The sequence below is a fragment of the Lissotriton vulgaris genome, chromosome 3_1 (genome assembly GCF_964263255.1).
Source record: "Lissotriton vulgaris chromosome 3_1, aLisVul1.2, whole genome shotgun sequence".
In the NCBI taxonomy this organism is placed as follows: domain Eukaryota; kingdom Metazoa; phylum Chordata; class Amphibia; order Caudata; family Salamandridae; genus Lissotriton; species Lissotriton vulgaris.
Window position 1 is genome coordinate 593,634,728 of NC_141689.1, and position 72,089 is coordinate 593,706,816.

Consider the following 72,089-nt stretch of genomic DNA (forward strand, 5'->3'; position numbering starts at 1 on the left):
TGCAATTGGTTTGGTGGTTCATAGAGAATAACCTCAGCATGCGAATAGGCAAAAGTGTGAGGATTGGCAGTGTCTGTAGAGAATTTTGGCATGCTCTTCAGTTGATGTTTTCCTCCTTACGTAGGCCATGAACTACAGAGGAAAGGCCTGGCCTTACTGTTGGGCAAAACCCGTATTTATGATTTTAAGAAGTGTAGTCTGGCTGTACTGAGAGGGCCTGTACAGTACGGTAAATGCCTGTATACCCCTGCAATGTGCATCCAACTGTCACTTGAGATTGAGCAGCGAACGAAGCAGCTGGGTTACTGACTGAATGTAAATGGAAGGCACATAGGAAGGGTGTTTGTGGTCACTCAAATGATTGAAACCTGGTTGCTGCACTACCAAAGCTGGGGTACCAGGGGGGAACATTTGAGGGGTATTGAGATGGTGGTGTCCAGAGGTCAAAATATGTTTCAGAGACACAGAGCTACTGCGGTCCTGGTCCCACATTGGGGGTAGACAAAAGTCCCTGCTAAAGATTTCTGTCCAACTGTTACCACATTTTGTGAAGCCTGGCTCCCTCTGTAACGATTCCCCAGTGTCTTTCGATCCTACAGATGACTGTAGCAAACTTCCCAAATTTTTTCTTGGCCTCATACTCCCAAAGGAGTGCCTGACATTTGGCAGCCTAACGATACTCACATTCTGGGAAAAACCTCACTAACTATGCATATTTATCTACCACACATGGCAAATCCTTACAATTGCAGAACATCATATCGCACTTGTCATCTTTGAGGTACTGTAAGTATTAGGATTTGAGGGAAATATTCATCCTTGCTTGCTCTCTCCCATCTGAAGTCTATGGTGCTGCTGTTCCTTTCTCACATGTCCCTTCAAAGAGACAAGTGACACACAGACTCAATCACTCAGCAAACATATGTGCTTTGACGTTTTCATCTTGATGTTTACCTTCAAAATATTCCCCCTTCACCACAAATACAGGCCTGCCATTCCTCATCCCCTCAGTCAAAGCAGTCCTTCACTCCTTAGGCCCTGCAAGACCACCATGAACAAGAATCATGTCAGCAAGCAGAAGAAAAGCCTCAGTGTGCTCTTTTGTTCATACTGCTGCCCTCTAGTAACACTTCATGGCAACTGCAGCATAAGAATGGGACTGAGAAGAGGGCTGTCCTATGCAAATAATATCCTCCCATGCATACTTTCTTCTGAGACGGTCGGCGGCTTGTGCCGTGATACCGCCTCCAACATATGGTCTTCAACCAAATTTTAAAAAAGCCCACCTGCCTTAGACGAAAGATTTTGCCACTCGAAGGAAGCACATGGGGACATCACCCTCATTTAGCAGGGTCTCAAATTGCCTGCTGTCAGCCTGTATACAGAACAAGGGCGTTCGTGGGCGTTCGTGAGCGTTCCTCAAAGGAAGGAGGTGGGTGATTATTTCACAGTGCCAGGGCAGGCCCAGCCCAGCCCAGCCCAGCGCAGCCCAGCGCAGCCCAGCGCAGCCCAGCGCAGCCCAGCGCAGCCCAGCCCGGCACAGCGCACTGCTGTGGAGGTCCATTCCTTCACATCCTGCAGCAGGCATGATGCAGACCTACTAGAGCAAAGGCTTGACTCTGCCCTTGTCTGTCTCTTAAAGGAAACAATCTTTCTAGCTTCTTATTGCACCTAATAAATGGACTCTAGCTTGCCTCAAACTTGACCCATCATTTCATTAGCCAGAGCTCATACTTGACCTTTATTTCTATCCAAGCTCACTGGCACCAAACCCCTGATTTGAGCGAGTGGCTCAGACCAAAATGAAAAATCACCATCATCCAACCTATTTTACAATAAGTGTAGCACCAACCTCGCCTTCTTGTGCTCAGTTATAACCCCCAATACCACAATTGCACTCTGCAATTCACCAAACTTAGAGGACAAAGAGTGAAGACATTGATAAAAGAAGATAATGCCTTGTCCCTATTGCACCTACTTGAGAAATAGGGAGGTTGGTAGAAGGTCATGAGGGAAAACATTTGAAATTTTGGGACACACATGCCAAAAAGAGTGTCCACTTTTCTCCTCTGTTACCAAGTAAAAAAAAATCTTAGCGAAAAAAAAACATTCACTTTTTGAAAATTTCCACCTTGGGATACCTCTACAGCATTGGCAGGATTCGAACCCTGGCCTGTGAGGGCTGTCCGCACCAAAGGTACAAGACTTACCTTTGAGCTATAGCTCCTTAGTGGTTTACAGGATTGCAGTAGTAACTATAAGCAACATACAGGCCTTGGTGTCCTTCCCTGCGGCTTCCATTGCACATGAAAAGGATGACCATGACATAAGGACAATTTGATAGGCTACTTACATGGAAACCAGTGTGGTCCAGTAGGTAAGTGCCTGCCTTCCATGCAGGCAACCAGGGTTCAAATTCCGGGTTCGTCACCAGGTGACTGACAGTGGCAGAGCAGAGGTAAGTTGGAGGTGGGCCTAAATGGCCAATTGGTAAGTAAAATGTGTCTGTGTGTTGTGTAAGAGTGAAATCATGCCTAGTGAATGAGGGATTGCAGATTGGTTGGTAAGTAAAATAGGTGTGGCCTGAATAGAGAGAGGTGAAAGAAAGGGAACAGGTGTTGTGAGGAGGAGCCGAGTGGGTTGGGTCAGAGGAGGAGTATAGGAGGAGCTGGGTCAGAGAGGAGGGGTATAGGAGGAGCCTAGTCAGAGTGGGTGGGGTTAGAGAGGAGGGGTTCAGGAGGAGCCTAGTCAGAGTGGGTGGGGTCAGAGAGGAGGAGTATAGGCGGAGCCTGGGCAGAGAGGAGGGGTATAGGAGGAGCCTAGTCAGAGTGGGTGGGGTCAGAGAGGAGGAGTATAGGCGGAGCCTGGGCAGAGAGGAGGGGTATAGGAGGAGCCTAGTCAGAGTGGGTGGGTTCAGAGAGCAGAGGGTGGAGGAGGATCCTGACTTATTGTGGGGTACTGCAAATACTTTTTTACTGCACCCCCCCTATACTCTCTGATTTCTGTTGGGAGGGGGCAGTCAAAATTTGGGGGAGCAGTATTAAAAGGTGCTTGGGCGCAACGTGAAGGCGATGAGGTGCACACAATGGCTTGGCTTCCAGGTACTTTTTGAGGGGCTACCATTAGTTTTTATTGCTCTGATCCTCCCTCATGGGGTGTACTCCAAATGGTTAGGGGCAACGGGGGGGCAAGAAGCTGTTTGACAGTTTCTATTAACAACAGGGGTCACCATACGATTCTGCTGCAGTTATGGTATTGAAAGGTAAAACAAGGAGCATTTGGCTGTATTTTTGCAGGTGGGGTGCCCCAAAATGTTACTGCCAGCAGCAGCCCCCTTCCTCCCCACCCTGCAGATTGGTATAGGTACCTTTAGGACATTTCTGTTGAAAACAGAGGCTATAGCGGATCGTGCTACAAAATCCGAGAGCACTAACACTTGCTAAATAAAGGTGGCATCGGAGCATACGAATGAGGCAGGGAGAGGCTACTGTTGCAATTGGTTTGGTGGTTCATAGAGAATAACCTCAGCATGCGAATAGGCAAAAGTGTGAGGATTGGCAGTGTCTGTAGAGAATTTTGGCATGCTCTTCAGTTGATGTTTTCCTCCTTACGTTGGCCATGAACTACAGAGGAAAGGCCTGGCCTTACTGTTGGGCAAAACATGTATTTATGATTTTAAGAAGTGTAGTCTGGCTGTACTGAGAGGGCCTGTACAGTACGGTAAATGCCTGTATACCCCTGCAATGTGCATCCAACTGTCACTTGAGATTGAGCAGCGAACGAAGCAGCTGGGTTACTGACTGAATGTAAATGGAAGGCACATAGGAAGGGTGTTTGTGGTCACTCAAATGATTGAAACCTGGTTGATGCACTACCAAAGCTGGGGTACCAGGGGGGAACATTTGAGGGGTATTGAGATGGTGGTGTCCAGAGGTCAAAATATGTTTCAGAGACACAGAGCTACTGCGGTCCTGGTCCCACATTGGGGGTAGACAAAAGTCCCTGCTAAAGATTTCTGTCCAACTGTTACCACATTTTGTGAAGCCTGGCTCCCTCTGTAACGATTCCCCAGTGTCTTTCGATCCTACAGATGACTGTAGCAAACTTCCCAAATTTTTTCTTGGCCTCATACTCCCAAAGGAGTGCCTGACATTTGGCAGCCTAACGATACTCACATTCTGGGAAAAACCTCACTAACTATGCATATTTATCTACCACACATGGCAAATCCTTACAATTGCAGAACATCATATCGCACTTGTCATCTTTGAGGTACTGTAAGTATTAGGATTTGAGGGAAATATTCATCCTTGCTTGCTCTCTCCCATCTGAAGTCTATGGTGCTGCTGTTCCTTTCTCACATGTCCCTTCAAAGAGACAAGTGACACACAGACTCAATCACTCAGCAAACATATGTGCTTTGACGTTTTCATCTTGATGTTTACCTTCCAAATATTCCCCCTTCACCACAAATACAGGCTTGCCATTCCTCATCCCCTCAGTCAAAGCAGTCCTGTACTCCTTAGGCCCTGCAAGACCACCATGAACAAGAATCATGTCAGCAAGCAGAAGAAAAGCCTCAGTGGGCTCTTTTGTTCATACTGCTGCCCTCTAGTAACACTTCATGGCAACTGCAGCATAAGAATGGGACTGAGAAGAGGGCTGTCCTATGCAAATAATATCCTCCCATGCATACTTTCTTCTGAGACGGTCGGCGGCTTGTGCCGTGATACCGCCTCCAACATATGGTCTTCAACCAAATTTTAAAAAAGCCCACCTGCCTTAGACGAAGGATTTTGCCACTCGAAGGAAGCACATGGGGACATCACCCTCATTTAGCAGGGTCTTAAATTGCCTGCTGTCAGCCTGTATACAGAACAAGGGCGTTCGTGGGCGTTCGTGAGCGTTCCTCAAAGGAAGGAGGTGGGTGATTAATTCACAGTGCCAGGGCAGGCCCAGCCCAGCGCAGCCCAGCGCAGCCCGGCGCAGCCCGGCGCAGCCCGGCGCAGCCCGGCGCAGCCCGGCCCAGCCCGGCCCAGCCCGGCCCAGCCCGGCCCAGCCCGGCGCAGCCCGGCCCAGCCCGGCCCAGCCCGGCCCAGCCCGGCCCAGCCCGGCCCAGCCCGGCCCAGCCCGGCCCAGCCCAGCCCGGCCCAGCCCGGCCCAGCCCGGCACAGCGCACTGCTGTGGAGGTCCATTCCGTCACATCCTGCAGCAGGCATGATGCAGACCTACTAGAGCAAAGGCTTGACTCTGCCCTTGTCTGTCTCTTAAAGGAAACAATCTTTCTAGCTTCTTATTTCACCTAATAAATGGACTCTAGCTTGCCTCAAACTTGACCCATCATTTCATTAGCCAGAGCTCATACTTGACCTTTATTTCTATCCAAGCTCACTGGCACCAAACCCCTGATTTGAGCGAGTGGCTCACACCAAAATGAAAAATCACCATCATCCAACCTATTTTACAATAAGTGTAGCACCTACCTCGCCTTCTTGTGCTCAGTTATAACCCCCAATACCACAATTGCACTCTGCAATTCACCAAACTTAGAGGACAAAGAGTGAAGACATTGATAAAAGAAGATAATGCCTTGTCCCTATTGCACCTACTTGAGAAATAGGGAGGTTGGTAGAAGGTCATGAGGGAAAACATTTGAAATTTTGGGACACACATGCCAAAAAGAGTGTCCACTTTTCTCCTCTGTTACCAAGTAAAAAAAAATCTTAGCGAAAAAAAAAACATTCACTTTTTGAAAATTTCCACCTTGGGATACCTCTACAGCATTGGCAGGATTTGAACCCTGGCCTGTGAGGGCTGTCCGCACCAAAGGTACAAGACTTACCTTTGAGCTATAGCTCCTTAGTGGTTAACAGGATTGCAGTAGTAACTATAAGCAACATACAGGCCTTGGTGTCCTTCCCTGCGGCTTCCATTGCACATGAAAAGGATGACCATGACATAAGGACAATTTGATATGCTACTTACATGGAAACCAGTGTGGTCCAGTGGGTAAGTGCCTGCCTTCCATGCAGGCAACCAGGGTTCAAATCCCGGGTTCGGCACCAGGTGACTGACGGTGGCAGAGCAGAGGTAAGTTGGAGGTGGGCCTAAATGACCAATTGGTAAGTAAAATGTGTCTGTGTGTTGTGTAAGAGTGAAATCATGCCTAGTGAATGAGGGATTGCAGATTGGTTGGTAAGTAAAATAGGTGTGGCCTGAATAGAGAGAGGTGAAAGAAAGGGAACAGGTGTTGTGAGGAGGAAGCCGAGTGGGTGGGGTCAGAGAAGGAGGAGTATAGGAGGAGCTGGGTCAGAGAGGAGGGGTATAGGAGGAGCCTAGTCAGAGTGGGTGGGGTTAGAGAGGAGGGGTTCAGGAGGAGCCTATTCAGAGTGGGTGGGGTCAGAGAGGAGGAGTATAGGCGGAGCCTGGGCAGAGAGGAGGGGTATAAGAGGAGCCTAGTCAGAGTGGGTGGGGTCAGAGAGGAGGAGTATAGGCGGAGCCTGGGCAGAGAGGAGGGGTATAGGAGGAGCCTAGTCAGAGTGGGTGGGTTCAGAGGGTGGAGGAGGATCCTGACTTATTGTGGGGTACTGCAAATACTTTTTTACTGCACCCCCCCTATACTCTCTGATTTCTGTTGGGAGGGGGCAGTCAAAATTTGGGGGAGCAGTATTAAAAGGTGCTTGGGCGCAACGTGAAGGCGATGAGGTGCACACAATGGCTTGGCTTCCAGGTACTTTTTGAGGGGCTACCATTAGTTTTTATTGCTCTGATCCTCCCTCATGGGGTGTCCTCCAAATGGTTAGGGGCAACGGGGGGGCAAGAAGCTGTTTGACAGTTTCTATTAACAACAGGGGTCACCATACGATTCTGCTGCAGTTATGGTATTGAAAGGTAAAACAAGGAGCATTTGGCTGTATTTTTGCAGGTGGGGTGCCCCAAAATGTTACTGCCAGCAGCAGCCCCCTTCCTCCCCACCCTGCAGATTGGTATAGGTACCTTTAGGACATTTCTGTTGAAAACAGAGGCTATAGCGGATCGTGCTACAAAATCCGAGAGCACTAACACTTGCTAAATAAAGGTGGCATCGGAGCATACGAATGAGGCAGGGAGAGGCTACTGTTGCAATTGGTTTGGTGGTTCATAGAGAATAACCTCAGCATGCGAATAGGCAAAAGTGTGAGGATTGGCAGTGTCTGTAGAGAATTTTGGCATGCTCTTCAGTTGATGTTTTCCTCCTTACGTTGGCCATGAACTACAGAGGAAAGGCCTGGCCTTACTGTTGGGCAAAACATGTATTTATGATTTTAAGAAGTGTAGTCTGGCTGTACTGAGAGGGCCTGTACAGTACGGTAAATGCCTGTATACCCCTGCAATGTGCATCCAACTGTCACTTGAGATTGAGCAGCGAACGAAGCAGCTGGGTTACTGACTGAATGTAAATGGAAGGCACATAGGAAGGGTGTGTGTGGTCACTCAAATGATTGAAACCTGGTTGATGCACTACCAAAGCTGGGGTACCAGGGGGGAACATTTGAGGGGTATTGAGATGGTGGTGTCCAGAGGTCAAAATATGTTTCAGAGACACAGAGCTACTGCGGTCCTGGTCCCACATTGGGGGTAGACAAAAGTCCCTGCTAAAGATTTCTGTCCAACTGTTACCACATTTTGTGAAGCCTGGCTCCCTCTGTAACGATTCCCCAGTGTCTTTCGATCCTACAGATGACTGTAGCAAACTTCCCAAATTTTTTGTTGGCCTCATACTCCCAAAGGAGTGCCTGACATTTGGCAGCCTAACGATACTCACATTCTGGGAAAAACCTCACTAACTATGCATATTTATCTACCACACATGGCAAATCCTTACAATTGCAGAACATCATATCGCACTTGTCATCTTTGAGGTACTGTAAGTATTAGGATTTGAGGGAAATATTCATCCTTGCTTGCTCTCTCCCATCTGAAGTCTATGGTGCTGCTGTTCCTTTCTCACATGTCCCTTCAAAGAGACAAGTGACACACAGACTCAATCACTCAGCAAACATATGTGCTTTGACGTTTTCATCTTGATGTTTACCTTCAAAATATTCCCCCTTCACCACAAATACAGGCCTGCCATTCCTCATCCCCTCAGTCAAAGCAGTCCTTCACTCCTTAGGCCCTGCAAGACCACCATGAACAAGAATCATGTCAGCAAGCAGAAGAAAAGCCTCAGTGGGCTCTTTTGTTCATACTGCTGCCCTCTAGTAACACTTCATGGCAACTGCAGCATAAGAATGGGACTGAGAAGAGGGCTGTCCTATGCAAATAATATCCTCCCATGCATACTTTCTTCTGAGACGGTCGGCGGCTTGTGCCGTGATACCGCCTCCAACATATGGTCTTCAACCAAATTTTAAAAAAGCCCACCTGCCTTAGACGAAGGATTTTGCCACTCGAAGGAAGCACATGGGGACATCACCCTCATTTAGCAGGGTCTTAAATTGCCTGCTGTCAGCCTGTATACAGAACAAGGGCGTTCGTGGGCGTTCGTGAGCGTTCCTCAAAGGAAGGAGGTGGGTGATTAATTCACAGTGCCAGGGCAGGCCCAGCCCAGCCCAGCCCAGCGCAGCCCAGCGCAGCCCAGCGCAGCCCAGCACGGCCCGGCCCAGCCCGGCCCAGCCCGGCCCAGCCCGGCCCAGCCCGGCACAGCGCACTGCTGTGGAGGTCCATTCCGTCACATCCTGCAGCAGGCATGATGCAGACCTACTAGAGCAAAGGCTTGACTCTGCCCTTGTCTGTCTCTTAAAGGAAACAATCTTTCTAGCTTCTTATTTCACCTAATAAATGGACTCTAGCTTGCCTCAAACTTGACCCATCATTTCATTAGCCAGAGCTCATACTTGACCTTTATTTCTATCCAAGCTCACTGGCACCAAACCCCTGATTTGAGCGAGTGGCTCACACCAAAATGAAAAATCACCATCATCCAACCTATTTTACAATAAGTGTAGCACCTACCTCGCCTTCTTGTGCTCAGTTATAACCCCCAATACCACAATTGCACTCTGCAATTCACCAAACTTAGAGGACAAAGAGTGAAGACATTGATAAAAGAAGATAATGCCTTGTCCCTATTGCACCTACTTGAGAAATAGGGAGGTTGGTAGAAGGTCATGAGGGAAAACATTTGAAATTTTGGGACACACATGCCAAAAAGAGTGTCCACTTTTCTCCTCTGTTACCAAGTAAAAAAAAATCATAGCGAAAAAAAAAACATTCACTTTTTGAAAATTTCCACCTTGGGATACCTCTACAGCATTGGCAGGATTCGAACCCTGGCCTGTGAGGGCTGTCCGCACCAAAGGTACAAGACTTACCTTTGAGCTATAGCTCCTTAGTGGTTTACAGGATTGCAGTAGTAACTATAAGCAACATACAGGCCTTGGTGTCCTTCCCTGCGGCTTCCATTGCACATGAAAAGGATGACCATGACATAAGGACAATTTGATAGGCTACTTACATGGAAACCAGTGTGGTCCAGTGGGTAAGTGCCTGCCTTCAATGCAGGCAACCAGGGTTCAAATTCCGGGTTCGGCACCAGGTGACTGACAGTGGCAGATCAGAGGTAAGTTGGAGGTGGGCCTAAATGGCCAATTGGTAAGTAAAATGTGTCTGTGTGTTGTGTAAGAGTGAAATCATGCCTAGTGAATGAGGGATTGCAGATTGGTTGGTAAGTAAAATAGGTGTGGCCTGAATAGAGAGAGGTGAAAGAAAGGGAACAGGTGTTGTGAGGAGGAGCCGAGTGGGTGGGGTCAGAGGAGGAGGAGTATAGGAGGAGCAGGGTCAGAGAGGAGTGGTATAGGAGGAGCCTAGTCAGAGTGGGTGGGGTTAGAGAGGAGGGGTTCAGGAGGAGCCTAGTCAGAGTGGGTGGGGTCAGAGAGGAGGAGTATAGGTGGAGCCTGGGCAGAGAGGAGGGGTATAGGAGGAGCCTAGTCAGAGTGGGTGGGGTCAGAGAGGAGGAGTATAGGCGGAGCCTGGGGAGAGAGGAGGGGTATAGGAGGAGCCTAGTCAGAGTGGGTGGGTTCAGAGAGCAGAGGGTGGAGGAGGATCCTGACTTATTGTGGGGTACTGCAAATACTTTTTTACTGCACCCCCCCTATACTCTCTGATTTCTGTTGGGAGGGGGCAGTCAAAATTTGGGGGAGCAGTATTAAAAGGTGCTTGGGCGCAACGTGAAGGCGATGAGGTGCACACAATGGCTTGGCTTCCAGGTACTTTTTGAGGGGCTACCATTCGTTTTTATTGCTCTGATCCTCCCTCATGGGGTGTACTCCAAATGGTTAGGGGCAACGGGGGGGCAAGAAGCTGTTTGACAGTTTCTATTAACAACAGGGGTCACCATACGATTCTGCTGCAGTTATGTTATTGAAAGGTAAAACAAGGAGCATTTGGCTGTATTTTTGCAGGTGGGGTGCCCCAAAATGTTACTGCCAGCAGCAGCCCCCTTCCTCCCCACCCTGCAGATTGGTATAGGTACCTTTAGGACATTTCTGTTGAAAACAGAGGCTATAGCGGATCGTGCTACAAAATCCGAGAGCACTAACACTTGCTAAATAAAGGTGGCATCGGAGCATACGAATGAGGCAGGGAGAGGCTACTGTTGCAATTGGTTTGGTGGTTCATAGAGAATAACCTCAGCATGCGAATAGGCAAAAGTGTGAGGATTGGCAGTGTCTGTAGAGAATTTTGGCATGCTCTTCAGTTGATGTTTTCCTCCTTACGTTGGCCATGAACTACAGAGGAAAGGCCTGGCCTTACTGTTGGGCAAAACATGTATTTATGATTTTAAGAAGTGTAGTCTGGCTGTACTGAGAGGGCCTGTACAGTACGGTAAATGCCTGTATACCCCTGCAATGTGCATCCAACTGTCACTTGAGATTGAGCAGCGAACGAAGCAGCTGGGTTACTGACTGAATGTAAATGGAAGGCACATAGGAAGGGTGTTTGTGGTCACTCAAATGATTGAAACCTGGTTGATGCACTACCAAAGCTGGGGTACCAGGGGGGAACATTTGAGGGGTATTGAGATGGTGGTGTCCAGAGGTCAAAATATGTTTCAGAGACACAGAGCTACTGCGGTCCTGGTCCCACATTGGGGGTAGACAAAAGTCCCTGCTAAAGATTTCTGTCCAACTGTTACCACATTTTGTGAAGCCTGGCTCCCTCTGTAACGATTCCCCAGTGTCTTTCGATCCTACAGATGACTGTAGCAAACTTCCCAAATTTTTTCTTGGCCTCATACTCCCAAAGGAGTGCCTGACATTTGGCAGCCTAACGATACTCACATTCTGGGAAAAACCTCACTAACTATGCATATTTATCTACCACACATGGCAAATCCTTACAATTGCAGAACATCATATCGCACTTGTCATCTTTGAGGTACTGTAAGTATTAGGATTTGAGGGAAATATTCATCCTTGCTTGCTCTCTCCCATCTGAAGTCTATGGTGCTGCTGTTCCTTTCTCACATGTCCCTTCAAAGAGACAAGTGACACACAGACTCAATCACTCAGGAAACATATGTGCTTTGACGTTTTCATCTTGATGTTTACCTTCCAAATATTCCCCCTTCACCACAAATACAGGCCTGCCATTCCTCATCCCCTCAGTCAAAGCAGTCCTGTACTCCTTAGGCCCTGCAAGACCACCATGAACAAGAATCATGTCAGCAAGCAGAAGAAAAGCCTCAGTGGGCTCTTTTGTTCATACTGCTGCCCTCTAGTAACACTTCATGGCAACTGCAGCATAAGAATGGGACTGAGAAGAGGGCTGTCCTATGCAAATAATATCCTCCCATGCATACTTTCTTCTGAGACGGTCGGCGGCTTGTGCCGTGATACCGCCTCCAACATATGGTCTTCAACCAAATTTTAAAAAAGCCCACCTGCCTTAGACAAAGGATTTTGCCACTCGAAGGAAGCACATGGGGACATCACCCTCATTTAGCAGGGTCTTAAATTGCCTGCTGTCAGCCTGTATACAGAACAAGGGCGTTCGTGAGCGTTCCTCAAAGGAAGGAGGTGGGTGATTAATTCACAGTGCCAGGGCAGGCCCAGCCCAGCGCAGCCCAGCGCAGCCCAGCGCAGCCCAGCCCAGCCCGGCACAGCCCGGCACAGCCCGGCACAGCGCACTGCTGTGGAGGTCCATTCCGTCACATCCTGCAGCAGGCATGATGCAGACCTATTAGAGCAAAGGCTTGACTCTGCCCTTGTCTGTCTCTTAAAGGAAACAATCTTTCTAGCTTCTTATTGCACCTAATAAATGGACTCTAGCTTGCCTCAAACTTGACCCATCATTTCATTAGCCAGAGCTCATACTTGACCTTTATTTCTATCCAAGCTCACTGGCACCAAACCCCTGATTTGAGCGAGTGGCTCACACCAAAATGAAAAATCACCATCATCCAACCTATTTTACAATAAGTGTAGCACCTACCTCGCCTTCTTGTGCTCAGTTATAACCCCCAATACCACAATTGCACTCTGCAATTCACCAAACTTAGAGGACAAAGAGTGAAGACATTGATAAAAGAAGATAATGCCTTGTCCCTATTGCACCTATTTGAGAAATAGGGAGGTTGGTAGAAGGTCATGAGGGAAAACATTTGAAATTTTGGGACACACATGCCAAAAAGAGTGTCCACTTTTCTCCTCTGTTACCAAGTAAAAAAAAATCTTAGCGAAAAAAAAAAACATTCACTTTTTGAAAATTTCCACCTTGGGATACCTCTACAGCATTGGCAGGATTTGAACCCTGGCCTGTGAGGGCTGTCCGCACCAAAGGTACAAGACTTACCTTTGAGCTATAGCTCCTTAGTGGTTAACAGGATTGCAGTAGTAACTATAAGCAACATACAGGCCTTGGTGTCCTTCCCTGCGGCTTCCATTGCACATGAAAAGGATGACCATGACATAAGGACAATTTGATAGGTTACTTACATGGAAACCAGTGTGGTCCAGTGGGTAAGTGCCTGCCTTCCATGCAGGCAACCAGGGTTCAAATCCCGGGTTCGGCACCAGGTGACTGACGGTGGCAGAGCAGAGGTAAGTTGGAGGTGGGCCTAAATGGCCAATTGGTAAGTAAAATGTGTCTGTGTGTTGTGTAAGAGTGAAATCATGCCTAGTGAATGAGGGATAGCAGATTGGTTGGTAAGTAAAATAGGTGTGGCCTGAATAGAGAGAGGTGAAAGAAAGGGAACAGGTGTTGTGAGGAGGAGCCGAGTGGGTGGGGTCAGAGGAGGAGGAGTATAGGAGGAGCTGGGTCAGAGAGGAGGGGTATAAGAGGAGCCTAGTCAGAGTGGGTGGGGTTAGAGAGGAGGGGTTCAGGAGGAGCCTAGTCAGAGTGGGTGGGGTCAGAGAGGAGGAGTATTGGCGGAGCCTGGGCAGAGAGGAGGGGTATAAGAGGAGCCTAGTCAGAGTGGGTGGGGTCAGAGAGGAGGAGTATAGGCGGAGCCTGGGCAGAGAGGAGGGGTATAGGAGGAGCCTAGTCAGAGTGGGTGGGTTCAGAGAGCAGAGGGTGGAGGAGGATCCTGATTTATTGTGGGGTACTGCAAATACTTTTTTACTGCACCCCCCCCTATACTCTCTGATTTCTGTTGGGAGGGGGCAGTCAAAATTTGGGGGAGCAGTATTAAAAGGTGCTTGGGCGCAACGTGAAGGCGATGAGGTGCACACAATGGCTTGGCTTCCAGGTACTTTTTGAGGGGCTACCATTAGTTTTTATTGCTCTGATCCTCCCTCATGGGGTGTACTCCAAATGGTTAGGGGCAACGGGGGGGCAAGAAGCTGTTTGACAGTTTCTATTAACAACAGGGGTCACCATACGATTCTGCTGCAGTTATGGTATTGAAAGGTAAAACAAGGAGCATTTGGCTGTATTTTTGCAGGTGGGGTGCCCCAAAATGTTACTGCCAGCAGCAGCCCCCTTCCTCCCCACCCTGCAGATTGGTATAGGTACCTTTAGGACATTTCTGTTGAAAACAGAGGCTATAGCGGATCGTGCTACAAAATCTGAGAGCACTAACACTTGCTAAATAAAGGTGGCATCGGAGCATACGAATGAGGCAGGGAGAGGCTACTGTTGCAATTGGTTTGGTGGTTCATAGAGAATAACCTCAGCATGCGAATAGGCAAAAGTGTGAGGATTGGCAGTGTCTGTAGAGAATTTTGGCATGCTCTTCAGTTGATGTTTTCCTCCTTACGTAGGCCATGAACTACAGAGGAAAGGCCTGGCCTTACTGTTGGGCAAAACCCGTATTTATGATTTTAAGAAGTGTAGTCTGGCTGTACTGAGAGGGCCTGTACAGTACGGTAAATGCCTGTATACCCCTGCAATGTGCATCCAACTGTCACTTGAGATTGAGCAGCGAACGAAGCAGCTGGGTTACTGACAGAATGTAAATGGAAGGCACATAGGAAGGGTGTTTGTGGTCACTCAAATGATTGAAACCTGGTTGCTGCACTACCAAAGCTGGGGTACCAGGGGGGAACATTTGAGGGGTATTGAGATGGTGGTGTCCAGAGGTCAAAATATGTTTCAGAGACACAGAGCTACTGCGGTCCTGGTCCCACATTGGGGGTAGACAAAAGTCCCTGCTAAAGATTTCTGTCCAACTGTTACCACATTTTGTGAAGCTTGGCTCCCTCTGTAACGATTCCCCAGTGTCTTTCGATCCTACAGATGACTGTAGCAAACTTCCCAAATTTTTCTTGGCCTCATACTCCCAAAGGAGTGCCTGACATTTGGCAGCCTAACGATACTCACATTCTGGGAAAAACCTCACTAACTATGCATATTTATCTACCACACATGGCAAATCCTTACAATTGCAGAACATCATATCGCACTTGTCATCTTTGAGGTACTGTAAGTATTTGGATTTGAGGGAAATATTCATCCTTGCTTGCTCTCTCCCATCTGCAGTCTGTGGTGCTGCTGTTCCTTTCTCACATGTCCCTTCAAAGAGACAAGTGACACACAGACTCAATCACTCAGCAAACATATGTGCTTTGACGTTTTCATCTTGATGTTTACCTTCAAAATATTCCCCCTTCACCACAAATACAGGCCTGCCATTCCTCATCCCCTCAGTCAAAGCAGTCCTTCACTCCTTAGGCCCTGCAAGACCACCATGAACAAGAATCATGTCAGCAAGCAGAAGAAAAGCCTCAGTGTGCTCTTTTGTTCATACTGCTGCCCTCTAGTAACACTTCATGGCAACTGCAGCATAAGAATGGGACTGAGAAGAGGGCTGTCCTATGCAAATAATAGCCTCCCATGCATACTTTCTTCTGAGACGGTCGGCGGCTTGTGCCGTGATACCGCCTCCAACATATGGTCTTCAACCAAATTTTAAAAAAGCCCACCTGCCTTAGACGAAAGATTTTGCCACTCGAAGGAAGCACATGGGGACATCACCCTCATTTAGCAGGGTCTCAAATTGCCTGCTGTCAGCCTGTATACAGAACAAGGGCGTTCGTGGGAGTTCGTGAGCGTTCCTCAAAGGAAGGAGGTGGGTGATTATTTCACAGTGCCAGGGCAGGCCCAGCCCAGCCCAGCCCGGCCCAGTCCAGCGCAGCCCAGCCCAGCGCAGCGCAGCCCAGCCTGGCACAGCGCACTGCTGTGGAGGTCCATTCCTTCACATCCTGCAGCAGGCATGATGCAGACCTACTAGAGCAAAGGCTTGACTCTGCCCTTGTCTGTCTCTTAAAGGAAACAATCTTTCTAGCTTCTTATTGCACCTAATAAATGGACTCTAGCTTGCCTCAAACTTGACCCATCATTTCATTAGCCAGAGCTCATACTTGACCTTTATTTCTATCCAAGCTCACTGGCACCAAACCCCTGATTTGAGTGAGTGGCTCACACCAAAATGAAAAATCACCATCATCCAACCTAGTTTACAATAAGTGTAGCACCTACCTCGCCTTCTTGTGCTCAGTTATAACCCCCAATACCACAATTGCACTCTGCAATTCACCAAACTTAGAGGACAAAGAGTGAAGACATTGATAAAAGAAGATAATGCCTTGTCCCTATTGCACCTACTTGAGAAATAGGGAGGTTGGTAGAAGGTCATGAGGGAAAACATTTGAAATTTTGGGACACACATGCCAAAAAGAGTGTCCACTTTTCTCCTCTGTTACCAAGTAAAAAAAAATCTTAGCGAAAAAAAAAACATTCACTTTTTGAAAATTTCCACCTTGGGATACCTCTACAGCATTGGCAGGATTCGAACCCTGGCCTGTGAGGGCTGTCCGCACCAAAGGTACAAGACTTACCTTTGAGCTATAGCTCCTTAGTGGTTTACAGGATTGCAGTAGTAACTATAAGCAACATACAGGCCTTGGTGTCCTTCCCTGCGGCTTCCATTGCACATGAAAAGGATGACCATGACATAAGGACAATTTGATAGGCTACTTACATGGAAACCAGTGTGGTCCAGTGGGTAAGTGCCTACCTTCCATGCAGGCAACCAGGGTTCAAATCCCGGGTTCGGCACCAGGTGACTGACAGTGGCAGAGCAGAGGTAAGTTGGAGGTGGGCCTAAATGGCCAATTGGTAAGTAAAATGTGTCTGTGTGTTGTGTAAGAGTGAAATCATGCCTAGTGAATGAGGGATTGCAGATTGGTTGGTAAGTAAAATAGGTGTGGCCTGAATAGAGAGAGGTGAAAGAAAGGGAACAGGTGTTGTGAGGAGGAGCCGAGTGGGTGGGGTCAGAGGAGGAGGAGTATAGGAGGAGCTGGGTCAGAGAGGAGGGGTATAGGAGGAGCCTAGTCAGAGTGGGTGGGGTCAGAGAGGAGGAGTATAGGCGGAGCCTGGGCAGAGAGGAGGGGTATAGGAGGAGCCTAGTCAGAGTGGGTGGGGTCAGAGAGGAGGAGTATAGGCGGAGCCTGGGCAGAGAGGAGGGGTATAGGAGGAGCCTAGTCAGAGTGGGTGAGAGCAGAGGGTGGAGGAGGATCCTGACTTATTGTGGGGTACTGCAAATACTTTTTTACTGCACCCCCCCTATACTCTCTGATTTCTGTTGGGAGGGGGCAGTCAAAATTTGGGGGAGCAGTATTAAAAGGTGCTTGGGCGCAACGTGAAGGCGATGAGGTGCACACAATGGCTTGGCTTCCAGGTACTTTTTGAGGGGCTACCATTAGTTTTTATTGCTCTGATCCTCCCTCATGGGGTGTACTCCAAATGGTTAGGGGCAACGGGGGGGCAAGAAGCTGTTTGACAGTTTCTATTAACAACAGGGGTCACCATACGATTCTGCTGCAGTTATGGTATTGAAAGGTAAAACAAGGAGCATTTGGCTGTATTTTTGCAGGTGGGGTGCCCCAAAATGTTACTGCCAGCAGCAGCCCCCTTCCTCCCCACCTTGCAGATTGGTATAGGTACCTTTAGGACATTTCTGTTGAAAACAGAGGCTATAGCGGATCGTGCTACAAAATCCGAGAGCACTAACACTTGCTAAATAAAGGTGGCATCGGAGCATACGAATGAGGCAGGGAGAGGCTACTGTTGCAATTGGTTTGGTGGTTCATAGAGAATAACCTCAGCATGCGAATAGGCAAAAGTGTGAGGATTGGCAGTGTCTGTAGAGAATTTTGGCATGCTCTTCAGTTGATGTTTTCCTCCTTACGTTGGCAATGAACTACAGAGGAAAGGCCTGGCCTTACTGTTGGGCAAAACATGTATTTATGATTTTAAGAAGTGTAGTCTGGCTGTACTGAGAGGGCCTGTACAGTACGGTAAATGCCTGTATACCCCTGCAATGTGCATCCAACTGTCACTTGAGATTGAGCAGCGAACGAAGCAGCTGGGTTACTGACTGAATGTAAATGGAAGGCACATAGGAAGGGTGTTTGTGGTCACTCAAATGATTGAAACCTGGTTGATGCACTACCAAAGCTGGGGTACCAGGGGGGAACATTTGAGGGGTATTGAGATGGTGGTGTCCAGAGGTCAAAATATGTTTCAGAGACACAGAGCTACTGCGGTCCTGGTCCCACATTGGGGGTAGACAAAAGTCCCTGCTAAAGATTTCTGTCCAACTGTTACCACATTTTGTGAAGCCTGGCTCCCTCTGTAACGATTCCCCAGTGTCTTTCGATCCTACAGATGACTGTAGCAAACTTCCCAAATTTTTTCTTGGCCTCATACTCCCAAAGGAGTGCCTGACATTTGGCAGCCTAACGATACTCACATTCTGGGAAAAACCTCACTAACTATGCATATTTATCTACCACACATGGCAAATCCTTACAATTGCAGAACATCATATCGCACTTGTCATCTTTGAGGTACTGTAAGTATTAGGATTTGAGGGAAATATTCATCCTTGCTTGCTCTCTCCCATCTGAAGTCTATGGTGCTGCTGTTCCTTTCTCACATGTCCCTTCAAAGAGACAAGTGACACACAGACTCAATCACTCAGCAAACATATGTGCTTTGACGTTTTCATCTTGATGTTTACCTTCCAAATATTCCCCCTTCACCACAAATACAGGCCTGCCATTCCTCATCCCCTCAGTCAAAGCAGTCCTGTACTCCTTAGGCCCTGCAAGACCACCATGAACAAGAATCATGTCAGAAAGCAGAAGAAAAGCCTCAGTGTGCTCTTTTGTTCATACTGCTGCCCTCTAGTAACACTTCATGGCAACTGCAGCATAAGAATGGGACTGAGAAGAGGGCTGTCCTATGCAAATAATATCCTCCCATGCATACTTTCTTCTGAGACGGTCGGCGGCTTGTGCCGTGATACCGCCTCCAACATATGGTCTTCAACCAAATTTTAAAAAAGCCCACCTGCCTTAGACGAAGGATTTTGCCACTCGAAGGAAGCACATGGGACATCACCCTCATTTAGCAGGGTCTTAAATTGCCTGCTGTCAGCCTGTATACAGAACAAGGGCGTTCGTGGGCGTTCGTGAGCGTTCCTCAAAGGAAGGAGGTGGGTGATTAATTCACAGTGCCAGGGCAGGAAGGAGGTGGGTGATTAATTCACAGTGCCAGGGCAGGCCCAGCCCAGCCCAGCCCAGCCCAGCCCAGCCCGGCACAGCCCGGCACAGCCCGGCACAGCGCACTGCTGTGGAGGTCCATTCCTTCACATCCTGCAGCAGGCATGATGCAGACCTACTAGAGCAAAGGCTTGACTCTGCCCTTGTCTGTCTCTTAAAGGAAACAATCTTTCTAGCTTCTTATTGCACCTAATAAATGGACTCTAGCTTGCCTCAAACTTGACCCATCATTTCATTAGCCAGAGCTCATACTTGACCTTTATTTCTATCCAAGCTCACTGGCACCAAACCCCTGATTTGAGCGAGTGGCTCACACCAAAATGAAAAATCACCATCATCCAACCTATTTTACAATAAGTGTAGCACCTACCTCGCCTTCTTGTGCTCAGTTATAACCCCCAATACCACAATTGCACTCTGCAATTCACCAAACTTAGAGGACAAAGAGTGAAGACATTGATAAAAGAAGATAATGCCTTGTCCCTATTGCACCTACTTGAGAAATAGGGAGGTTGGTAGAAGGTCATGAGGGAAAACATTTGAAATTTTGGGACACACATGCCAAAAAGAGTGTCCACTTTTCTCCTCTGTTACCAAGTAAAAAAAAATCTTAGCGAAAAAAAAAACATTCACTTTTTGAAAATTTCCACCTTGGGATACCTCTACAGCATTGGCAGGATTTGAACCCTGGCCTGTGAGGGTTGTCCGCACCAAAGGTACAAGACTTACCTTTGAGCTATAGGTCCTTAGTGGTTAACAGGATTGCAGTAGTAACTATAAGCAACATACAGGCCTTGGTGTCCTTCCCTGCGGCTTCCATTGCACATGAAAAGGATGACCATGACATAAGGACAATTTGATAGGCTACTTACATGGAAACCAGTGTGGTCCAGTGGGTAAGTGCCTGCCTTCCATGCAGGCAACCAGGGTTCAAATCCCGGGTTCGGCACCAGGTGACTGACGGTGGCAGAGCAGAGTTAAGTTGGAGGTGAGCCTAAATGGCCAATTGGTAAGTAAAATGTGTCTGTGTGTTGTGTAAGAGTGAAATCATGCCTAGTGAATGAGGGATTGCAGATTGGTTGGTAAGTAAAATAGGTGTGGCCTGAATAGAGAGAGGTGAAAGAAAGGGAACAGGTGTTGTGAGGAGGAGGAGCCAAGTCAGAGTGGGTGGGGTCAGAGGAGGAGCTGGTCAGAGAGGAGGGGTATAGGAGGAGCCTAGTCAGAGTGGGTGGGGTTAGAGAGAAGGGGTTCAGGAGGAGCCTAGTCAGAGTGGGTGGGTTCAGAGAGCAGAGAAATAGGTGGAGGAGGATCCTGACTTATTGTGGGGTACTGCAGATACGTTTTTTACTGCACCCCCCCTATACTCTCTGATTTCTGTTGGGAGGGGGCAGTCAAAATTTGGGGGAGCAGTATTAAAAGGTGCTTGGGCGCAACGTGAAGGCGATGAGGTGCACACAATGGCTTGGCTTCCAGGTACTTTTTGAGGGGCTACCATTAGTTTTTATTGCTTTGATCCTCCCTCATGGGGTGTACTCCAAATGGTTAGGGGCAACGGGGGGGCAAGAAGCTGTTTGACAGTTTCTATTAACAACAGGGGTCACCATACGATTCTGCTGCAGTTATGGTATTGAAAGGTAAAACAAGGAGCATTTGGCTGTATTTTTGCAGGTGGGGTGCCCCAAAATGTTACTGCCAGCAGCAGCCCCCTTCCTCCCCACCCTGCAGATTGGTATAGGTACCTTTAGGACATTTCTGTTGAAAACAGAGGCTATAGCGGATCGTGCTACAAAATCTGAGAGCACTAACACTTGCTAAATAAAGGTGGCATCGGAGCATACGAATGAGGCAGGGAGAGGCTACTGTTGCAATTGGTTTGGTGGTTCATAGAGAATAACCTCAGCATGCGAATAGGCAAAAGTGTGAGGATTGGCAGTGTCTGTAGAGAATTTTGGCATGCTCTTCAGTTGATGTTTTCCTCCTTACGTAGGCCATGAACTACAGAGGAAAGGCCTGGCCTTACTGTTGGGCAAAACCCGTATTTATGATTTTAAGAAGTGTAGTCTGGCTGTACTGAGAGGGCCTGTACAGTACGGTAAATGCCTGTATACCCCTGCAATGTGCATCCAACTGTTACTTGAGATTGAGCAGCGAACGAAGCAGCTGGGTTACTGACTGAATGTAAATGGAAGGCACATAGGAAGGGTGTTTGTGGTCACTCAAATGATTGAAACCTGGTTGCTGCACTACCAAAGCTGGGGTACCAGGGGGGAACATTTGAGGGGTATTGAGATGGTGGTGTCCAGAGGTCAAAATATGTTTCAGAGACACAGAGCTACTGCGGTCCTGGTCCTACATTGGGGGTAGACAAAAGTCCCTGCTAAAGATTTCTGTCCAACTGTTACCACATTTTGTGAAGCCTGGCTCCCTCTGTAACGATTCCCCAGTGTCTTTCGATCCTACAGATGACTGTAGCAAACTTCCCAAATTTTTTCTTGGCCTCATACTCCCAAAGGAGTGCCTGACATTTGGCAGCCTAACGATACTCACATTCTGGGAAAAACCTCACTAACTATGCATATTTATCTACCACACATGGCAAATCCTTACAATTGCAGAACATCATATCGCACTTGTCATCTTTGAGGTACTGTAAGTATTAGGATTTGAGGGAAATATTCATCCTTGCTTGCTCTCTCCCATCTGAAGTCTATGGTGCTGCTGTTCCTTTCTCACATGTCCCTTCAAAGAGACAAGTGACACACAGACTCAATCACTCAGCAAACATATGTGCTTTGACGTTTTCATCTTGATGTTTACCTTCCAAATATTCCCCCTTCACCACAAATACAGGCCTGCCATTCCTCATCCCCTCAGTCAAAGCAGTCCTTCACTCCTTAGGCCCTGCAAGACCACCATGAACAAGAATCATGTCAGCAAGCAGAAGAAAAGCCTCAGTGTGCTCTTTTGTTCATACTGCTGCCCTCTAGTAACACTTCATGGCAACTGCAGCATAAGAATGGGACTGAGAAGAGGGCTGTCCTATGCAAATAATATCCTCCCATGCATACTTTCTTCTGAGACGGTCGGCGGCTTGTGCCGTGATACCGCCTCCAACATATGGTCTTCAACCAAATTTTAAAAAAGCCCACCTGCCTTAGACGAAAGATTTTGCCACTCGAAGGAAGCACATGGGGACATCACCCTCATTTAGCAGGGTCTCAAATTGCCTGCTGTCAGCCTGTATACAGAACAAGGGCGTTCGTGGGCGTTCGTGAGCGTTCCTCAAAGGAAGGAGGTGGGTGATTATTTCACAGTGCCAGGGCAGGCCCAGCGCAGCCCAGCCCAGCGCAGCCCAGCCCGGCACAGCGCACTGCTGTGGAGGTCCATTCCTTCACATCCTGCAGCAGGCATGATGCAGACCTACTAGAGCAAAGGCTTGACTCTGCCCTTGTCTGTCTCTTAAAGGAAACAATCTTTCTAGCTTCTTATTGCACCTAATAAATGGACTCTAGCTTGCCTCAAACTTGACCCATCATTTCATTAGCCAGAGCTCATACTTGACCTTTATTTCTATCCAAGCTCACTGGCACCAAACCCCTGATTTGAGTGAGTGGCTCACACCAAAATGAAAAATCACCATCATCCAACCTATTTTACAATAAGTGTAGCACCTACCTCGCCTTCTTGTGCTCAGTTATAACCCCCAATACCACAATTGCACTCTGCAATTCACCAAACTTAGAGGACAAAGAGTGAAGACATTGATAAAAGAAGATAATGCATTGTCCCTATTGCACCTACTTGAGAAATAGGGAGGTTGGTAGAAGGTCATGAGGGAAAACATTTGAAATTTTGGGACACACATGCCAAAAAGAGTGTCCACTTTTCTCCTCTGTTACCAAGTAAAAAAGAAATCTTAGCGAAAAAAAAACATTCACTTTTTGAAAATTTCCACCTTGGGATACCTCTACAGCATTGGCAGGATTCGAACCCTGGCCTGTGAGGGCTGTCCGCACCAAAGGTACAAGACTTACCTTTGAGCTATAGCTCCTTAGTGGTTTACAGGATTGCAGTAGTAACTATAAGCAACATACAGGCCTTGGTGTCCTTCCCTGCGGCTTCCATTGCACATGAAAAGGATGACCATGACATAAGGACAATTTGATAGGCCACTTACATGGAAACCAGTGTGGTCCAGTGGGTAAGTGCCTGCCTTCCATGCAGGCAACCAGGGTTCAAATCCCGGGTTCGGCACCAGGTGACTGACAGTGGCAGAGCAGAGGTAAGTTGGAGGTGGGCCTAAATGGCCAATTGGTAAGTAAAATGTGTCTGTGTGTTGTGTAAGAGTGAAATCATGCCTAGTGAATGAGGGATTGCAGATTGGTTGGTAAGTAAAATAGGTGTGGCCTGAATAGAGAGAGGTGAAAGAAAGGGAACAGGTGTTGTGAGGAGGAGCCGAGTGGGTGGGGTCAGAGGAGGAGGAGTATAGGAGGAGCTGGGTCAGAGAGGAGGGGTATAGGAGGAGCCTAGTCAGAGTGGGTGGGGTCAGAGAGGAGGAGTATAGGCGGAGCCTGGGCAGAGAGGAGGGGTATAGGAGGAGCCTAGTCAGAGTGGGTGGGGTCAGAGAGGAGGAGTATAGGCGGAGCCTGGGCAGAGAGGAGGGGTATAGGAGGAGCCTAGTCAGAGTGGGTGGGTTCAGAGAGCAGAGGGTGGAGGAGGATCCTGACTTATTGTGGGGTACTGCAAATACTTTTTTACTGCACCCCCCCTATACTCTCTGATTTCTGTTGTGAGGGGGCAGTCAAAATTTGGGGGAGCAGTATTAAAAGGTGCTTGGGCGCAACGTGAAGGCGATGAGGTGCACACAATGGCTTGGCTTCCAGGTACTTTTTGAGGGGCTACCATTAGTTTTTATTGCTCTGATCCTCCCTCATGGGGTGTACTCCAAATGGTTAGGGGCAACGGGGGGGCAAGAAGCTGTTTGACAGTTTCTATTAACAACAGGGGTCACCATACGATTCTGCTGCAGTTATGGTATTGAAAGGTAAAACAAGGAGCATTTGGCTGTATTTTTGCAGGTGGGGTGCCCCAAAATGTTACTGCCAGCAGCAGCCCCCTTCCTCCCCACCCTGCAGATTGGTATAGGTACCTTTAGGACATTTCTGTTGAAAACAGAGGCTATAGCGGATCGTGCTACAAAATCCGAGAGCACTAACACTTGCTAAATAAAGGTGGCATCGGAGCATACGAATGAGGCAGGGAGAGGCTACTGTTGCAATTGGTTTGGTGGTTCATAGAGAATAACCTCAGCATGCGAATAGGCAAAAGTGTGAGGATTGGCAGTGTCTGTAGAGAATTTTGGCATGCTCTTCAGTTGATGTTTTCCTCCTTACGTTGGCCATGAACTACAGAGGAAAGGCCTGGCCTTACTGTTGGGCAAAACATGTATTTATGATTTTAAGAAGTGTAGTCTGGCTGTACTGAGAGGGCCTGTACAGTACGGTAAATGCCTGTATACCCCTGCAATGTGCATCCAACTGTCACTTGAGATTGAGCAGCGAACGAAGCAGCTGGGTTACTGACTGAATGTAAATGGAAGGCACATAGGAAGGGTGTTTGTGGTCACTCAAATGATTGAAACCTGGTTGATGCACTACCAAAGCTGGGGTACCAGGGGGGAACATTTGAGGGGTATTGAGATGGTGGTGTCCAGAGGTCAAAATATGTTTCAGAGACACAGAGCTACTGCGGTCCTGGTCCCACATTGGGGGTAGACAAAAGTCCCTGCTAAAGATTTCTGTCCAACTGTTACCACATTTTGTGAAGCCTGGCTCCCTCTGTAACGATTCCCCAGTGTCTTTCGATCCTACAGATGACTGTAGCAAACTTCCCAAATTTTTTCTTGGCCTCATACTCCCAAAGGAGTGCCTGACATTTGGCAGCCTAACGATACTCACATTCTGGGAAAAACCTCACTAACTATGCATATTTATCTACCACACATGGCAAATCCTTACAATTGCAGAACATCATATCGCACTTGTCATCTTTGAGGTACTGTAAGTATTAGGATTTGAGGGAAATATTCATCCTTGCTTGCTCTCTCCCATCTGAAGTCTATGGTGCTGCTGTTCCTTTCTCACATGTCCCTTCAAAGAGACAAGTGACACACAGACTCAATCACTCAGCAAACATATGTGCTTTGATGTTTTCATCTTGATGTTTACCTTCCAAATATTCCCCCTTCACCACAAATACAGGCCTGCCATTCCTCATCCCCTCAGTCAAAGCAGTCCTGTACTCCTTAGGCCCTGCAAGACCACCATGAACAAGAATCATGTCAGCAAGCAGAAGAAAAGCCTCAGTGTGCTCTTTTGTTCATACTGCTGCCCTCTAGTAACACTTCATGGCAACTGCAGCATAAGAATGGGACTGAGAAGAGGGCTGTCCTATGCAAATAATATCCTCCCATGCATACTTTCTTCTGAGACGGTCGGCGGCTTGTGCCGTGATACCGCCTCCAACATATGGTCTTCAACTAAATTTTAAAAAAGCCCACCTGCCTTAGACGAAGGATTTTGCCACTCAAAGGAAGCACATGGGGACATCACCCTCATTTAGCAGGGTCTTAAATTGCCTGCTGTCAGCCTATATACAGAACAAGGGCGTTCGTGGGCGTTCGTGAGCGTTCCTCAAAGGAAGGAGGTGGGTGATTAATTCACAGTGCCAGGGCAGGCCCAGCCCAGCCCAGCCCAGCGCAGCCCAGCGCAGCCCAGCCCAGCCCAGCCCGGCACAGCCCGGCACAGCGCACTGCTGTGGAGGTCCATTCCTTCACATCCTGCAGCAGGCATGATGCAGACCTACTAGAGCAAAGGCTTGACTCTGCCCTTGTCTGTCTCTTAAAGGAAACAATCTTTCTAGCTTCTTATTGCACCTAATAAATGGACTCTAGCTTGCCTCAAACTTGACCCATCATTTCATTAGCCAGAGCTCATACTTGACCTTTATTTCTATCCAAGCTCACTGGCACCAAACCCCTGATTTGAGCGAGTGGCTCACACCAAAATGAAAAATCACCATCATCCAACCTATTTTACAATAAGTGTAGCACCTACCTCGCCTTCTTGTGCTCAGTTATAACCCCCAATACCACAATTGCACTCTGCAATTCACCAAACTTAGAGGACAAAGAGTGAAGACATTGATAAAAGAAGATAATGCCTTGTCCCTATTGCACCTACTTGAGAAATAGGGAGGTTGGTAGAAGGTCATGAGGGAAAACATTTGAAATTTTGGGACACACATGCCAAAAAGAGTGTCCACTTTTCTCCTCTGTTACCAAGTAAAAAAAAATCTTAGCGAAAAAAAAAACATTCACTTTTTGAAAATTTCCACCTTGGGATACCTCTACAGCATTGGCAGGATTTGAACCCTGGCCTGTGAGGGCTGTCCGCACCAAAGGTACAAGACTTACCTTTGAGCTATAGCTCCTTAGTGGTTAACAGGATTGCAGTAGTAACTATAAGCAACATACAGGCCTTGGTGTCCTTCCCTGCGGCTTCCATTGCACATGAAAAGGATGACCATGACATAAGGACAATTTGATAGGCTACTTACATGGAAACCAGTGTGGTCCAGTGGGTAAGTGCCTGCCTTCCATGCAGGCAACCAGGGTTCAAATCCCGGGTTCGGCACCAGGTGACTGACGGTGGCAGAGCAGAGTTAAGTTGGAGGTGGGCCTAAATGGCCAATTGGTAAGTAAAATGTGTCTGTGTGTTGTGTAAGAGTGAAATCATGCCTAGTGAATGAGGGATTGCAGATTGGTTGGTAAGTAAAATAGGTGTGGCCTGAATAGAGAGAGGTGAAAGAAAGGGAACAGGTGTTGTGAGGAGGAGGAGCCAAGTCAGAGTGGGTGGGGTCAGAGGAGGATGAGTATAGGAGGAGCTGGTCAGAGAGGAGGGGTATAGGAGGAGCCTAGTCAGAGTGGGTGGGGTTAGAGAGAAGGGGTTCAGGAGGAGCCTAGTCAGAGTGGGTGGGGTCAGAGAGGAGGAGTATAGGCGGAGCCTGGGCAGAGAGGAGGGGTATAGGAGGAGCCTAGTCAGAGTGGGTGGGTTCAGAGAGCAGAGAAATAGGTGGAGGAGGATCCTGACTTATTGTGGGGTACTGCAGATACGTTTTTTACTGCACCCCCCCTATACTCTCTGATTTCTGTTGGGAGGGGGCAGTCAAAATTTGGGGGAGCAGTATTAAAAGGTGCTTGGGCGCAACGTGAAGGCGATGAGGTGCACACAATGGCTTGGCTTCCAGGTACTTTTTGAGGGGCTACCATTAGTTTTTATTGCTTTGATCCTCCCTCATGGGGTGTACTCCAAATGGTTAGGGGCAACGGGGGGGCAAGAAGCTGTTTGACAGTTTCTATTAACAACAGGGGTCACCATACGATTCTGCTGCAGTTATGGTATTGAAAGGTAAAACAAGGAGCATTTGGCTGTATTTTTGCAGGTGGGGTGCCCCAAAATGTTACTGCCAGCAGCAGCCCCCTTCCTCCCCACCCTGCAGATTGGTATAGGTACCTTTAGGACATTTCTGTTGAAAACAGAGGCTATAGCGGATCGTGCTACAAAATCTGAGAGCACTAACACTTGCTAAATAAAGGTGGCATCGGAGCATACGAATGAGGCAGGGAGAGGCTACTGTTGCAATTGGTTTGGTGGTTCATAGAGAATAACCTCAGCATGCGAATAGGCAAAAGTGTGAGGATTGGCAGTGTCTGTAGAGAATTTTGGCATGCTCTTCAGTTGATGTTTTCCTCCTTACGTAGGCCATGAACTACAGAGGAAAGGCCTGGCCTTACTGTTGGGCAAAACCCGTATTTATGATTTTAAGAAGTGTAGTCTGGCTGTACTGAGAGGGCCTGTACAGTACGGTAAATGCCTGTATACCCCTGCAATGTGCATCCAACTGTTACTTGAGATTGAGCAGCGAACGAAGCAGCTGGGTTACTGACTGAATGTAAATGGAAGGCACATAGGAAGGGTGTTTGTGGTCACTCAAATGATTGAAACCTGGTTGCTGCACTACCAAAGCTGGGGTACCAGGGGGGAACATTTGAGGGGTATTGAGATGGTGGTGTCCAGAGGTCAAAATATGTTTCAGAGACACAGAGCTACTGCGGTCCTGGTCCTACATTGGGGGTAGACAAAAGTCCCTGCTAAAGATTTCTGTCCAACTGTTACCACATTTTGTGAAGCCTGGCTCCCTCTGTAACGATTCCCCAGTGTCTTTCGATCCTACAGATGACTGTAGCAAACTTCCCAAATTTTTTCTTGGCCTCATACTCCCAAAGGAGTGCCTGACATTTGGCAGCCTAACGATACTCACATTCTGGGAAAAACCTCACTAACTATGCATATTTATCTACCACACATGGCAAATCCTTACAATTGCAGAACATCATATCGCACTTGTCATCTTTGAGGTACTGTAAGTATTAGGATTTGAGGGAAATATTCATCCTTGCTTGCTCTCTCCCATCTGAAGTCTATGGTGCTGCTGTTCCTTTCTCACATGTCCCTTCAAAGAGACAAGTGACACACAGACTCAATCACTCAGCAAACATATGTGCTTTGACGTTTTCATCTTGATGTTTACCTTCCAAATATTCCCCCTTCACCACAAATACAGGCCTGCCATTCCTCATCCCCTCAGTCAAAGCAGTCCTGTACTCCTTAGGCCCTGCAAGACCACCATGAACAAGAATCATGTCAGCAAGCAGAAGAAAAGCCTCAGTGTGCTCTTTTGTTCATACTGCTGCCCTCTAGTAACACTTCATGGCAACTGCAGCATAAGAATGGGACTGAGAAGAGGGCTGTCCTATGCAAATAATATCCTCCCATGCATACTTTCTTCTGAGACGGTCGGCGGCTTGTGCCGTGATACCGCCTCCAACATATGGTCTTCAACCAAATTTTAAAAAAGCCCACCTGCCTTAGACGAAGGATTTTGCCACTCGAAGGAAGCACATGGGGACATCACCCTCATTTAGCAGGGTCTTAAATTGCCTGCTGTCAGCCTGTATACAGAACAAGGGCGTTCGTGGGCGTTCGTGAGCGTTCCTCAAAGGAAGGAGGTGGGTGATTAATTCACAGTGCCAGGGCAGGAAGGAGGTGGGTGATTAATTCACAGTGCCAGGGCAGGCCCAGCCCAGCCCAGCCCAGCCCAGCCCAGCGCAGCCCAGCGCAGCCCAGCCCAGCCCAGCCCGGCACAGCCCGGCACAGCCCGGCACAGCGCACTGCTGTGGAGGTCCATTCCTTCACATCCTGCATCAGGCATGATGCAGACCTACTAGAGCAAAGGCTTGACTCTGCCCTTGTCTGTCTCTTAAAGGAAACAATCTTTCTAGCTTCTTATTGCACCTAATAAATGGACTCTAGCTTGCCTCAAACTTGACCCATCATTTCATTAGCCAGAGCTCATACTTGACCTTTATTTCTATCCAAGCTCACTGGCACCAAACCCCTGATTTGAGCGAGTGGCTCACACCAAAATGAAAAATCACCATCATCCAACCTATTTTACAATAAGTGTAGCACCTACCTCGCCTTCTTGTGCTCAGTTATAACCCCCAATACCACAATTGCACTCTGCAATTCACCAAACTTAGAGGACAAAGAGTGAAGACATTGATAAAAGAAGATAATGCCTTGTCCCTATTGCACCTACTTGAGAAATAGGGAGGTTGGTAGAAGGTCATGAGGGAAAACATTTGAAATTTTGGGACACACATGCCAAAAAGAGTGTCCACTTTTCTCCTCTGTTACCAAGTAAAAAAAAATCTTAGCGGAAAAAAAAACATTCACTTTTTGAAAATTTCCACCTTGGGATACCTCTACAGCATTGGCAGGATTTGAACCCTGGCCTGTGAGGGCTGTCTGCACCAAAGGTACAAGACTTACCTTTGAGCTATAGGTCCTTAGTGGTTAACAGGATTGCAGTAGTAACTATAAGCAACATACAGGCCTTGGTGTCCTTCCCTGCGGCTTCCATTGCACATGAAAAGGATGACCATGACATAAGGACAATTTGATAGGCTACTTACATGGAAACCAGTGTGGTCCAGTGGGTAAGTGCCTGCCTTCCATGCAGGCAACCAGGGTTCAAATCCTGGGTTCGGCACCAGGTGACTGACGGTGGCAGAGCAGAGTTAAGTTGGAGGTGGGCCTAAATGGCCAATTGGTAAGTAAAATGTGTCTGTGTGTTGTGTAAGAGTGAAATCATGCCTAGTGAATGAGGGATTGCAGATTGGTTGGTAAGTAAAATAGGTGTGGCCTGAATAGAGAGAGGTGAAAGAAAGGGAACAGGTGTTGTGAGGAGGAGGAGCCAAGTCAGAGTGGGTGGGGTCAGAGGAGGAGGAGTATAGGAGGAGCTGGTCAGAGAGGAGGGGTATAGGAGGAGCCTAGTCAGAGTGGGTGGGGTTAGAGAGAAGGGGTTCAGGAGGAGCCTAGTCAGAGTGGGTGGGGTCAGAGAGGAGGAGTATAGGCGGAGCCTGGGCAGAGAGGAGGGGTATAGGAGGAGCCTAGTCAGAGTGGGTGGGTTCAGAGAGCAGAGAAATAGGTGGAGGAGGATCCTGACTTATTGTGGGGTACTGCAGATACGTTTTTTACTGCACCCCCCCTATACTCTCTGATTTCTGTTGGGAGGGGGCAGTCAAAATTTGGGGGAGCAGTATTAAAAGGTGCTTGGGCCCAACGTGAAGGCGATGAGGTGCACACAATGGCTTGGCTTCCAGGTACTTTTTGAGGGGCTACCATTAGTTTTTATTGCTTTGATCCTCCCTCATGGGGTGTACTCCAAATGGTTAGGGGCAACGGGGGGGCAAGAAGCTGTTTGACAGTTTCTATTAACAACAGGGGTCACCATACGATTCTGCTGCAGTTATGGTATTGAAAGGTAAAACAAGGAGCATTTGGCTGTATTTTTGCAGGTGGGGTGCCCCAAAATGTTACTGCCAGCAGCAGCCCCCTTCCTCCCCACCCTGCAGATTGGTATAGGTACCTTTAGGACATTTCTGTTGAAAACAGAGGCTATAGCGGATCGTGCTACAAAATCTGAGAGCACTAACACTTGCTAAATAAAGGTGGCATCGGAGCATACGAATGAGGCAGGGAGAGGCTATTGTTGCAATTGGTTTGGTGGTTCATAGAGAATAACCTCAGCATGCGAATAGGCAAAAGTGTGAGGATTGGCAGTGTCTGTAGAGAATTTTGGCATGCTCTTCAGTTGATGTTTTCCTCCTTACGTAGGCCATGAACTACAGAGGAAAGGCCTGGCCTTACTGTTGGGCAAAACCCGTATTTATGATTTTAAGAAGTGTAGTCTGGCTGTACTGAGAGGGCCTGTACAGTACGGTAAATGCCTGTATACCCCTGCAATGTGCATCCAACTGTTACTTGAGATTGAGCAGCGAACGAAGCAGCTGGGTTACTGACTGAATGTAAATGGAAGGCACATAGGAAGGGTGTTTGTGGTCACTCAAATGATTGAAACCTGGTTGCTGCACTACCAAAGCTGGGGTACCAGGGGGGAACATTTGAGGGGTATTGAGATGGTGGTGTCCAGAGGTCAAAATATGTTTCAGAGACACAGAGCTACTGCGGTCCTGGTCCTACATTGGGGGTAGACAAAAGTCCCTGCTAAAGATTTCTGTCCAACTGTTACCACATTTTGTGAAGCCTGGCTCCCTCTGTAACGATTCCCCAGTGTCTTTCGATCCTACAGATGACTGTAGCAAACTTCCCAAATTTTTTCTTGGCCTCATACTCCCAAAGGAGTGCCTGACATTTGGCAGCCTAACGATACTCACATTCTGGGAAAAACCTCACTAACTATGCATATTTATCTACCACACATGGCAAATCCTTACAATTGCAGAACATCATATCGCACTTGTCATCTTTGAGGTACTGTAAGTATTAGGATTTGAGGGAAATATTCATCCTTGCTTGCTCTCTCCCATCTGAAGTCTATGGTGCTGCTGTTCCTTTCTCACATGTCCCTTCAAAGAGACAAGTGACACACAGACTCAATCACTCAGCAAACATATGTGCTTTGACGTTTTCATCTTGATGTTTACCTTCCAAATATTCCCCCTTCACCACAAATACAGGCCTGCCATTCCTCATCCCCTCAGTCAAAGCAGTCCTTCACTCCTTAGGCCCTGCAAGACCACCATGAACAAGAATCATGTCAGCAAGCAGAAGAAAAGCCTCAGTGTGCTCTTTTGTTCATACTGCGGGCCCTCTAGTAACACTTCATGGCAACTGCAGCATAAGAATGGGACTGAGAAGAGGGCTGTCCTATGCAAATAATATCCTCCCATGCATACTTTCTTCTGAGACGGTCGGCGGCTTGTGCCGTGATACCGCCTCCAACATATGGTCTTCAACCAAATTTTAAAAAAGCCCACCTGCCTTAGACGAAAGATTTTGCCACTCGAAGGAAGCACATGGGGACATCACCCTCATTTAGCAGGGTCTCAAATTGCCTGCTGTCAGCCTGTATACAGAACAAGGGCGTTCGTGGGCGTTCGTGAGCGTTCCTCAAAGGAAGGAGGTGGGTGATTATTTCACAGTGCCAGGGCAGGCCCAGCGCAGCCCAGCCCAGCCCAGCGCAGCCCAGCCCGGCACAGCGCACTGCTGTGGAGGTCCATTCCTTCACATCCTGCAGCAGGCATGATGCAGACCTACTAGAGCAAAGGCTTGACTCTGCCCTTGTCTGTCTCTTAAAGGAAACAATCTTTCTAGCTTCTTATTGCACCTAATAAATGGACTCTAGCTTGCCTCAAACTTGACCCATCATTTCATTAGCCAGAGCTCATACTTGACCTTTATTTCTATCCAAGCTCACTGGCACCAAACCCCTGATTTGAGTGAGTGGCTCACACCAAAATGAAAAATCACCATCATCCAACCTATTTTACAATAAGTGTAGCACCTACCTCGCCTTCTTGTGCTCAGTTATAACCCCCAATACCACAATTGCACTCTGCAATTCACCAAACTTAGAGGACAAAGAGTGAAGACATTGATAAAAGAAGATAATGCATTGTCCCTATTGCACCTACTTGAGAAATAGGGAGGTTGGTAGAAGGTCATGAGGGAAAACATTTGAAATTTTGGGACACACATGCCAAAAAGAGTGTCCACTTTTCTCCTCTGTTACCAAGTAAAAAAGAAATCTTAGCGAAAAAAAAAACATTCACTTTTTGAAAATTTCCACCTTGGGATACCTCTACAGCATTGGCAGGATTCGAACCCTGGCCTGTGAGGGCTGTCCGCACCAAAGGTACAAGACTTACCTTTGAGCTATAGCTCCTTAGTGGTCTAGAGGATTGCAGTAGTAACTATAAGCAACATACAGGCCTTGGTGTCCTTCCCTGCGGCTTCCATTGCACATGAAAAGGATGACCATGACATAAGGACAATTTGATAGGCCACTTACATGGAAACCAGTGTGGTCCAGTGGGTAAGTGCCTGCCTTCCATGCAGGCAACCAGGGTTCAAATCCCGGGTTCGGCACCAGGTGACTGACAGTGGCAGAGCAGAGGTAAGTTGGAGGTGGGCCTAAATGGCCAATTGGTAAGTAAAATGTGTCTGTGTGTTGTGTAAGAGTGAAATCATGCCTAGTGAATGAGGGATTGCAGATTGGTTGGTAAGTAAAATAGGTGTGGCCTGAATAGAGAGAGGTGAAAGAAAGGGAACAGGTGTTGTGAGGAGGAGCCGAGTGGGTGGGGTCAGAGGAGGAGGAGTATAGGAGGAGCTGGGTCAGAGAGGAGGGGTATAGGAGGAGCCTAGTCAGAGTGGGTGGGGTCAGAGAGGAGGAGTATAGGCGGAGCCTGGGCAGAGAGGAGGGGTATAGGAGGAGCCTAGTCAGAGTGGGTGGGGTCAGAGAGGAGGAGTATAGGCGGAGCCTGGGCAGAGAGGAGGGGTATAGGAGGAGCCTAGTCAGAGTGGGTGGGTTCAGAGAGCAGAGAAATAGGTGGAGGAGGATCCTGACTTATTGTGGGGTACTGCAGATACGTTTTTTACTGCACCCCCCCTATACTCTCTGATTTCTGTTGGGAGGGGGCAGTCAAAATTTGGGGGAGCAGTATTAAAAGGTGCTTGGGCGCAACGTGAAGGCGATGAGGTGCACACAATGGCTTGGCTTCCAGGTACTTTTTGAGGGGCTACCATTAGTTTTTATTGCTTTGATCCTCCCTCATGGGGTGTACTCCAAATGGTTAGGGGCAACGGGGGGGCAAGAAGCTGTTTGACAGTTTCTATTAACAACAGGGGTCACCATACGATTCTGCTGCAGTTATGGTATTGAAAGGTAAAACAAGGAGCATTTGGCTGTATTTTTGCAGGTGGGGTGCCCCAAAATGTTACTGCCAGCAGCAGCCCCCTTCCTCCCCACCCTGCAGATTGGTATAGGTACCTTTAGGACATTTCTGTTGAAAACAGAGGCTATAGCGGATCGTGCTACAAAATCTGAGAGCACTAACACTTGCTAAATAAAGGTGGCATCGGAGCATACGAATGAGGCAGGGAGAGGCTACTGTTGCAATTGGTTTGGTGGTTCATAGAGAATAACCTCAGCATGCGAATAGGCAAAAGTGTGAGGATTGGCAGTGTCTGTAGAGAATTTTGGCATGCTCTTCAGTTGATGTTTTCCTCCTTACGTAGGCCATGAACTACAGAGGAAAGGCCTGGCCTTACTGTTGGGCAAAACCCGTATTTATGATTTTAAGAAGTGTAGTCTGGCTGTACTGAGAGGGCCTGTACAGTACGGTAAATGCCTGTATACCCCTGCAATGTGCATCCAACTGTTACTTGAGATTGAGCAGCGAACGAAGCAGCTGGGTTACTGACTGAATGTAAATGGAAGGCACATAGGAAGGGTGTTTGTGGTCACTCAAATGATTGAAACCTGGTTGCTGCACTACCAAAGCTGGGGTACCAGGGGGGAACATTTGAGGGGTATTGAGATGGTGGTGTCCAGAGGTCAAAATATGTTTCAGAGACACAGAGCTACTGCGGTCCTGGTCCTACATTGGGGGTAGACAAAAGTCCCTGCTAAAGATTTCTGTCCAACTGTTACCACATTTTGTGAAGCCTGGCTCCCTCTGTAACGATTCCCCAGTGTCTTTCGATCCTACAGATGACTGTAGCAAACTTCCCAAATTTTTTCTTGGCCTCATACTCCCAAAGGAGTGCCTGACATTTGGCAGCCTAACGATACTCACATTCTGGGAAAAACCTCACTAACTATGCATATTTATCTACCACACATGGCAAATCCTTACAATTGCAGAACATCATATCGCACTTGTCATCTTTGAGGTACTGTAAGTATTAGGATTTGAGGGAAATATTCATCCTTGCTTGCTCTCTCCCATCTGAAGTCTATGGTGCTGCTGTTCCTTTCTCACATGTCCCTTCAAAGAGACAAGTGACACACAGACTCAATCACTCAGCAAACATATGTGCTTTGACGTTTTCATCTTGATGTTTACCTTCCAAATATTCCCCCTTCACCACAAATACAGGCCTGCCATTCCTCATCCCCTCAGTCAAAGCAGTCCTTCACTCCTTAGGCCCTGCAAGACCACCATGAACAAGAATCATGTCAGCAAGCAGAAGAAAAGCCTCAGTGTGCTCTTTTGTTCATACTGCTGCCCTCTAGTAACACTTCATGGCAACTGCAGCATAAGAATGGGACTGAGAAGAGGGCTGTCCTATGCAAATAATATCCTCCCATGCATACTTTCTTCTGAGACGGTCGGCGGCTTGTGCCGTGATACCGCCTCCAACATATGGTCTTCAACCAAATTTTAAAAAAGCCCACCTGCCTTAGACGAAAGATTTTGCCACTCGAAGGAAGCACATGGGGACATCACCCTCATTTAGCAGGGTCTCAAATTGCCTGCTGTCAGCCTGTATACAGAACAAGGGCGTTCGTGGGCGTTCGTGAGCGTTCCTCAAAGGAAGGAGGTGGGTGATTATTTCACAGTGCCAGGGCAGGCCCAGCGCAGCCCAGCCCAGCGCAGCCCAGCCCGGCACAGCGCACTGCTGTGGAGGTCCATTCCTTCACATCCTGCAGCAGGCATGATGCAGACCTACTAGAGCAAAGGCTTGACTCTGCCCTTGTCTGTCTCTTAAAGGAAACAATCTTTCTAGCTTCTTATTGCACCTAATAAATGGACTCTAGCTTGCCTCAAACTTGACCCATCATTTCATTAGCCAGAGCTCATACTTGACCTTTATTTCTATCCAAGCTCACTGGCACCAAACCCCTGATTTGAGTGAGTGGCTCACACCAAAATGAAAAATCACCATCATCCAACCTATTTTACAATAAGTGTAGCACCTACCTCGCCTTCTTGTGCTCAGTTATAACCCCCAATACCACAATTGCACTCTGCAATTCACCAAACTTAGAGGACAAAGAGTGAAGACATTGATAAAAGAAGATAATGCATTGTCCCTATTGCACCTACTTGAGAAATAGGGAGGTTGGTAGAAGGTCATGAGGGAAAACATTTGAAATTTTGGGACACACATGCCAAAAAGAGTGTCCACTTTTCTCCTCTGTTACCAAGTAAAAAAGAAATCTTAGCGAAAAAAAAAACATTCACTTTTTGAAAATTTCCACCTTGGGATACCTCTACAGCATTGGCAGGATTCGAACCCTGGCCTGTGAGGGCTGTCCGCACCAAAGGTACAAGACTTACCTTTGAGCTATAGCTCCTTAGTGGTTTACAGGATTGCAGTAGTAACTATAAGCAACATACAGGCCTTGGTGTCCTTCCCTGCGGCTTCCATTGCACATGAAAAGGATGACCATGACATAAGGACAATTTGATAGGCCACTTACATAGAAACCAGTGTGGTCCAGTGGGTAAGTGCCTGCCTTCCATGCAGGCAACCAGGGTTCAAATCCCGGGTTCGGCACCAGGTGACTGACAGTGGCAGAGCAGAGGTAAGTTGGAGGTGGGCCTAAATGGCCAATTGGTAAGTAAAATGTGTCTGTGTGTTGTGTAAGAGTGAAATCATGCCTAGTGAATGAGGGATTGCAGATTGGTTGGTAAGTAAAATAGGTGTGGCCTGAATAGAGAGAGGTGAAAGAAAGGGAACAGGTGTTGTGAGGAGGAGCCGAGTGGGTGGGGTCAGAGGAGGAGGAGGAGTATAGGAGGAGCTGGGTCAGAGAGGAGGGGTATAGGAGGAGCCTAGTCAGAGTGGGTGGGGTCAGAGAGGAGGAGTATAGGTGGAGCCTGGGCAGAGAGGAGGGGTATAGGAGGAGCCTAGTCAGAGGGGGTGGGGTCAGAGAGGAGGAGTATAGGCGGAGCCTGGGCAGAGAGGAGGGGTATAGGAGGAGCCTAGTCAGAGTGGGTGGGTTCAGAGGGTGGAGGAGGATCCTGACTTATTGTGGGGTACTGCAAATACTTTTTTACTGCACCCCCCCTATACTCTCTGATTTCTGTTGTGAGGGGGCAGTCAAAATTTGGGGGAGCAGTATTAAAAGGTGCTTGGGCGCAACGTGAAGGCGATGAGGTGCACACTGAGGTTCCGTGACAATTGTCAGTGATGTTTTCGACTCGCACGAATATGGTCGAGTCTAGTATCTATGAACCGCAAATGACGAGTTTAGTAAGTGTGCGCAGTTTCGCTGTGCTAACTTAAACCGTTCGCTTGTTATGTGGGTTTCTCATCTGTACCCACGGGTTCCATCTTAGATACGGCATCCATTTTGTCTCTTGCCCTCAAGTAGCCAGCGAACGGACGCTGTCCGCTTCGCGACCCTGGGACTTCCAAGATATGGCGGAAGACACATGTCCTTTGTAAGTGTCTTTATGACAAGGGGGATGCTACTGTAAGGCAGATGGCGCCGCTCGAGGCTCATCTTGCCGCACGGGCTTATTGTCTCAGCCGTGCATCTCATTAGGCACGTCCCTTTGATGCCTGTATCTCGTGCTTCTCGACACTCCCCTTTTACACCCTTTCCGATCTCCCCACTGTCTCCGTCTTCCTCTACACCTGTCTTCGTTCTTATTTCGATCTACTTTACTGCTGATTGGAATTTACTAATGGTGGGAAGATGGGTTTTTACAGTTGGGAACCGCCAAATGTTTCCGCACTTATGTTCCGGACCTTGTGTGTTTCAAAGTGACCAAAGCGACCCCTCTGAGAGCGACTTGTGGGAACCAGGTTGTAAACTATTGTGTATCATGTTATCCTATGGGTAAAAACTGTATAAAAGGAGCGATCCACAAATACAATTTGAAGCAGTCTCCCCGAACTACACTCGATGTACTTCCTGTGACTTCTGTGTTCCCTGCAGTAAATAAACCTTGACTCTTTGACGCCGAAGGAAGTGTCCCGTGTCTCTGTGACTTGTACGCCGGAGCAGGTTACCCACGAAGGTTTCAGGTGTTGTGCCCTGGCACCGCTGGGTCCAAAGGAACCCAGTCCTTCAGTTGGCGCCCAACGTGGGGCTGCATCAGTGGTACCGGTCCAAGCCCGACGATCGTGAGGAACTTCGTGTGAAATCTCCGAGGGAAGGTGCACCCCGCTTCATCGATCCTGTTGTCGAAATAAGTGGCCCGAAGACTTTTCCCGCGAAGATTCCCGCCTCCTAACGGCTGCGACGGACTGCTGCCCTGACTGTAGACCTGTTTTGGCGCCTGGCGTAGACCTTGGTATAGCGAGACGATTGACAGGCCTTCCTGAGGACGCCATTGATCTTTGAGTTAAGTATTTGTGGGTCGCTCCCAGAGTTCTTGGTTGTAGACACTTTAGTGAGTGTCTTTGTTGTAAACACTTTAGCGAGTGTTTTTGTTGTAGACACTTTAGCGGGTGTCTTTGTTGTACACGCTGTGTGAGTGTTTTTGTCGGTGACACTTTGCTAGCGTACTTTGTTGTTGTTGTATTTGTTTGACGACTGCAGCCGCCAAAGACCGAGGGTTTAGTTCTTTGCTGGGACTTGGTAAATCCCGAAATCCCGTAACCCTTGAAGTTTGTGAAACTCGGCTAGTGTGCAAGATGCCTGGTCGTAGTACTTTGTTCAGTTGCTTTAGACCTTGTGGTGCGGATTCCCTGCTGGAGGACTCGTGTCCGATACCTCCGGTTGGAACTCCTACTTATGATTTATATAGCAAACATGGGCTAGGCCCGATTGCTTTTAACGATTATTGGATAAAATATACAAAGAAAGACGGCGATCTTCGTTGGCCACCTCACGGTAGCTTCGAAGCGTCGATCTTAGATAATTTGGAAATAAAGTTGTTCGAACGCAAATCTAGGCCGGCCATGTTTGATGCCTTTCGGTTCTGGCGCAAAGAAGCCCGACAGAAAGAGATCAGACAGAATAAACGCAGTGAGCGAGATAATGTTGCTACTATAGTGAAGAAAGCTGAGCAGTTTCAGCGTGATAAGGAGGATAAGGATAAGGAAGTGTTTGAGAGATTACAGCGTATGTCCATAGATAAATGCTATCCTGCTTTGCCTACGGAGTCGGATAAGAAGGAAGAGGCAGTTGAGGATTCTTTAATGTCTTATCTTATGAAGTCGCCACCCCCGTACGTACAGGGTATCGCAGCTCCTGTGGTCCCTGCCGTACCTGTTCTTCCACCTGTTATTCCTCCACCAGTTCCTCAACCTGCACCCGCTCTTCCGCCTGTTCCTGCTCCTTTGCCTATTTCTATTCCTACTGCTCCTCCGCTTCCACATACTCCTGTTCCCGCTACTGCTCCTGTGTTGTTAACCCCTGTTGCTGCTAATGTCTCTACTCCTTCTCTTGTTAGTCCTGTGTCTTATTCTTCTCCCTCTACTCGTAATCGTGATTCTCCCCTTGCGACAAACTTCTTCCAGTCGCTCGGACCTGTTTTTGGCTCTGCTGGTTCTGATGGTCCTCAGAGACGTAGCCAGCTTCCTGGTAATAGAGAACGTGTTGCGTTATACAATATGGCGATGGGTTGGATGATAAACCCTGTTAGAAATCCACCTCGTGTTGTCCTCGAAACGTTTGATCAATTCAACATACCAACTCAGAGATATGTGTTTGATGAAATGTGCCAGTTCTTACATGATCAGATAGTGGCCGTTGCGCCTGACGAGGTGCTGTCCGCCCTGTCTGAACTTCGGCTTCAGTTCGCAAGTGGACTGATAGTCGACACTAATGTCCGACGTGCTATTGAGCGGTTGCTATCTCTTCGTCCCGCTCCTATTCCTCATGCATTGTTCGTTGAGGACATTGAGAAAGGAGATGGGTCTGGCCAATATCCTATGCGTGAAGTTCCGCCGGTTTGGATACCCGCTGATAATACTAATGTTAATGCTCCAGTGGCGGCACATTTCCAGAGAGTGTGGATACACCTCCCTTGGAAACGATCGGAAGTGCTTCAGGTGAAACAAACTTTGCCTGATCCTCGCAAAAATCCTGCTGGATATTACAAGGAATTGTCGCAGCTCGTAGACGCTACGATAATGAATCTTGCCGATATTGACATGTTGTTCGGTAATGTCGTACCGCAACCGGTATGGGCCAAGATTCGTCACCAAGATCATGCGAATGAATTAGGTGGTGATTGGGCTGCCATTACAGCGGCAGACGCTGGACAAGTGGCTGCTACTAAACCCGATCAGTTGATTGAACTTCTTCCCCAGCGAATCATTACATTAATGAAAACGCTTATGCCAGCTATGAGGGTAAATTGGGACAAGTTGTCAGCCTGTAAGCAGAAGAAAGATGAGAGTGTTTCAGACTTCTTTACGAGGTTCGAGGAAACATTCGTTGATCATAGTGGACAGGATATGGGTACTGAGGGTGGACAGAGGTTGTTTGTGGATAAGTTTGTGTCAAACTTATTGCCCGACTTGAGCCATAAATTGAAAAATTCAGAAAGTGCGTGGGCTGTTTCTACCTCAGCTCAGATATTGGCTACGGCACAATATTACGAAAATAGAGAAAAAGAGGAAAATGACCGTGCTGATAAAAAAACGAAAGAACTAAAAACTAAAGTGTTGTTACAACAAGCATATCCGCCGCGTTCTAATCAGACTGCGCCTCAACAGAATAGATCACAGTCGCAATCGAATCGATCGCAGCCGCGTAATGATTCCTCTTTCCAAAGATCTTCGTTAGGGTACAATCAATGTGCTTATTGTAGACAGGAGGGACACATTAAATTTAATTGTCCTGCTTTGAATGACCGTACTAGTGGTACTTCGTCTAGAGGAGGTCGTGGTGGTTCACAGAACGCATCACGTGGTAGAGGTCGTGGTGCTCAGAACGACCGTTCTGACAATTCATCAAATCCTAATAACTGTTTCGATCAACGTGGATCATCGCAAGGACGATCTGCGCAGTATAATGTAGACGATTATTACGTCGATCAGGGAACTGACGATAGTAATTACTAGGACAGCCAAAGACAAGGAGAGGGAGTGGTATCAGTTCCGGTTGATCAGAGAGGGCCTTACGTCGCAGTTGCTACATCGGGCGTCGTTGAGCCTTTTCTGTTGGACACTGGTGCAGCGAAAAGTTCTATCATCCATTCGAAACTCCCTGGCGCACCTTTGTCTGGCTTAACAAATGTTTCCGTTGGATTTTCTGGCGCCCCCGTTAGCAATCCAGTTTCGCGCCCTTTGCCCCTTAAAATTGGGCCTTGTGAGCTCGAAGCTCCATTGATTTTGACCACTGGTTGTGGCGAAAATCTTTTGGGTCTGGATTTGCTTAAACGTTTGTATGCGACTTTGTATTGTTCTCCTGCGGGTGTAAAGCTTACGTTAGGAGAGAGAGTAGTCTCTCCCATGTACTTGTCTCTCGATAAGCTTCCACCGGAATTGGATTCTCTTCCTGCGTCTTTGTGGGCGACGGGTCCAAATGATGTGGGCCTACTTGATATCTCCCCTTATGTTGTTCAGTTGAAATCTAATGTGCGATTGCCACGTATTCCCCAATACCGTATCTCCCTTGATGGTGAACGAGCTTTGTTAGCGATCATCTATGATTTGATTGAGAAAGATGTCATTGAAGAAACTCGGGGAAACGTGTGCAATAGTCCTGTACTGCCCATTCTTAAACGTACTGATCCTACCAAACCGCCTGTTTATCGTTTTGTTATCGATTTACGGGAGGTAAATAAAATTGTGGTTCCTCAATTCCCTGTTGTGCCTGACATCACGGCGCTACTGACTCTGATTCCAGCTACTGCTTCATGGTTTTCGGTGATTGATTTGAAAAATGCATTTTTCAGCATCCCGATTGCCGAAGAGAGTAGGGACCTTTTCGGTTTCTCTCTTGGTGGACGTAGCTTCCGGTTCAAACGCGCTCCTCAGGGCTACTGTGAAAGTCCATCGATTTACAGTCAAGCTTTGAAGGGTCAACTAGATGCGTTTAAGTTGCCGGTTGGTGCGGCTTTAATCCAATACGTCGACGACTTATTGGTGGCTGCTGATACTCAGGACATTTGCAAAATTGCTACAGTGTCGCTGCTGCAACATCTCTGTGAGTTAAATCACAAGGTGTCACCTTCTAAACTCCAATATTGTTGTCAAGAAGTAACCTATCTAGGTCACTTATTGTCAAAGGAGGGAAGGAGATTGACCCCAGAGAGAATTGCAGCGATTGCACGCATGGCTGTGCCACAAACCCAAAGAGATGTGCGTGCCTTTTTAGGTATCACGTCGTACTGCAGGCAATGGATTCCTAATTTTTCATTGCTAGCGAAACCATTGGTGGCTCTTACGTGCAAGGATGTTTCGACTCCTTTACCATGGACGGAAGAATGTCAGAACAGTTTTTCTGAACTGCGTGATTCATTGTGTTCGGCTCCTGTGTTAGGTACCCCTGATTACAGTAAGCCGTTCACGTTATATGTTCACGAGAGGGAAGGTTGTGCGTTGAGTGTTTTAACGCAACCTTTTGGTGGTAAACAGCGTCCATGTGCATATTTTTCCTCGACCTTAGACCCAGTAGCTAGAGCATTACCGAGTTGTTTGAGAGCAACTGCGGCAGCTGCGGTCTCCATCCGACAATCAGCAGGATTGGTCATGGATAATATGCTTACGGTGATGGTTCCGCATGCAGTCGATACTCTTTTGAATCGTACGAAAACTCAGCACTTGACGAGTGCGAGGTTGTCTGGGTACGAATTGACGCTTTTGGCAAGCCACATTCAGATAAAACGTTGTAATGTCCTAAATCCGGCAACTTTGTTACCAGTTAGTGCAGAGTCAGATGAAGTAACAGAACATGACTGTTACTTGCGGACAGAAGAGGAAACAAAAGGTCGTGTGGACCTTAAAAACACCCCATTGGAAGACCCGGATGGCACCCTGTATGTGGATGGGTCATGTTTTAAGTTGCCGAATGGTGATGTGACTACTGCTTATGCTGTGGTGACATTGAATACTGTTGTTGAGACTGCAAGATTGAATCAGAATTCTGCCCAAGCTGCAGAGCTGATTGCTCTTACTAGAGCATGTGTATTAGCAAAAGGTAAACGTGTGAATGTGTACACCGATAGTCAGTATGCTTTCGGTGTAGCGCATAGTTTTGGACGGTTGTGGCGAGAGCGTGGTTTCTTGACGTCGCATGGCACGAAAATACAGCATGGCCAGCTTGTGAACGATCTTTTGGATGCATTGACTTTGCCTGCTCAAATTGCAATTGTTAAGTGTAGTGCGCATCGTAAAGTGACGGATGATGTTGGTCGTGGTAATGCGTTTGCAGATGAGATTGCTAAGGAGACTGCTCGGGACCTTAGCACTCGAATGTATGTGACGAATTCGGTTAGGTGGCCTACAGAATCGAGTACGTGTGAAAATACTATAGAGAGTGTGAAAGCAATTCAGAACGAGGCCACCGACACTGAAAAGATGAAGTGGAAAGAAAGTACGGGAAGGTTGGATGTGAATGGTTGCTGGATTGATTTGTCGGATCAGAAAAGATGGATGTTGCCTGATGCGTATGTACTGGCCGCTGTGCAAATGGCACATGGGTTAGCACATATTAGCGCGAAAGGTATTTGCAAGTTGCTGGCTGATGTGTGGAAGAATGATGGAATTACTAAGTGTGCAGAACGTTTGGTGAAGAATTGTATGGTGTGTATAATGTACAATCCTGGCAAAGGAACCCCAACTCCTCCTGGCAGTTTTGCTCCTCCTTCGTATCCCTTTGAGGTGATCCAATTGGACTTCGTCCATATGGAGCGATGCAATAACCTGAAATACGTTTTGGTTGTGGTTTGCGCATTCTCCCGATGGATTGAGGCCTATCCCCTCAAAGACAATACTGCTTTGTCTACTGCGAAAATCCTACTGAAGGAATACTTTCCTCGGTATGGAATGCCTAGAGTCGTGTGGTCAGATAACGGAAGTGAGTTTGTTGGTAGTGTAATGAAGAGTGTGTGTAAGGGCCTTGGAATTAATCAGAAATTCCATAGCGCCAATCATCCCCAGTCAGCTGGATTGGTTGAAGGGTACAATGGCACCCTTAAACTAAAATTAGCGAAGATTCAGGCTACGACTGGACTTTCGTGGCCTGATGCTTTGCCTCTAGCATTACTGTCAACTAGGGCGACTGTACACTCCCGAATAGGGCTTAGTCCCTATGAAATAGTGTTCGGCCGTCCTGCGAATGTGTGGGGGGTTCCTAGGCCAGGTGTATTCTCTGATCTTGAGTTTCCGATGTTGATTGATTACTTACATGACTTGACTGCTAAACTGAGGTTAATTCATCAACAGGTTTACGACGCCTTGCCGACGCAGACGGAGGGTCCAGGCCACCAGCTCCAGCCCGGGGATTGGGTGGTTGCCCGAAATTTTTCACGCAAAAACAATCTGGACCCCCGCTTTACCGGACCTTACCAGGTGCTCCTGGCCACGAGGACTGCCGTTCGTCTTGAGGGGCGGAAGAATTGGGTACATGCTACCCATTGTAAGCGAGTCCCTATTCCTTTGTCGGCAGACCCGTGGGTAAGGAAAGGCATTGCGTCAACAGAAACAGAAACATTGCCGGCGTTTGTACCTTTTAGCGACGCACAGCTTGTTGGAGAACCCTCGGCGCAGCAGAAAGCCACTGTTGAACATTTGTCGGCAAAAGACTCAAGACCAGATCAACGAACTGATCAGCAGGACGCTGTCTCTTCAACAGATCCTTTGTTCGACGAGCAGACACGTCCAGGGAAACATCGATATTCTTTGCGATCTCACACTAAGGACAAATAAATTTGCTTGCTTTGCTGAGATTGATAACTGCAATATCCTCGTTTCCCATGATAAATTTTGAACATTGATATCATTGAAAGTTTTTGTATATATATATATCAAGCTTCTTCCTTGTATCTTTTTCCTTTCACAGCTGAGAAATATTGTGCTAAATAAATACATGTTGTGTATTGAGGGCCGTAGGGCCGCGCGCGTACTTCCTTCTGGACAGTAGGTCTTGACGCTAGGTTAAAGACCGTCGGTTCCTGGGAACTCCTGGGGATTGACTATTGCTGCACAGAACGAAGTGCGTCAAGAAACGTTGCGGACGGTCGTAGGGAAATGGCATTTTCGAAGCTGAATGATTTGGAAGGAGCTCAGGCGTATAGAGTCAAGCTGCAGAAACTTAGTCGTACGAAATGTTTTGTATCCCAATTGTTTGTTTTGTTTTTGACTGCTTCTGCATTTTTGGCGTGTGGGGTGTATTACACTATGTCTTACGTTTTCCTTGCTCCTCCTACTCCTACTCCTTACCCTAACCTTACTTCTACTGCTTCTCCTCATTCCTTTCATATGTTACCAGAACACGAACAGGCTAGACGTGTAGAATTCCGCAATAATTCCTTTATCCAGCTCCTCCATCAGCATCAGTTAGTGGTTAACACTACTAATTGTTGGGTGTGTGGGTTGATGCCACATACTACGGGTAAGGGAATTCCATATCTGGTGTTACCGTATAGTTCCCAAGGGTCAGCTCGAGCATTCCAAACAATGTTTCGAAGCGCACTGGGTTCCCACCCCACGCAAGAACAACGTTCCCCCAACTTTGGTCCTACCTCGTATCAGAGGCTGCTATCGATGGCTATAGAGGATATGGAAGATGAGATCCATGATCCTTTTCTTATCCCTAGAGAAGAGGTACAAGCCTATAGGGTCTTAAGTAGAGGGGAATATAGTATGTTCACTAATGAAAAGCAGCTTAAAAGCTCGTCTCCAATATGGGTCGTACCCCACACTGGTAATCTTTGTCTTGTGGGTCGTGGCTCGCAAGCCTCACTTGGAGCAAGTGCTTGCACTGAAAGTTACGTTCTGCCAATGTCCCCGTCCCCTGTGTTTCTGGCTGCCAAGGGTACCTACTTTATCTGTCATGATCGTGCATACACATGGTTGCCCGCAGACTTCATGGGCTCATGTTTCGTTGCAAATCTGTTGCCTCCGACGTTTACTGTAGATGCCGATTATCATAAGACTAGAGTTGTACGAGGCGTAATTAGCGAAGAGGATACTGCCGGTCAAGAGGCAGGAGACTTTTTCAAGGGTTTCCTCCCGTTTTGGGGACCTATGGTTAATAGTAGGAACCTGAGACATTTGACTCGAGTGGTAGAATCGACAGCTAATATTACTGCCAGTGCCCTTGGTAATATCACCACAGAACTTCAGGCGGAGAGACTTATGACATTACAAAACCGTATGGTTTTAGATGTTGTCCTAGCAGATCGCGGTGGGGTGTGTAAAGTGATCCATTCGAGCTGTTGCATTTTCATCCCAGATAATGCTCCTACTGTCTATCAAGCCATCTCGAAGTTGCACAAGATCTCCGAATCCATACACGTGGATGTAGGGGATTGGACGCTACTTGGTTGGTTTTGGGGCCTGGTGTCGACTTGGGGTTGGAAGATTCTGACGATCATCGGGGTTGTGGTAGTGTTCCTGTTCACGTGTTGCCTTTGTGTGCAGTGTGGTCCTGCCTTATGTGGCCTCTGTGCTACAACGTGTATGAGACAACCATCTGTTACCAAGGGGACTCGATCGGACAGAGCTATGCTACAACGACATCTTGATGGTCTGATGAATATCGAGTATGATTCCGACTAGTGCTTGCCTACATGAGGGCAAAAGGAGCGTCTGAGGTTCCGTGACAATTGTCAGTGATGTTTTCGACTCGCACGAATATGGTCGAGTCTAGTATCTATGAACCGCAAATGACGAGTTTAGTAAGTGTGCGCAGTTTCGCTGTGCTAACTTAAACCGTTCGCTTGTTATGTGGGTTTCTCATCTGTACCCACGGGTTCCATCTTAGATACGGCATCCATTTTGTCTCTTGCCCTCAAGTAGCCAGCGAACGGACGCTGTCCGCTTCGCGACCCTGGGACTTCCAAGATATGGCGGAAGACACATGTCCTTTGTAAGTGTCTTTATGACAAGGGGGATGCTACTGTAAGGCAGATGGCGCCGCTCGAGGCTCATCTTGCCGCACGGGCTTATTGTCTCAGCCGTGCATCTCATTAGGCACGTCCCTTTGATGCCTGTATCTCGTGCTTCTCGACACTCCCCTTTTACACCCTTTCCGATCTCCCCACTGTCTCCGTCTTCCTCTACACCTGTCTTCGTTCTTATTTCGATCTACTTTACTGCTGATTGGAATTTACTAATGGTGGGAAGATGGGTTTTTACAGTTGGGAACCGCCAAATGTTTCCGCACTTATGTTCCGGACCTTGTGTGTTTCAAAGTGACCAAAGCGACCCCTCTGAGAGCGACTTGTGGGAACCAGGTTGTAAACTATTGTGTATCATGTTATCCTATGGGTAAAAACTGTATAAAAGGAGCGATCCACAAATACAATTTGAAGCAGTCTCCCCGAACTACACTCGATGTACTTCCTGTGACTTCTGTGTTCCCTGCAGTAAATAAACCTTGACTCTTTGACGCCGAAGGAAGTGTCCCGTGTCTCTGTGACTTGTACGCCGGAGCAGGTTACCCACGAAGGTTTCAGGTGTTGTGCCCTGGCACCGCTGGGTCCAAAGGAACCCAGTCCTTCAACACAATGGCTTGGCTTCCAGGTACTTTTTGAGGGGCTACCATTAGTTTTTATTGCTCTGATCCTCCCTCATGGGGTGTACTCCAAATGGTTAGGGGCAACGGGGGGGCAAGAAGCTGTTTGACAGTTTCTATTAACAACAGGGGTCACCATACGATTCTGCTGCAGTTATGGTATTGAAAGGTAAAACAAGGAGCATTTGGCTGTATTTTTGCAGGTGGGGTGCCCCAAAATGTTACTGCCAGCAGCAGCCCCCTTCCTCCCCACCCTGCAGATTGGTATAGGTACCTTTAGGACATTTCCGTTGAAAACAGAGGCTATAGCGGATCGTGCTACAAAATCCGAGAGCACTAACACTTGCTAAATAAAGGTGGCATCGGAGCATTTGAATGAGGCAGGGAGAGGCTACTGTTGCAATTGGTTTGGTGGTTCATAGAGAATAACCTCAGCATGCGAATAGGCAAAAGTGTGAGGATTGGCAGTGTCTGTAGAGAATTTTGGCATGCTCTTCAGTTGATGTTTTCCTCCTTACGTTGGCCATGAACTACAGAGGAAAGGCCTGGCCTTACTGTTGGGCAAAACATGTATTTATGATTTTAAGAAGTGTAGTCTGGCTGTACTGAGAGGGCCTGTACAGTACGGTAAATGCCTGTATACCCCTGCAATGTGCATCCAACTGTCACTTGAGATTGAGCAGCGAACGAAGCAGCTGGGTTACTGACTGAATGTAAATGGAAGGCACATAGGAAGGGTGTTTGTGGTCACTCAAATGATTGAAACCTGGTTGATGCACTACCAAAGCTGGGGTACCAGGGGGGAACATTTGAGGGGTATTGAGATGGTGGTGTCCAGAGGTCAAAATATGTTTCAGAGACACAGAGCTACTGCGGTCCTGGTCCCACATTGGGGGTAGACAAAAGTCCCTGCTAAAGATTTCTGTCCAACTGTTACCACATTTTGTGAAGCCTGGCTCCCTCTGTAACGATTCCCCAGTGTCTTTCGATCCTACAGATGACTGTAGCAAACTTCCCAAATTTTTTCTTGGCCTCATACTCCCAAAGGAGTGCCTGACATTTGGCAGCCTAACGATACTCACATTCTGGGAAAAACCTCACTAACTATGCATATTTATCTACCACACATGGCAAATCCTTACAATTGCAGAACATCATATCGCACTTGTCATCTTTGAGGTACTGTAAGTATTAGGATTTGAGGGAAATATTCATCCTTGCTTGCTCTCTCCCATCTGAAGTCTATGGTGCTGCTGTTCCTTTCTCACATGTCCCTTCAAAGAGACAAGTGACACACAGACTCAATCACTCAGCAAACATATGTGCTTTGACGTTTTCATCTTGATGTTTACCTTCCAAATATTCCCCCTTCACCACAAATACAGGCCTGCCATTCCTCATCCCCTCAGTCAAAGCAGTCCTGTACTCCTTAGGCCCTGCAAGACCACCATGAACAAGAATCATGTCAGCAAGCAGAAGAAAAGCCTCAGTGTGCTCTTTTGTTCATACTGCTGCCCTCTAGTAACACTTCATGGCAACTGCAGCATAAGAATGGGACTGAGAAGAGGGCTGTCCTATGCAAATAATATCCTCCCATGCATACTTACTTCTGAGACGGTCGGCGGCTTGTGCCGTGATACCGCCTCCAACATATGGTCTTCAACCAAATTTTAAAAAAGCCCACCTGCCTTAGACGAAGGATTTTGCCACTCAAAGGAAGCACATGGGGACATCACCCTCATTTAGCAGGGTCTTAAATTGCCTGCTGTCAGCCTATATACAGAACAAGGGCGTTCGTGGGCGTTCGTGAGCGTTCCTCAAAGGAAGGAGGTGGGTGATTAATTCACAGTGCCAGGGCAGGCCCAGCCCAGCCCAGCCCAGCCCAGCGCAGCCCAGCGCAGCCCAGCGCAGCCCAGCGCAGCCCAGCCCAGCCCAGCCCAGCCCGGCACAGCCCGGCACAGCGCACTGCTGTGGAGGTCCATTCCTTCACATCCTGCAGCAGGCATGATGCAGACCTACTAGAGCAAAGGCTTGACTCTGCCCTTGTCTGTCTCTTAAAGGAAACAATCTTTCTAGCTTCTTATTGCACCTAATAAATGGACTCTAGCTTGCCTCAAACTTGACCCATCATTTCATTAGCCAGAGCTCATACTTGACCTTTATTTCTATCCAAGCTCACTGGCACCAAACCCCTGATTTGAGCGAGTGGCTCACACCAAAATGAAAAATCACCATCATCCAACCTATTTTACAATAAGTGTAGCACCTACCTCGCCTTCTTGTGCTCAGTTATAACCCCCAATACCACAATTGCACTCTGCAATTCACCAAACTTAGAGGACAAAGAGTGAAGACATTGATAAAAGAAGATAATGCCTTGTCCCTATTGCACCTACTTGAGAAATAGGGAGGTTGGTAGAAGGTCATGAGGGAAAACATTTGAAATTTTGGGACACACATGCCAAAAAGAGTGTCCACTTTTCTCCTCTGTTACCAAGTAAAAAAAAATCTTAGCGAAAAAAAAAACATTCACTTTTTGAAAATTTCCACCTTGGGATACCTCTACAGCATTGGCAGGATTTGAACCCTGGCCTGTGAGGGCTGTCCGCACCAAAGGTACAAGACTTACCTTTGAGCTATAGCTCCTTAGTGGTTAACAGGATTGCAGTAGTAACTATAAGCAACATACAGGCCTTGGTGTCCTTCCCTGCGGCTTCCATTGCACATGAAAAGGATGACCATGACATAAGGACAATTTGATAGGCTACTTACATGGAAACCAGTGTGGTCCAGTGGGTAAGTGCCTGCCTTCCATGCAGGCAACCAGGGTTCAAATCCCGGGTTCGGCACCAGGTGACTGACGGTGGCAGAGCAGAGGTAAGTTGGAGGTGGGCCTAAATGGCCAATTGGTAAGTAAAATGTGTCTGTGTGTTGTGTAAGAGTGAAATCATGCCTAGTGAATGAGGGATTGCAGATTGGTTGGTAAGTAAAATAGGTGTGGCCTGAATAGAGAGAGGTGAAAGAAAGGGAACAGGTGTTGTGAGGAGGAGGAGCCAAGTCAGAGTGGGTGGGGTCAGAGAAGGAGGAGTATAGGAGGAGTATAGGAGGAGCTGGTCAGAGTGGGTGGGGTTAGAGAGGAGGGGTTCAGGAGGAGCCTAGTCAGAGTGGGTGGGGTCAGAGAGGAGGAGTATAGGCGGAGCCTGGGCAGAGAGGAGGGGTATAGGAGGAGCCTAGTCAGAGTGGGTGGGTTCAGAGAGCAGAGAAATAGGTGGAGGAGGATCCTGACTTATTGTGGGGTACTGCAGATACTTTTTTACTGCACCCCCCCTATACTCTCTGATTTCTGTTGGGAGGGGGCAGTCAAAATTTGGGGGAGCAGTATTAAAAGGTGCTTGGGCGCAACGTGAAGGCGATGAGGTGCACACAATGGCTTGGCTTCCAGGTACTTTTTGAGGGGCTACCATTAGTTTTTATTGCTTTGATCCTCCCTCATGGGGTGTACTCCAAATGGTTAGGGGCAACGGGGGGGCAAGAAGCTGTTTGACAGTTTCTATTAACAACAGGGGTCACCATACGATTCTGCTGCAGTTATGGTATTGAAAGGTAAAACAAGGAGCATTTGGCTGTATTTTTGCAGGTGGGGTGCCCCAAAATGTTACTGCCAGCAGCAGCCCCCTTCCTCCCCACCCTGCAGATTGGTATAGGTACCTTTAGGACATTTCTGTTGAAAACAGACGCTATTGCGGATCGTGCTACAAAATCTGAGAGCACTAACACTTGCTAAATAAAGGTGGCATCGGAGCATACGAATGAGGCAGGGAGAGGCTACTGTTGCAATTGGTTTGGTGGTTCATAGAGAATAACCTCAGCATGCGAATAGGCAAAAGTGTGAGGATTGGCAGTGTCTGTAGAGAATTTTGGCATGCTCTTCAGTTGATGTTTTCCTCCTTACGTAGGCCATGAACTACAGAGGAAAGGCCTGGCCTTACTGTTGGGCAAAACCCGTATTTATGATTTTAAGAAGTGTAGTCTGGCTGTACTGAGAGGGCCTGTACAGTACGGTAAATGCCTGTATACCCCTGCAATGTGCATCCAACTGTCACTTGAGATTGAGCAGCGAACGAAGCAGCTGGGTTACTGACTGAATGTAAATGGAAGGCACATAGGAAGGGTGTTTGTGGTCACTCAAATGATTGAAACCTGGTTGCTGCACTACCAAAGCTGGGGTACCAGGGGGGAACATTTGAGGGGTATTGAGATGGTGGTGTCCAGAGGTCAAAATATGTTTCAGAGACACAGAGCTACTGCGGTCCTGGTCCTACATTGGGGGTAGACAAAAGTCCCTGCTAAAGATTTCTGTCCAACTGTTACCACATTTTGTGAAGCCTGGCTCCCTCTGTAACGATTCCCCAGTGTCTTTCGATCCTACAGATGACTGTAGCAAACTTCCCAAATTTTTTCTTGGCCTCATACTCCCAAAGGAGTGCCTGACATTTGGCAGCCTAACGATACTCACATTCTGGGAAAAACCTCACTAACTATGCATATTTATCTACCACACATGGCAAATCCTTACAATTGCAGAACATCATATCGCACTTGTCATCTTTGAGGTACTGTAAGTATTAGGATTTGAGGGAAATATTCATCCTTGCTTGCTCTCTCCCATCTGAAGTCTATGGTGCTGCTGTTCCTTTCTCACATGTCCCTTCAAAGAGACAAGTGACACACAGACTCAATCACTCAGCAAACATATGTGCTTTGACGTTTTCATCTTGATGTTTACCTTCCAAATATTCCCCCTTCACCACAAATACAGGCCTGCCATTCCTCATCCCCTCAGTCAAAGCAGTCCTTCACTCCTTAGGCCCTGCAAGACCACCATGAACAAGAATCATGTCAGCAAGCAGAAGAAAAGCCTCAGTGTGCTCTTTTGTTCATACTGCTGCCCTCTAGTAACACTTCATGGCAACTGCAGCATAAGAATGGGACTGAGAAGAGGGCTGTCCTATGCAAATAATATCCTCCCATGCATACTTTCTTCTGAGACGGTCGGCGGCTTGTGCCGTGATACCGCCTCCAACATATGGTCTTCAACCAAATTTTAAAAAAGCCCACCTGCCTTAGACGAAAGATTTTGCCACTCGAAGGAAGCACATGGGGACATCACCCTCATTTAGCAGGGTCTCAAATTGCCTGCTGTCAGCCTGTATACAGAACAAGGGCGTTCGTGGGCGTTCGTGAGCGTTCCTCAAAGGAAGGAGGTGGGTGATTATTTCACAGTGCCAGGGCAGGCCCAGCCCAGCCCAGCCCAGCCCAGCCCAGCCCAGCGCAGCCCAGCCCAGCGCAGCCCAGCCCGGCACAGCGCACTGCTGTGGAGGTCCATTCCTTCACATCCTGCAGCAGGCATGATGCAGACCTACTAGAGCAAAGGCTTGACTCTGCCCTTGTCTGTCTCTTAAAGGAAACAATCTTTCTAGCTTCTTATTGCACCTAATAAATGGACTCTAGCTTGCCTCAAACTTGACCCATCATTTCATTAGCCAGAGCTCATACTTGACCTTTATTTCTATCCAAGCTCACTGGCACCAAACCCCTGATTTGAGTGAGTGGCTCACACCAAAATGAAAAATCACCATCATCCAACCTATTTTACAATAAGTGTAGCACCTACCTCGCCTTCTTGTGCTCAGTTATAACCCCCAATACCACAATTGCACTCTGCAATTCACCAAACTTAGAGGACAAAGAGTGAAGACATTGATAAAAGAAGATAATGCATTGTCCCTATTGCACCTACTTGAGAAATAGGGAGGTTGGTAGAAGGTCATGAGGGAAAACATTTGAAATTTTGGGACACACATGCCAAAAAGAGTGTCCACTTTTCTCCTCTGTTACCAAGTAAAAAAGAAATCTTAGCGAAAAAAAAAACATTCACTTTTTGAAAATTTCCACCTTGGGATACCTCTACAGCATTGGCAGGATTCGAACCCTGGCCTGTGAGGGCTGTCCGCACCAAAGGTACAAGACTTACCTTTGAGCTATAGCTCCTTAGTGGTTTACAGGATTGCAGTAGTAACTATAAGCAACATACAGGCCTTGGTGTCCTTCCCTGCGGCTTCCATTGCACATGAAAAGGATGACCATGACATAAGGACAATTTGATAGGCCACTTACATGGAAACCAGTGTGGTCCAGTGGGTAAGTGCCAGCCTTCCATGCAGGCAACCAGGGTTCAAATCCCGGGTTCGGCACCAGGTGACTGACAGTGGCAGAGCAGAGGTAAGTTGGAGGTGGGCCTAAATGGCCAATTGGTAAGTAAAATGTGTCTGTGTGTTGTGTAAGAGTGAAATCATGCCTAGTGAATGAGGGATTGCAGATTGGTTGGTAAGTAAAATAGGTGTGGCCTGAATAGAGAGAGGTGAAAGAAAGGGAACAGGTGTTGTGAGGAGGAGCCGAGTGGGTGGGGTCAGAGGAGGAGGAGTATAGGCGGAGCCTGGGCAGAGAGGAGGGGTATAGGAGGAGCCTAGTCAGAGTGGGTGGGGTCAGAGAGGAGGAGTATAGGCGGAGCCTGGGCAGAGTGGGTGGGGTTAGAGAGGAGGGGTTCAGGAGGAGCCTAGTCAGAGTGGGTGGGGTCAGAGAGGAGGAGTATAGGCGGAGCCTGGGCAGAGAGGAGGGGTATAGGAGGAGCCTAGTCAGAGTGGGTGGGGTCAGAGAGGAGGAGTATAGGCGGAGCCTGGGCAGAGAGGAGGGGTATAGGAGGAGCCTAGTCAGAGTGGGTGGGTTCAGAGAGCAGAGGGTGGAGGAGGATCCTGACTTATTGTGGGGTACTGCAAATACTTTTTTACTGCACCCCCCCTATACTGTCTGATTTCTGTTGGGAGGGGGCAGTCAAAATTTGGGGGAGCAGTATTAAAAGGTGCTTGGGCGCAACGTGAAGGCGATGAGGTGCACACAATGGCTTGGCTTCCAGGTACTTTTTGAGGGGCTACCATTAGTTTTTATTGCTCTGATCCTCCCTCATGGGGTGTACTCCAAATGGTTAGGGGCAACGGGGGGGCAAGAAGCTGTTTGACAGTTTCTATTAACAACAGGGGTCACCATACGATTCTGCTGCAGTTATGGTATTGAAAGGTAAAACAAGGAGCATTTGGCTGTATTTTTGCAGGTGGGGTGCCCCAAAATGTTACTGCTAGCAGCAGCCCCCTTCCTCCCCACCCTGCAGATTGGTATAGGTACCTTTAGGACATTTCTGTTGAAAACAGAGGCTATAGCGGATCGTGCTACAAAATCCGAGAGCACTAACTCTTGCTAAATAAAGGTGGCATCGGAGCATACGAATGAGGCAGGGAGAGGCTACTGTTGCAATTGGTTTGGTGGTTCATAGAGAATAACCTCAGCATGCGAATAGGCAAAAGTGTGAGGATTGGCAGTGTCTGTAGAGAATTTTGGCATGCTCTTCAGTTGATGTTTTCCTCCTTACGTTGGCCATGAACTACAGAGGAAAGGCCTGGCCTTACTGTTGGGCAAATCATGTATTTATGATTTTAAGAAGTGTAGTCTGGCTGTACTGAGAGGGCCTGTACAGTACGGTAAATGCCTGTATACCCCTGCAATGTGCATCCAACTGTCACTTGAGATTGAGCAGCGAACGAAGCAGCTGGGTTACTGACTGAATGTAAATGGAAGGCACATAGGAAGGGTGTTTGTGGTCACTCAAATGATTGAAACCTGGTTGATGCACTACCAAAGCTGGGGTACCAGGGGGGAACATTTGAGGGGTATTGAGATGGTGGTGTCCAGAGGTCAAAATATGTTTCAGAGACACAGAGCTACTGCGGTCCTGGTCCCACATTGGGGGTAGACAAAAGTCCCTGCTAAAGATTTCTGTCCAACTGTTACCACATTTTGTGAAGCCTGGCTCCCTCTGTAACGATTCCCCAGTGTCTTTCGATCCTACAGATGACTGTAGCAAACTTCCCAAATTTTTTCTTGGCCTCATACTCCCAAAGGAGTGCCTGACATTTGGCAGCCTAACGATACTCACATTCTGGGAAAAACCTCACTAACTATGCATATTTATCTACCACACATGGCAAATCCTTACAATTGCAGAACATCATATCGCACTTGTCATCTTTGAGGTACTGTAAGTATTAGGATTTGAGGGAAATATTCATCCTTGCTTGCTCTCTCCCATCTGAAGTCTATGGTGCTGCTGTTCCTTTCTCACATGTCCCTTCAAAGAGACAAGTGACACACAGACTCAATCACTCAGCAAACATATGTGCTTTGACGTTTTCATCTTGATGTTTACCTTCCAAATATTCCCCCTTCACCACAAATACAGGCCTGCCATTCCTCATCCCCTCAGTCAAAGCAGTCCTGTACTCCTTAGGCCCTGCAAGACCACCATGAACAAGAATCATGTCAGCAAGCAGAAGAAAAGCCTCAGTGTGCTCTTTTGTTCATACTGCTGCCCTCTAGTAACACTTCATGGCAACTGCAGCATAAGAATGGGACTGAGAAGAGGGCTGTCCTATGCAAATAATATCCTCCCATGCATACTTTCTTCTGAGACGGTCGGCGGCTTGTGCCGTGATACCGCCTCCAACATATGGTCTTCAACCAAATTTTAAAAAAGCCCACCTGCCTTAGACGAAGGATTTTGCCACTCGAAGGAAGCACATGGGGACATCACCCTCATTTAGCAGGGTCTTAAATTGCCTGCTGTCAGCCTATATACAGAACAAGGGCGTTCGTGGGCGTTCGTGAGCGTTCCTCAAAGGAAGGAGGTGGGTGATTAATTCACAGTGCCAGGGCAGGCCCAGCCCAGCCCAGCCCAGCCCAGCCCAGCCCAGCCCAGCCCAGCCCAGCCCAGCCCAGCGCAGCCCAGCGCAGCCCAGCCCGGCACAGCCCGGCACAGCCCGGCACAGCCCGGCACAGCCCGGCACAGCGCACTGCTGTGGAGGTCCATTCCTTCACATCCTGCAGCAGGCATGATGCAGACCTACTAGAGCAAAGGCTTGACTCTGCCCTTGTCTGTCTCTTAAAGGAAACAATCTTTCTAGCTTCTTATTGCACCTAATAAATGGACTCTAGCTTGCCTCAAACTTGACCCATCATTTCATTAGCCAGAGCTCATACTTGACCTTTATTTCTATCCAAGCTCACTGGCACCAAACCCCTGATTTGAGCGAGTGGCTCACACCAAAATGAAAAATCACCATCATCCAACCTATTTTACAATAAGTGTAGCACCTACCTCGCCTTCTTGTGCTCAGTTATAACCCCCAATACCACAATTGCACTCTGCAATTCACCAAACTTAGAGGACAAAGAGTGAAGACATTGATAAAAGAAGATAATGCCTTGTCCCTATTGCACCTACTTGAGAAATAGGGAGGTTGGTAGAAGGTCATGAGGGAAAACATTTGAAATTTTGGGACACACATGCCAAAAAGAGTGTCCACTTTTCTCCTCTGTTACCAAGTAAAAAAAAATCTTAGCGAAAAAAAAAACATTCACTTTTTGAAAATTTCCACCTTGGGATACCTCTACAGCATTGGCAGGATTTGAACCCTGGCCTGTGAGGGCTGTCCGCACCAAAGGTACAAGACTTACCTTTGAGCTATAGCTCCTTAGTGGTTAACAGGATTGCAGTAGTAACTATAAGCAACATACAGGCCTTGGTGTCCTTCCCTGCGGCTTCCATTGCACATGAAAAGGATGACCATGACATAAGGACAATTTGATAGGCTACTTACATGGAAACCAGTGTGGTCCAGTGGGTAAGTGCCTGCCTTCCATGCAGGCAACCAGGGTTCAAATCCCGGGTTCGGCACCAGGTGACTGACGGTGGCAGAGCAGAGGTAAGTTGGAGGTGGGCCTAAATGGCCAATTGGTAAGTAAAATGTGTCTGTGTGTTGTGTAAGAGTGAAATCATGCCTAGTGAATGAGGGATTGCAGATTGGTTGGTAAGTAAAATAGGTGTGGCCTGAATAGAGAGAGGTGAAAGAAAGGGAACAGGTGTTGTGAGGATGAGCCGAGTGGGTGGGGTCAGAGGAGGAGGAGTATAGGAGGAGCTGGGTAAGAGAGGAGGGGTATAGGAGGAGCCTAGTCAGAGTGGGTGGGGTTAGAGAGGAGGGGTTCAGGAGGAGCCTAGTCAGAGTGGGTGGGGTCAGAGAGGAGGAGTATAGGCGGAGCCTGGGCAGAGAGGAGGGGTATAGGAGGAGCCTAGTCAGAGTGGGTGGGGTCAGAGAGGAGGAAAATAGGCGGAGCCTGGGCAGAGAGGAGGGGTATAGGAGGAGCCTAGTCAGAGTGGGTGGGTTCAGAGAGCAGAGGGTGGAGGAGGATCCTGACTTATTGTGGGGTACTGCAAATACTTTTTTACTGCACCCCCCCTATACTCTCTGATTTCTGTTGGGAGGGGGCAGTCAAAATTTGGGGGAGCAGTATTAAAAGGTGCTTGGGCGCAACGTGAAGGCGATGAGGTGCACACAATGGCTTGGCTTCCAGGTACTTTTTGAGGGGCTACCATTAGTTTTTATTGCTCTGATCCTCCCTCATGGGGTGTACTCCAAATGGTTAGGGGCAACGGGGGGGCAAGAAGCTGTTTGACAGTTTCTATTAACAACAGGGGTCACCATACGATTCTGCTGCAGTTATGGTATTGAAAGGTAAAACAAGGAGCATTTGGCTGTATTTTTGCAGGTGGGGTGCCCCAAAATGTTACTGCTAGCAGCAGCCCCCTTCCTCCCCACCCTGCAGATTGGTATAGGTACCTTTAGGACATTTCTGTTGAAAACAGAGGCTATAGCGGATCGTGCTACAAAATCCGAGAGCACTAACACTTGCTAAATAAAGGTGGCATCGGAGCATACGAATGAGGCAGGGAGAGGCTACTGTTGCAATTGGTTTGGTGGTTCATAGAGAATAACCTCAGCATGCGAATAGGCAAAAGTGTGAGGATTGGCAGTGTCTGTAGAGAATTTTGGCATGCTCTTCAGTTGATGTTTTCCTCCTTACGTTGGCCATGAACTACAGAGGAAAGGCCTGGCCTTACTGTTGGGCAAAACATGTATTTATGATTTTAAGAAGTGTAGTCTGGCTGTACTGAGAGGGCCTGTACAGTACGGTAAATGCCTGTATACCCCTGCAATGTGCATCCAACTGTCACTTGAGATTGAGCAGCGAACGAAGCAGCTGGGTTACTGACTGAATGTAAATGGAAGGCACATAGGAAGGGTGTTTGTGGTCACTCAAATGATTGAAACCTGGTTGATGCACTACCAAAGCTGGGGTACCAGGGGGGAACATTTGAGGGGTATTGAGATGGTGGTGTCCAGAGGTCAAAATATGTTTCAGAGACACAGAGCTACTGCGGTCCTGGTCCCACATTGGGGGTAGACAAAAGTCCCTGCTAAAGATTTCTGTCCAACTGTTACCACATTTTGTGAAGCCTGGCTCCCTCTGTAACGATTCCCCAGTGTCTTTCGATCCTACAGATGACTGTAGCAAACTTCCCAAATTTTTTCTTGGCCTCATACTCCCAAAGGAGTGCCTGACATTTGGCAGCCTAACGATACTCACATTCTGGGAAAAACCTCACTAACTATGCATATTTATCTACCACACATGGCAAATCCTTACAATTGCAGAACATCATATCGCACTTGTCATCTTTGAGGTACTGTAAGTATTAGGATTTGAGGGAAATATTCATCCTTGCTTGCTCTCTCCCATCTGAAGTCTATGGTGCTGCTGTTCCTTTCTCACATGTCCCTTCAAAGAGACAAGTGACACACAGACTCAATCACTCAGCAAACATATGTGCTTTGACGTTTTCATCTTGATGTTTACCTTCCAAATATTCCCCCTTCACCACAAATACAGGCCTGCCATTCCTCATCCCCTCAGTCAAAGCAGTCCTGTACTCCTTAGGCCCTGCAAGACCACCATGAACAAGAATCATGTCAGCAAGCAGAAGAAAAGCCTCAGTGTGCTCTTTTGTTCATACTGCTGCCCTCTAGTAACACTTCATGGCAACTGCAGCATAAGAATGGGACTGAGAAGAGGGCTGTCCTATGCAAATAATATCCTCCCATGCATACTTTCTTCTGAGACGGTCGGCGGCTTGTGCCGTGATACCGCCTCCAACATATGGTCTTCAACCAAATTTTACAAAAGCCCACCTGCCTTAGACGAAGGATTTTGCCACTCGAAGGAAGCACATGGGGACATCACCCTCATTTAGCAGGGTCTTAAATTGCCTGCTGTCAGCCTATATACAGAACAAGGGCGTTCGTGGGCGTTCGTGAGCGTTCCTCAAAGGAAGGAGGTGGGTGATTAATTCACAGTGCCAGGGCAGGCCCAGCCCAGCGCAGCCCAGCCCGGCACAGCCCGGCACAGCCCGGCACAGCCCGGCACAGCCCGGCACAGCGCACTGCTGTGGAGGTCCATTCCTTCACATCCTGCAGCAGGCATGATGCAGACCTACTAGAGCAAAGGCTTGACTCTGCCCTTGTCTGTCTCTTAAAGGAAACAATCTTTCTAGCTTCTTATTGCACCTAATAAATGGACTCTAGCTTGCCTCAAACTTGACCCATCATTTCATTAGCCAGAGCTCATACTTGACCTTTATTTCTATCCAAGCTCACTGGCACCAAACCCCTGATTTGAGCGAGTGGCTCACACCAAAATGAAAAATCACCATCATCCAACCTATTTTACAATAAGTGTAGCACCTACCTCGCCTTCTTGTGCTCAGTTATAACCCCCAATACCACAATTGCACTCTGCAATTCACCAAACTTAGAGGACAAAGAGTGAAGACATTGATAAAAGAAGATAATGCCTTGTCCCTATTGCACCTACTTGAGAAATAGGGAGGTTGGTAGAAGGTCATGAGGGAAAACATTTGAAATTTTGGGACACACATGCCAAAAAGAGTGTCCACTTTTCTCCTCTGTTACCAAGTAAAAAAAAATCTTAGCGAAAAAAAAAACATTCACTTTTTGAAAATTTCCACCTTGGGATACCTCTACAGCATTGGCAGGATTTGAACCCTGGCCTGTGAGGGCTGTCCGCACCAAAGGTACAAGACTTACCTTTGAGCTATAGCTCCTTAGTGGTTAACAGGATTGCAGTAGTAACTATAAGCAACATACAGGCCTTGGTGTCCTTCCCTGCGGCTTCCATTGCACATGAAAAGGATGACCATGACATAAGGACAATTTGATAGGCTACTTACATGGAAACCAGTGTGGTCCAGTGGGTAAGTGCCTGCCTTCCATGCAGGCAACCAGGGTTCAAATCCCGGGTTCGGCACCAGGTGACTGACGGTGGCAGAGCAGAGGTAAGTTGGAGGTGGGCCTAAATGGCCAATTGGTAAGTAAAATGTGTCTGTGTGTTGTGTAAGAGTGAAATCATGCCTAGTGAATGAGGGATTGCAGATTGGTTGGTAAGTAAAATAGGTGTGGCCTGAATAGAGAGAGGTGAAAGAAAGGGAACAGGTGTTGTGAGGAGGAGGAGCCAAGTCAGAGTGGGTGGGGTCAGAGGAGGAGGAGTATAGGAGGAGCTGGTCAGAGAGGAGGGGTATAGGAGGAGCCTAGTCAGAGTGGGTGGGGTTAGAGAGGAGGGGTTCAGGAGGAGCCTAGTCAGAGTGGGTGGGGTCAGAGAGGAGGAGTATAGGCGGAGCCTGGGCAGAGAGGAGGGGTATAGGAGGAGCCTAGTCAGAGTGGGTGGGTTCAGAGAGCAGAGAAATAGGTGGAGGAGGATCCTGACTTATTGTGGGGTACTGCAGATACTTTTTTACTGCACCCCCCCTATACTCTCTGATTTCTGTTGGGAGGGGGCAGTCAAAATTTGGGGGAGCAGTATTAAAAGGTGCTTGGGCGCAACGTGAAGGCGATGAGGTGCACACAATGGCTTGGCTTCCAGGTACTTTTTGAGGGGCTACCATTAGTTTTTATTGCTTTGATCCTCCCTCATGGGGTGTACTCCAAATGGTTAGGGGCAACGGGGGGCAAGAAGCTGTTTGACAGTTTCTATTAACAACAGGGGTCACCATACGATTCTGCTGCAGTTATGGTATTGAAAGGTAAAACAAGGAGCATTTGGCTGTATTTTTGCAGGTGGGGTGCCCCAAAATGTTACTGCCAGCAGCAGCCCCCTTCCTCCCCACCCTGCAGATTGGTATAGGTACCTTTAGGACATTTCTGTTGAAAACAGAGGCTATAGCGGATCGTGCTACAAAATCCGAGAGCACTAACACTTGCTAAATAAAGGTGGCATCGGAGCATACGAATGAGGCAGGGAGAGGCTACTGTTGCAATTGGTTTGGTGGTTCATAGAGAATAACCTCAGCATGCGAATAGGCAAAAGTGTGAGGATTGGCAGTGTCTGTAGAGAATTTTGGCATGCTCTTCAGTTGATGTTTTCCTCCTTACGTAGGCCATGAACTACAGAGGAAAGGCCTGGCCTTACTGTTGGGCAAAACCCGTATTTATGATTTTAAGAAGTGTAGTCTGGCTGTACTGAGAGGGCCTGTACAGTACGGTAAATGCCTGTATACCCCTGCAATGTGCATCCAACTGTCACTTGAGATTGAGCAGCGAACGAAGCAGCTGGGTTACTGACTGAATGTAAATGGAAGGCACATAGGAAGGGTGTTTGTGGTCACTCAAATGATTATAACCTGGTTGCTGCACTACCAAAGCTGGGGTACCAGGGGGGAACATTTGAGGGGTATTGAGATGGTGGTGTCCAGAGGTCAAAATATGTTTCAGAGACACAGAGCTACTGCGGTCCTGGTCCCACATTGGGGGTAGACAAAAGTCCCTGCTAAAGATTTCTGTCCAACTGTTACCACATTTTGTGAAGCCTGGCTCCCTCTGTAACGATTCCCCAGTGTCTTTCGATCCTACAGATGACTGTAGCAAACTTCCCAAATTTTTTCTTGGCCTCATACTCCCAAAGGAGTGCCTGACATTTGGCAGCCTAACGATACTCACATTCTGGGAAAAACCTCACTAACTATGCATATTTATCTACCACACATGGCAAATCCTTACAATTGCAGAACATCATATCGCACTTGTCATCTTTGAGGTACTGTAAGTATTAGGATTTGAGGGAAATATTCATCCTTGCTTGCTCTCTCCCATTTGAAGTCTATGGTGCTGCTGTTCCTTTCTCACATGTCCCTTCAAAGAGACAAGTGTCACACAGACTCAATCACTCAGCATACATATGTGCTTTGACGTTTTCATCTTGATGTTTACCTTCCAAATATTCCCCCTTCATCACAAATACAGGCCTGCCATTCCTCATCCCCTCAGTCAAAGCAGTCCTTCACTCCTTAGGCCCTGCAAGACCACCATGAACAAGAATCATGTCAGCAAGCAGAAGAAAAGCCTCAGTGTGCTCTTTTGTTCATACTGCTGCCCTCTAGTAACACTTCATGGCAACTGCAGCATAAGAAAGGGACTGAGAAGAGGGCTGTCCTATGCAAATAATATCCTCCCATGCATACTTTCTTCTGAGACGGTCGGCGGCTTGTGCCGTGATACCGCCTCCAACATATGGTCTTCAACCAAATTTTAAAAAAGCCCACCTGCCTTAGACGAAGGATTTTGCCACTCGAAGGAAGCACATGGGGACATCACCCTCATTTAGCAGGGTCTTAAATTGCCTGCTGTCAGCCTGTATACAGAACAAGGGCGTTCGTGGGCGTTCGTGAGCGTTCCTCAAAGGAAGGGGGTGGGTGATTAATTCACAGTGCCAGGGCAGGCCCAGCCCAGCCCAGCCCAGCCCAGCCCAGCCCAGCCCAGCCCAGCCCAGCGCAGCGCAGCCCAGCCCAGCGCAGCCCAGCCCGGCACAGCGCACTGCTGTGGAGGTCCATTCCTTCACATCCTGCAGCAGGCATGATGCAGACCTACTAGAGCAAAGGCTTGACTCTGCCCTTGTCTGTCTCTTAAAGGAAACAATCTTTCTAGCTTCTTATTGCACCTAATAAATGGACTCTAGCTTGCCTCAAACTTGACCCATCATTTCATTAGCCAGAGCTCATACTTGACCTTTATTTCTATCCAAGCTCACTGGCACCAAACCCCTGATTTGAGCGAGTGGCTCACACCAAAATGAAAAATCACCATCATCCAACCTATTTTACAATAAGTGTAGCACCTACCTCGCCTTCTTGTGCTCAGTTATAACCCCCAATACCACAATTGCACTCTGCAATTCACCAAACTTAGAGGACAAAGAGTGAAGACATTGATAAAAGAAGATAATGCCTTGTCCCTATTGCACCTACTTGAGAAATAGGGAGGTTGGTAGAAGGTCATGAGGGAAAACATTTGAAATTTTGGGACACACATGCCAAAAAGAGTGTCCACTTTTCTCCTCTGTTACCAAGTAAAAAAAAATCTTAGAGAAAAAAAAAACATTCACTTTTTGAAAATTTCCACCTTAGGATACCTCTACAGCATTGGCAGGATTCAAACCCTGGCCTGTGAGGGCTGTCCGCACCAAAGGTACAAGACTTACCTTTGAGCTATAGCTCCTTAGTGGTCTACAGGATTGCAGTAGTAACTATAAGCAACATACAGGCCTTGGTGTCCTTCCCTGCGGCTTCCATTGCACATGAAAAGGATGACCATGACATAAGGACAATTTGATAGGCTACTTACATGGAAACCAGTGTGGTCCAGTGGGTAAGTGCCTGCCTTCCATGCAGGCAACCAGGGTTCAAATCCCGGGTTCGGCACCATGTGACTGACGGTGGCGGAGCAGAGGTAAGTTGGAGGTGGGCCTAAATGGCCAATTGGTAAGTAAAATGTGTCTGTGTAATAGTGAAATCCTGCCTAGTGAATGAGGGATTGCAGATTGGTTGGTAAGTAAAATAGGTGTGGCCTGAATAGAGAGAGGTGAAAGAAAGGGAACAGGTGTTGTGAGGAGGAGGAGCCAAGTCAGAGTGGGTGGGGTCAGAGGAGGAGGAGTATAGGAGGAGCTGGGTCGGAGGGGTATAGGAGGAGCCTAGTCAGAGTGGGTGGGGTTAGAGAGGAGGGGTTCAGGAGGAGCCTAGTCAGAGTGGGTGGGGTCAGAGAGCAGAGGAATAGGTGGAGGAGGATCCTGACTTATTGTGGGGTACTGCAAATACTTTTTTACTGCACCCCCCCTATACTCTCTGATTTCTGTTGGGAGGGGGCAGTCAAAATTTGGGGGAGCAGTATTAAAAGGTGCTTGGGTGCAACGTGAAGGCGATGAGGTGCACACAATGGCTTGGCTTCCAGGTACTTTTTGAGGGGCTACCATTAGTTTTTATTGCTCTGATCCTCCCTCATGGGGTGTACTCCAAATGGTTAGGGGCAACGGGGGGGCGAGAAGCTGTTTGACAGTTTCTATTAACAACAGGGGTCACCATACGAATCTGCTGCAGTTATGGTATTGAAAGGTAAAACAAGGAGCATTTGGCTGTATTTTTGCAGGTGGGGTGCCCCAAAATGTTACTGCCAGCAGCAGCAGCAGCCCCCTTCCTCCCCACCCTGCAGATTGGTATAGGTACCTTTAGGACATTTCTGTTGAAAACAGAGGCTATAGCGGATCGTGCTACAAAATCCGAGAGCACTAACACTTGCTAAATAAAGGTGGCATCGGAGCATACGAATGAGGCAGGGAGAGGCTACTGTTGCAATTGGTTTGGTGGTTCATAGAGAATAACCTCAGCATGCGAATAGGCAAAAGTGTGAGGATTGGCAGTGTCTGTAGAGAATTTTGGCATGCTCTTCAGTTGATGTTTTCCTCCTTACGTTGGCCATGAACTACAGAGGAAAGGCCTGGCCTTACTGTTGGGCAAAACATGTATTTATGATTTTAAGAAGTGTAGTCTGGCTGTACTGAGAGGGCCTGTACAGTACGGTAAATGCCTGTATACCCCTGCAATGTGCATCCAACTGTCACTTGAGATTGAGCAGCGAACGAAGCAGCTGGGTTACTGACTGAATGTAAATGGAAGGCACATAGGAAGGGTGTTTGTGGTCACTCAAATTATTGAAACCTGGTTGATGCACTACCAAAGCTGGGGTACCAGGGGGGAACATTTGAGGGGTATTGAGATGGTGGTGTCCAGAGGTCAAAATATGTTTCAGAGACACAGAGCTACTGCGGTCCTGGTCCCACATTGGGGGTAGACAAAAGTCCCTGCTAAAGATTTCTGTCCAACTGTTACCACATTTTGTGAAGCCTGGCTCCCTCTGTAACGATTCCCCAGTGTCTTTCGATCCTACAGATGACTGTAGCAAACTTCCCAAATTTTTTCTTGGCCTCATACTCCCAAAGGAGTGCTTGACATTTGGCAGCCTAACGATGCTCACATTCTGGGAAAAACCTCATTAACTATGCATATTTATCTACCACACATGGCAAATCCTTACAATTGCAGAACATCATATCGCACTTGTCATCTTTGAGGTACTGTAAGTATTAGGATTTGAGGGAAATATTCATCCTTGCTTGCTCTCTCCCATCTGAAGTCTATGGTGCTGCTGTTCCTTTCTCACATGTCCCTTCAAAGAGACAAGTGACACACAGACTCAATCACTCAGCAAACATATGTGCTTTGATGTTTTCATCTTGATGTTTACCTTCCAAATATTCCCCCTTCACCACAAATACAGGCCTGCCATTCCTCATCCCCTCAGTCAAAGCAGTCCTTCACTCCTTAGGCCCTGCAAGACCACCATGAACAAGAATCATGTCAGCAAGCAGAAGAAAAGCCTCAGTGTGCTCTTTTGTTCATACTGCTTAGCGGAAAAAAAAACATTCACTTTTTGAAAATTTCCACCTTGGGATACCTCTACAGCATTGGCAGGATTCGAACCCTGGCCTGTGAGGGCTGTCCGCACCAAAGGTACAAGACTTACCTTTGAGCTATAGCTCCTTAGTGGTTTACAGGATTGCAGTAGTAACTATAAGCAACATACAGGCCTTGGTGTCCTTCCCTGCGGCTTCCATTGCACATGAAAAGGATGACCATGACATAAGGACAATTTGATAGGCTACTTACATGGAAACCAGTGTGGTCCAGTGGGTAAGTGCCTGCCTTCCATGCAGGCAACCAGGGTTCAAATCCCGGGTTCGGCACCAGGTGACTGACGGTGGCAGAGCAGAGGTAAGTTGGAGGTGGGCCTAAATGGCCAATTGGTAAGTAAAATGTGTCTGTGTGTTGTGTAAGAGTGAAATCATGCCTAGTGAATGAGGGATGCAGATTGGTTGGTAAGTAAAATAGATGTGGCCTGAATAGAGAGAGGTGAAAGAAAGGGAACAGGTGTTGTGTGGAGGAGGAGGAGCCAAGTCATAGTGGGTGGGGTTAGAGAGGAGGGGTTCAGGAGGAGCCTAGTCAGAGTGGATGGGGTCAGAGAGGAGGGGTTCAGGAGGAGCCTAGTCAGAGTGGGTGGGGTCAGAGAGGAGGAGTATAGGCGGAGCCTGGGCAGAGAGGAGGGGTGTAGGAGGAGCCTAGTCAGAGTGGGTGGGTTCAGAGAGAAGAGGAATAGGTGGAGGAGGATCCTGACTTATTGTGGGGTACTGCAAATACTTTTTTTACTGCACCCCCCCTATACTCTCTGATTTCTGTTGGGAGGGGGCAGTCAAAATTTGGGGGAGCAGTATTAAAAGGTGCTTGGGCGCAACGTGAAGGCGATGAGGTGCACACAATGGCTTGGCTTCCAGGTACTTTTTGAGGGGCTACCATTAGTTTTTATTGCTCTGATCCTCCCTCATGGGGTGTACCCCAAATGGTTAGGGGCAACGGGGGGGCAAGAAGCTGTTTGACAGTTTCTATTAACAACAGGGGTCACCATACGATTCTGCTGCAGTTATGGTATTGAAAGGTAAAACAAGGAGCATTTGGCTGTATTTTTGCAGGTGGGGTGCCCCAAAATGTTACTGCCAGCAGCAGCAGCAGCCCCCTTCCTCCCCACCCTGCAGATTGGTATAGGTACCTTTAGGACATTTCTGTTGAAAACAGAGGCTATAGCGGATCGCGCTACAAAATCCGAGAGCACTAACACTTGCTAAATAAAGGTGGCATCGGAGCATACGAATGAGGCAGGGAGAGGCTACTGTTGCAATTGGTTTGGTGGTTCATAGAGAATAACCTCAGCATGCGAATAGGCAAAAGTGTGAGGATTGGCAGTGTCTGTAGAGAATTTTGGCATGCTCTTCAGTTGATGTGTTCCTCCTTACGTTGGCCATGAACTACAGAGGAAAGGCCTGGCCTTACTGTTGGGCAAAACATGTATTTATGATTTTAAGAAGTGTAGTCTGGCTGTACTGAGAGGGCCTGTACAGTACGGTAAATGCCTGTATACCCCTGCAATGTGCATCCAACTGTCACTTGAGATTGAGCAGCGAACGAAGCAGCTGGGTTACTGACTGAATGTAAATGGAAGGCACATAGGAAGGGTGTTTGTGGTCACTCAAATGATTGAAACCTGGTTGATGCACTACCAAAGCTGGGGTACCAGGGGGGAACATTTGAGGGGTATTGAGATGGTGGTGTCCAGAGGTCAAAATATGTTTCAGAGACACAGAGCTACTGCGGTCCTGGTCCCACATTGGGGGTAGACAAAAGTCCCTGCTAAAGATTTCTGTCCAACTGTTACCACATTTTGTGAAGCCTGGCTCCCTCTGTAACGATTCCCCAGTGTCTTTCGATCCTACAGATGACTGTAGCAAACTTCCCAAATTTTTTCTTGGCCTCATACTCCCAAAGGAGTGCCTGACATTTGGCAGCCTAACGATACTCACATTCTGGGAAAAACCTCACTAACTATGCATATTTATCTACCACACATGGCAAATCCTTACAATTGCAGAACATCATATCGCACTTGTCATCTTTGAGGTACTGTAAGTATTAGGATTTGAGGGAAATATTCATCCTTGCTTGCTCTCTCCCATCTGAAGTCTATGGTGCTGCTGTTCCTTTCTCACATGTCCCTTCAAAGAGACAAGTGACACACAGACTCAATCACTCAGCAAACATATGTGCTTTGACGTTTTCATCTTGATGTTTACCTTCCAAATATTCCCCCTTCACCACAAATACAGGCCTGCCATTCCTCATCCCCTCAGTCAAAGCAGTCCTTCACTCCTTAGGCCCTGCAAGACCACCATGAACAAGAATCATGTCAGCAAGCAGAAGAAAAGCCTCAGTGTGCTCTTTTGTTCATACTGCTGCCCTATAGTAACACTTCATGGCAACTGCAGCATAAGAATGGGACTGAGAAGAGGGCTGTCCTATGCAAATAATATCCTCCCATGCATACTTTCTTCTGAGACGGTCGGCGGCTTGTGCCGTGATACCGCCTCCAACATATGGTCTTCAACCAAATTTTAAAAAAGCCCACCTGCCTTAGACAAAGGATTTTGCCACTCGAAGGAAGCACATGGGGACATCACCCTCATTTAGCAGGGTCTTAAATTGCCTGCTGTCAGCCTGTATACAGAACAAGGGCGTTCGTGGGCGTTCGTGAGCGTTCCTCAAAGGAAGGAGGTGGGTGATTAATTCACAGTGCCAGGGCAGGCCCAGCCCAGCCCAGCCCAGCCCAGCCCAGCCCAGCCCAGCCCAGCGCAGCCCAGCGCAGCCCAGCCCGGCACAGCGCACTGCTGTGGAGGTCCATTCCTTCACATCCTGCAGCAGGCATGATGCAGACCTACTAGAGCAAAGGCTTGACTCTGCCCTTGTCTGTCTCTTAAAGGAAACAATCTTTCTAGCTTATTATTGCACCTAATAAATGGACTCTAGCTTGCCTCAAACTTGACCCATCATTTCATTAGCCAGAGCTCATACTTGACCTTTATTTCTATCCAAGCTCACTGGCACCAAACCCCAGATTTGAGCGAGTGGCTCACACCAAAATGAAAAATCACCATCATCCAACCTATTTTACAATAAGTGTAGCACCTACCTCGCCTTCTTGTGCTCAGTTATAACCCCCAATACCACAATTGCACTCTGCAATTCACCAAACTTAGAGGACAAAGAGTGAAGACATTGATAAAAGAAGATAATGCCTTGTCCCTATTGCACCTACTTGAGAAATAGGGAGGTTGGTAGAAGGTCATGAGGGAAAACATTTGAAATTTTGGGACACACATGCCAAAAAGAGTGTCCACTTTTCTCCTCTGTTACCAAGTAAAAAAAAATCTTAGCGAAAAAAAAAACATTCACTTTTTGAAAATTTCCACCTTGGGATACCTCTACAGCATTGGCAGGATTCGAACCCTGGCTTGTGAGGGCTGTCCGCACAAATGGTACAAGACTTACCTTTGAGCTATAGCTCCTTAGTGGTTTACAGGATTGCAGTAGTAACTATAACAACATACAGGCCTTGGTGTCCTTCCCTGCGGCTTCCATTGCACATGAAAAGGATGACCATGACATAAGGACAATTTGATAGGCTACTTACATGGAAACCAGTGTGGTCCAGTGGGTAAGTGCCTGCCTTCCATGCAGGCAACCAGGGTTCAAATCCTGGGTTCGGCACCAGGTGACTGACGGTGGCAGAGCAAAGGTAAGTTGGAAGTGGGCCTAAATGGCCAATTGGTAAGTAAAATGTGTCTGTGTGTTGTGTAAGAGTGAAATCATGCCTAGTGAATGAGGGATTGCAGATTGGTTGGTAAGTAAAATAGGTGTGGCCTGAATAGAAAGAGGTGAAAGAAAGGGAACAGGTGTTGTGTGGAGGAGGAGGAGCCTAGTCAGAGAGGGAGGGGTTCAGGAGGAGCCTAGTCAGAGTGGGTGGGGTCAGAGAGGAGGAGTATAGGCGGAGCCTGGGCAGAGAGGAGGGGTATAGGAGGAGCCTAGTCAGAGTGGGTGGGTTCAGAGAGCAGAGGAATAGGTGGAGGAGGATCCTGACTTATTGTGGGGTACTGCAAATACTTTTTTACTGCACCCCCCCTATACTCTCTGATTTCTGTTGTGAGGGGGCAGTCAAAATTTGGGGGAGCAGTATTAAAAGGTGCTTGGGCGCAACGTGAAGGCGATGAGGTGCACACAATGGCTTGGCTTCCAGGTACTTTTTGAGGGGCTACCATTAGTTTTTATTGCTCTGATCCTCCCTCATGGGGTGTACTCCAAATGGTTAGGGGCAACGGTGGGGGGCAAGAAGCTGTTTGACAGTTTCTATTAACAACAGGGGTCACCATACGATTCTGCTGCAGTTATGGTATTGAAAGGTAAAACAAGGAGCATTTGGCTGTATTTTTGCAGGTGGGGTGCCCCAAAATGTTACTGCCAGCAGCAGCAGCAGCCCCCTTCCTCCCCACCCTGCAGATTGGTATAGGTACCTTTAGAACATTTCTGTTGAAAACAGAGGCTATAGCGGATCGTGCTACAAAATCCGAGAGCACTAACACTTGCTAAATAAAGGTGGCATCGGAGCATACGAATGAGGCAGGGAGAGGCTACTGTTGCAATTGGTTTGGTGGTTCATAGAGAATAACCTCAGCATGCGAATAGGCAAAAGTGTGAGGATTGGCAGTGTCTGTAGAGAATTTTGGCATGCTCTTCAGTTGATGTTTTCCTCCTTACGTTGGCCATGAACTACAGAGGAAAGTCCTGGCCTTACTGTTGGGCAAAACATGTATTTATGATTTTAAGAAGTGTAGTCTGGCTGTACTGAGAGGGCCTGTACAGTACGGTAAATGCCTGTATACCCCTGCAATGTGCATCCAACTGTCACTTGAGATTGAGCAGCGAACGAAGCAGCTGGGTTACTGACTGAATGTAAATGGAAGGCACATAGGAAGGGTGTTTGTGGTCACTCAAATGATTGAAACCTGGTTGCTGCACTACCAAAGCTGGGGTACCAGGGGGGAACATTTGAGGGGTATTGAGATGGTGGTGTCCAGAGGTCAAAATATGTTTCAGAGACACAGAGCTACTGCGGT